Below are 62,764 nucleotides of genomic sequence, written 5' to 3'. Positions count from 1 at the left end.
ATGAAGATACTGTTTAGCTAAAACAGAGACGTTCTATATTGTATATTATATATTATATTATGAGGACTTTAAAAGATGACGGATAGATGTCAGTTTAGTTAACTAAGCTAGCTAGTTAAGGTAGAGGTGGTAGTATCTACTCTCTGACATTTACTTTAATAACTTTTTGGATAAATTGTACTCTTGAGAGTTGTTTTGTTGTAAAACAATCTTTACTTTTACTTAAGTAATATTATTCTAAAGTAACAACAGGCTGCTCTTACTCAAGTAACGTTACTGTTTTGGCTACTCTAAGATTACTCACTTCTAGGTAGAAAATAAGAATATAAATGTATTTGTGTTCCTTTTACTGTTATATTTATAAAGATTTAATTTATTTAGTGGTAACTAAAGTTTAAAGTACATGAATTTGCTGATTACTGATTATTATTTTAAAAGAATGATTACATTAGTGTTATTTGATGAATAAATCAGACGTTAGGCTACACAATACTTCAGTTTTTTCACTAAATTTACTACATTTTCACTACATTTTTACTCTTACTCAAGTAATTAATTGGATGAGTTCTCTTTACTTCTATGCAAATAATATTGCTCAATATTAAATAAGAAATAAAATAAACAATACCCTTGCTTGAATTTTTGGCTAATCTACCTTTTAGGAATAAACCCAACCCTCAATCTGCACAGAACTTGTGCTCACTGTTGTTTTGCACATATTTTTAAATAATAAATAAATAACAATAGAAAGAGCAGAGTGAGGGAGGAGAAAGTGGGCCAGAGGTCAACAGCAGGGATGAAAGGTCTTCACAGCAGGTGAAGAGAAATTATAACTAAAGTCCGTAGAATAATGGCTGAGAGAAAATATCGGTAGCATTAAAAGAGATTTTGAGGTTAAATTTGACAACAGTTTCACTACTACTACTGTATTCCTAATTCTAGTTCAAAATGTTGCTTTCCACATATTTTTTTATATTTATTTCCACAATAGAAAGAGCAGGGTGAGAGAGAAGACGGTGGCCCAGAGGATAACAGGGATGATTATGCAGGGTCCCAGGTGAGAAAAGAATATAACTAGCTGAGAAAAAGTATGGATAACATGACTGACTTTGTGATTAGTTTCCACAGCTATGTCACCACTACTATTCTTAAATCTATTTATAAATTTGCTTTGCGTGTTTATATTGGACTGGTGACCTGTCCAGAGTGTACCTGCCTCTTACCTGTTCAATGCTGGGATAGGCTCCAGCTTACCCGCAACCTGTAATGGACAGCACAGAGAATTAATGAATGTTTATATTATTGCAGGAGAAATTATAACTGGCTAAGGAAATATATTTAGGGTAAGAGTGACTCTAAGATGAGCATTTGCACTGCTATTTCAGAACTACTCTTATTTATACTAATGTTTTTGTCTATGTTGCAGCAGGCAGCACAGGTCATGTGTCAGGGGAGAGACCAGGCTGCAGCACTGACAGGCAGGGAGAGGCTTCAGACAGAGATACAGCACAGCATGGACCTTCTGTGGACACTTTAAAACCACATCAGCCAGATCCTAAGACCATCGTGTCTCAGAGATTGGCAGACAAAACTAAGATTTCAGGAACAATGGTATCAGGACTTCCCTTGGCTTCATTTCATCCCAGGTGTTGAAGGAGCATTGTGCTTTTACTGTCGCAAAGCATTTGAAAAGAAAACATCACAGCTTGCAAAAAACAGAGAGAATACATTCATTTCCACTGGTTTTAAAACTGGAAGAAAGGCCATGAAAGGTTTGCATTACATGCTCGATCAGAATGTAACAAAATAGCTTTAACAATGCAAATCTACGAGACCAGATCAGTAGCTGTGCAACTGTCTAATGTACAGGCATCACAGCAAGAGGAGGCACGGATCTGTCTGTTAGAAACAGTCCGTGCTGTGCAGTTCTTCACGAGGCAGCGTCTAGCTCTAAGAGGGCATGATGACAGTGAAGGAAATTTTGCACAGCTATTGAAATGGTTGAGTTCCAAATTGATTGTACATGTCCCCAAGTTCAAAATGAGATCCGGAATTTATTGAGCCACTCAATAATTCTTGAAATTGCAGATAATGTCAGGTCACTTCCGCGACTACAGTTTTCTGTGATTATGGATGGAACACAAGACGTGTCAGGAAAAGAGCAGGAGGCAGTGTGTGAGAGATACGTTGATCATGATGAAGAATTTGTTGGCACGTATGAAGTGTCTGAGCACAGGAGATCACCTTGCAAAGGTTATTATGGATGTACTGCTCCATCTGAATTTGTCAATCACTGGGTTGAGAGGGCAAGCCTATGATGGTGCTGCAAACATGGCAGGGGCACAGGCTGCTATCAGGAAGCATCAACCTCTGGCTCCTTATGTACATTGAGGGGCCCATTGTGTGAACCTAATCACACAACATGCCTACACAGCCTCTTCTGTTGTCCCTGACTCTTTGCAGTGGGCTCATGAACTGGGACTGTTTGGCCAGTTAATGAAACTGAAGTCCATTTTTCAGGATATTGCAAAACAAGAGAGAGTGTGGGCCAGCACAGTTCATCAGACCCTTATATCCCACAAGGTGGACTGTACGTTAGGGCTGGGAAATTAATTGAATTTTAATCGCGATTACGATTGTTTTCAACAATCATAAAAATGAAAGGATCCGATTATTTTTGTCCTTCGTAGTTTCCTCTTGTGCTGTTTTCAGTTGCAAATCGAGCACAGCAGACATTGCAGCGCTCTGCTGCAGACTCCTCCCACAGCCCCGACTGCTTTAGTTTTATTCAGCACGCGTTGCAAACATTTCACCAGTTATGGGCTGGACACACGGGAGGCGAAGTCGCTCCTTCTCCATCATTTTCTATCAAACTTGCGTGACGAGGCGAAAATCGCTGCCATCCTCCAGCCAAGTGACAGGTGACATTCCCGCAAGTGAACTGATGCGCTCGTTCACGGGGGCTTGTGACCCGACACAAGAAAATAGAAAAATGTTCAATTTTTCTGAGTCGAGACTAAATAATCCAGAGACACAGAGAGATAAACATTATAAACAAACAGAACTTTTTCTCAGTTAACACAGTGAACAACTTGGGATTTAAGAAACTCATCAACACGTTGGACAAACGGCATCATGGCCATCTCGTCTCCGTGTTAGTGGAGTATCTCTCCCTGCCCTGGATGATGAGGGTGTTGTGACGAACGTCGCTACAGTCCAGTGTTTTGCCACCGCTGCAGACCTGTGGTCAAGCCGCACCATAAAGCCGTATATTAATGTTTATTCATTTCGACGTGAAAACAAAATGTCTCCAGACTAAGGTTTTTCCAGATCACACTGGGCAGAACGTAGCTACTGGTCTGAGACAAACAAGAGCTACAGGGACCTGGTGGAAAGAAACTAGTCTGTATTACCACAGACAAGCTTCACACAACACACACACCCCACCACCAACCCCGCTCGCCCGCTCTCTTTCTCTAATTGTGTTGAATAATCGTGATCTCAATTTCAATCAAAATAAAATAATAATGATTATCATTTTTCCCATAATCGAGCAGCCCTACTGTACGTACAGGTGTCATTTGTTCACTACTGAACCAGTATCAGCCTGTGTTGTTAGCTTTAGAGGAAATGGCATCTGGTAAGTCAGATTCAGTCTGCAAAGCAAATGGCTTGCTTGAAAAATTACAAAAGGGCAATGTGGTTCTTGGTCTTCTGCTTGCCTTGGAGGTTACAGAGGAACTGGAGTGCCTCAGTAAGTCTCTTCAGAGTCGTTCACAGACAGTTGATGGTATGCTTGCTGCTGTCACGCGCATCAAAGAGAGCATAGCTGAAAAAAAAATCACCTGAGATTTCAAAGTATCAACACCAAAGCATCAGAAATGCATGAAAACCTCAACCTGTCTCCAACTAAAATTCGGGTTTGAAACCCTCCCAAACACCTGGCTGGTGAGGCTGTTGCTCATGTACCTCCTTCCTCAGTCAACTACTTCAGAACAGAAGTTTTCAAGGTTCTGGACACTGTGAGTTGCAATTAACAGAACGTTTAAAAAATGAAGGACTGCTGATGATAAGGAAACTCAAAAAAGTACTCTTAACAGGAGTGACAGATAATGATGTTTTGCTGCAATACTCAGAAGTGTCCAGACCTTCTCTTCAAGTGCAAAATGTTCAAGTCCAAGTATGACTTCCAGTCAAGCAGTCAGGCTGCTATCATCCTGCGAGGTATGTCAACAGAAGTGAGGGGTGTCTTTGAACAAGTACAAATACTTGTGTGATTACTTCTTACTGTACCTGCCTCCTCCGCTGAGGCTGAAAGAAACTTCACTGGTCTTCAGAGGTTAAAAACCTGGCTCCGAAGCACAATGGCACAGTGTTGGCCCAACGGTGGTGCGGTCATATCCACAAAGATAAACTGGACAAACTAAATAGGAGTCAAATTGCTCAGAAATTCTTTGTGGCTAATGAGAGGCACAGAATCCCCTTTGGGTGCTTCACTTAGGTGAGAGGTACAGCTACATATATGTACATGTTCCTTATCTTTAGGCTTCCTTATAAAACATGATAGAGGAAATACTGGCCTATCACAGACAGGTATGTATATTTGTATAGGTATAGCCCCCACACAAACATTAACATCAATTGTCTTTTTTTATTTTGATTATATTATTGTTTCTGCTTGGGTTTAAAATGAAATCTAGAGCTGATGATATTATTTTGTAACATAGTGGTAACAAGAGGTGGAGGAAAACAAGTACCTCGAAGTTCAGCTAGACCGGGGGTCTGCAACCTTTACAATCCAAAGAGCGATTTTTCCCTCAGCCCAGCGAAATAAAGCTTAAGAGACCTTTTGAAACAAGACAACTTATCATTTTATCTACTATAGGAAATTTATTTTCAACCACATTTTTATTTTTATTATTAGGTTTTAAAATAAAGAAAAACATGAAACTTTCTTTTATGGGATGTAGATATTTGTGAAAAATTATGTAAAAATAAATGAAGTCCATAGTTTCCAACCTAATGACAAGAAAAACAGAAAAAAATAAATGACTGGTACTTTTAGTGTCATGCTGTAGAAATCTATTGCAAATATTCTGTGAAAAAAAAGAAAAATTGCTAAAAACCTGCATTTCTTTATTATATCTATATTTAATTCTTTAACATTATTAGCCATGTATTAAGAGCCGTTGTGGAAGGTCCAGAGAACCACTTGTGGCTCCGGAGCCACAGGTTGCACACCCCTGAGCTAGACACCAGACTAGACTGGAAATGCAACAGAAGCATCTAGAGAAAAGAACAGAGCAGACTCTGTCGTGCCGCTGGGTCAGACCCACGACATGCTAACTAGCTCAGCGCTGGGTGTCAATAATGCTGAATATTTCTGACTCCTAGGTCCTTTCCACTCCAGTACCGGTAATGTCTCAGCCCGGTATGAGACGGATATCACTCCAGCTGGTTGGACCTTCTCTATCTGGGGTGTTATCTACACCTGGCTGACCCTGATGGTCATTTTCATCACTTCATTTGTCTGCAGAGGGTAAGTCAGCTTTAACAGTCATGCTAAATCTGAACTGCAGCATCCTGCAGGATGAAACTGATAGCTGTTTCTGTGAATAGATCCTGGGCTCAGTGTCTGCTGCCGTACGCCTTCTATTTCTGCTGGCTGCTCAGCATGACCACCAACATGACTTGGCTCCTGCTGTGGGATAGGGAGTAAGTCCTTTGCTTCTGCACAGGGAACACTGACTGGTAAACTGGACAGATTACTGGTGACCTGGAGTAAAATGAGAAACATCACACTAACATTCTGTATCTGGAGGGGAGGCAGGGAAGACAGTTAACATGAAATGTGTAATTGTGTTTTACTGTTTTTGTTTGAGGAAAAATAAATAATAAAAATAAACATACACAGCAGTAACTCAAAATCTTTGTATCTTTATCCTAATGTTTTCTCTGGTTTTCAGGTTGATGCTGGCCGCTCTGGTTGTGTTGATCTGCATTGTGATTTCCAACTATGGTGCTTTGTTCTTCTGTTGCTTCGCAACAGATTATTATGGGATGTGGTTGCAGACGTATCACCGTAAAACTCTGGCCTGTCTCAGGATTCTGGTAGGTTGGTGTGCGGTCAAACATGAACTTTGTCCCGTCTGAATAACAGCATGCTGTGTGGTTGTATCAGGTCCAGAACGGATTGACGGTCTATGCTACATGGACATCTATTGCCTCTCTGATCAACTTCTGTGTGGTTCTTCATCTGTGGGGGGTTGAGAAGAGCACGGCGGCCACGGCGTGTCTGTGTATCCTGTTTGCAGAGGTGGTGGGATGGTAAGCTTTGCTGTTATTACTTTACATCATTACTCTGACCCCTCTGTCATTGTTTGGGATTTCTTTCTTTTAGGACATTTTAAGAAATTGCAGCAAATTCTTTTCTTCAGTCCTTTGATGTTTGCTTTGCTGTGTCTCTTTGTTCAGGTTCATTCTAGAAAACTGGGTTCTGGACCGCTGGACCAGAAACATTCTGAATGTCTACCCTGTGGTGATCGTTGCTCTGGTTGGAATCCTCTACAAACATTTTAACCCAGCTGATCCCACCCCAAATTCTGTCTTTACTGGTGAGTTTAACATCATGAACACACACCGACTGTCCACTTTATCAGGTCCACCTTCTAGTACCGGGTTGGACCCCCTCTTTCCTCCAGAACTGCCTTAATTCTTCGTGGCATAGATTCAACAAAGGTTTGGAAACATTCTTTTGAAATTTTGGAGGCAGCTGCTCCCGCGACCCGACTCCAGAGAAGTGGCAGAAAATGGAGCGGCCTCGCTCCTGGCACAGCGTGGTTACTCCCCTCACTTTTAATTGTAAACACACAGACAGTCACGAGCGGGGAAGGTGAGGGCAATGGCGTCTTTTCATAACCGTTTCCTGTGCCCTGTGACTGCGGGGGCTCTGGCTGGGGCCTTCCTCTGCCGCCCTCGGGGTGGGTCCGGGGTAGTCTTTTGTGGGGAGACTTGGATTCGTGGGAATATACCAATATTTATATATGTATGTATGTATGTATATATACGCACACATACTTTTATATATGTGTGTTATGTTTTTTTTTTGTTTGTTTTTATTACATTTTTTGTTAAATGAAAAAGACTGAATTAAATAAATGGTAAGAAAAATTCTAAAAGCTGGAAATATCAGATTGTTCTGCACACTCAATTCAAAACATCAAACGTTTTAACTGCACATGTGAGACACTGACTTGCACAAAAAAGAGGAAAATAAAGTGTGAATAACGTTTGAATGAAATCATTGTGACTTACATTCCACCTTATCACACACAGAGTTTCACTCGTTACGTCAATGCAGGCACAGTTTGAACAAACTTTATGTATAACTTTGTATGTAGTTGGTTTACTCTCTTCTGGTCTTTTACCTTCAATCTGTTTTATGTGCTCACTGGTTATGTTGTTTAAACCTAAATTGTGGAAAGAAGAGGTAAAATATTTAGGCCACATTCTAAGTGCTGAAGACAAACACATTGGCCTTGAAAGGAAACAAGCCGTCTTAAAAGCTCCACAGCCGGCTACTAAAAAACAGGTGTTGTTTTCATTATGCTGAACTCAATAAGCCACTGACTGCTCTTATCTATGATGAACCCAAAGCAATGACATTTAAATTAAAATGGACTCCAGAAGCTGAAGAAGCCTTTACGCATCTCAAACCTGTTCTGACTGGTAGCACAGTACTGGCTCTTCCAGACTACAAAAAAAAAGTTTATTCAGACTGTTGACTCTAAAGATGGACACATGACTTCAGTATTGTTGCAGTCTTACGGAGACAAATTAGGACCAGTAGCTTTAACTGAAGCCTGTAAATTAGCAAAAGGACAAACAGTGACCATCTATACTGACAGCCAATATGCTTTTCCACTATCCATGTTTTTGTACAACAATGGAAAAATAGAGGAATGATGACATCTACTGGGAAGCTGGTCCATCATGCAAATTTATTATTGGCAATAAAACTTCCAAAACAACTTCCTATTTGTTGTTTCTAAGAAAAATGCTCTTAGAAACAACAATCAACCTACAAGTGCTAAAAGAAATGCAACAAGCATCCCCAAGAAAATGTGGACAGAAAAAGGCTGTACACAGCAGGATGACATCTATAAATGACCTGAGGGGAAATATTTCCTCCCCCCAAAACATAAAAAAATATTGAGCAATACTGAGCCATGGGCCATGCCATGTCTCAATGATAATAATAGAATAATGTCCTCCATCCTTAGTTCTATTTGATTAGATGTGATTGAGTTTAACCAATGTAAAAGGAGTAATACAACCAGATATGATGATGGTTTCTACAAAAGGAGGACAGAGAGGACAGGGTGGATGGCAAAACAGCAAGAGAAAGACTGGAGCAGGACAAAGGTGTTACACTTGTGGAAATTTGGGACACTGGTTATGAGATTGTCATGGTTTAGAGCAAGCAGCAAGTGAAGGAAGACAAAGGAAGTGATGAAGGGCTGAGGAAAGTAGAAGAAGAAGATTTTAAACTTCTTACAGCAAATAAGGACCCACAAATAACATTGTTGGTTTCAGGCCAGCCAGTAACTTTCCTGTAAGATTCAGGAGCAACACATACAGCAATAAACAGAACACTTAAAGACATGAAGTTCTTATATATCTTTGTTTTAGTTCGCTGTGCTAATGGAAATCTGCAAAAGGAGAAACTGACGCAGTCACTCAAAGTAACTGATCCTAACACTAGAAAATACATGTAGACTTTCACTGGACAAAAAGACCTAAGATCCGGAGAGATCCAAGAGGATACAAGTCTCCGTATCCGCGGCATATCCTGACTGTTTCCAGGGATATAAGGGGAGATCGGTCTGTAACAGATCCTATTATAGGATACCCTCTGTATACACATCTATAGCAAATCCTAGTATAGGATATGCCGCGGATACACATCTGTGATAGATCCTAGCATTGTATACCCTCCATATACACAACTTTAAGAAATCCTAGTGTATGATATTCTCCGTATACACATCTCTCGCAGATCCTACGTCATATTCTCCGCATTCGTACCTGTGACAGATCCTATGAGATATCCTCCATACATACGTCTGGAACAAATCCCATAACCCAACTCATACACAACTTAATTTTGCCCTCTCTGGTGACCCTCGTCTATTTTTACCCCTTTAAATGACAGTTTGTTTGAATGACTTATTTACTAATTATTCACTTTTTTATGTAAAACAAATATAACATTTGGAGTTTTGGATATGTCTAAGATTAGCAAAAAACTGACAGTGCACTGTCAGCTAAGAAGAAAACTGTTTTACAAAAACTCCTTTGAACGTAATTTTACCTTCAACTAGAAGCTGTGCGCTAGCAGTGACCACACCAACGTCATTCTCCGCAGTGCAGGTGTACCTCCCAGCATCCTCTGCTGTCACATAATGGATCTGAAGGGTCTGGTCCAGGTTTATAAGATACCTGAACGCATACAGAAAACAACAAAAGAGAACAAACTGCTAATTCCAATCAAATATCACATCATCTTGTAAATGTATCAGTTCTCAACTACTGAACTATTTCAGTTTTTCGTAGAACATAAAAGATGTCTGAGAATATATATTTTATCCAGACAATGAATTTCTTCAGCTCAGGGGGGTCCCACATGTATGGGAAGCACCAGACTGGGAGTACATCTGTGATTACAGTATATGAGGTTGCTGAGGATATTTACTGATGGCAGCATGAAGTCCTGTGCATACAGGGATTTCTATTTAATCAGTGAAGTATTGAAGTATCCTTATAGGAGCCAAATATTGTAGATGTACCCAGTAGGGGGCACTGTATTGTTACCTGGAAAGGTAATAGACAAGGGTATATAAGAGGAAGACGTCATTACGTTAGCAGGTGTTTTGACCCGGAAGGGCAAAAAGGTTTTTGACCGCAGTGGCGCGAGTTAACAAAACTGTATTGTCTGTCCTGAAATGCATGATTGCAGAATAAATAGAAAAGGTCTGCATAGCAATTAGAAGTGGACATTTATTATTGGTTTAATGACAGCGACAAGGCTCGTCAACCACCATCGAGTCAAACATTCTCAGTGCTCTGCAATAGACTTAGCTCCTTTAACAATCCTATTGCCCTTTTAAAAGTGCATTGTTAGACTGATTGCAGCTAAGTAAAACAATTAACTCCCACAGTCTTAAATCAAGTAAGATCAATCTGAAAGGAGACATATTTCATGCATCACTCTGCCTGCCGTTGGGCAGCGACCCCTGCTCTCTGCTCCAGACCACAGCAGGTGGAGGGTCACCTTTAGCTTGGCAGTAGAAGTAGGCCGACTCTCCCGTTCTGACTGAAACATTTTCTGGTTTCAGCACTAAAATGGGCTTGGCTGCAGTAAAACAAAAGCAAATACAATGGAAACGACTTTTTTTTTCCCATTCCCTTCTCTGAGTAATATGTAAGCATAGTTATACTGTATACCAACCCATTATTTGTTTTCATCGCATCGTCTTACGTAAGATCACTTTACCACAATATAAAAAAAACAGAAACTCTGCATAAGCCTGTATGATATCTGGGAGCTGTTGTGCATGTCTTGTCGGGGCAGTGAAACTTGTTGTTAAAACAGTGTGAATGTTGTCTCACCCAGCACAGAGAGTCGAGCCGCCCTGCTCTCTCTCACCCCCACGATGTTTTTGGCCACGCAGACATAAGCACCTGAGTGGTTCTTCTCTGCAGGAGCGACGATAAGCTTCCCTTTCAGCTCCTGCAGCACAAACACAATGCATACCAGAGAGAGAGAAGAAATAGGTCCCACAGTTAACAAGAGGTTTATCAGGAGCATGTCTTTATTTCTGGCTTTGAGCAGCAGGTGTAGCGTGTTAGAGTTTGTTGTAAAAGCAGGTATGTAAACACAATGATGTGGGGAAAAGACAAGTTGTTCTTTATGCTTAACCCTCACGGGTCTGAGCCTATTTTGGTCGTCAAATACTTTTGATTTTTCCTTTAAATACCAAATCAAAATTGTTTACCATCTGTTTTTTTTCTTCACCTTCACCTGAATGATCTGATAATTAAAAAAGTCACAGAACTTTATCAAAGTAGGATCAGCTGATTCAACCGCTTTTTTCCATAATGAAATGACAAAAAATAAAAATCTGGTTATTCATCTACACTCTAATACAATAAGTATTTTTGTGTTATCAAGTTTCAACGATCATATATCTGGTTTTACATCAACATAAAAATATAATAAAAATTAGGAGAAAGTTTAAAGTCTGCGCTTCTGATTGAAGTTACTGCAGCTTTTTATCATGATGGCGCTTTGGAAAGTGATCTGATCATAGACCTCTGAGGGTTAAATAATAGGCAAATTATGTTTTAATACAAGACAGCAGTCAAATATAATTAGTATGTAACAGTAGTAGAAAATAACATCACTGCAGTTTTACCAACATGTGGTTTATTTATGACCTCAGCCACCTCATGCGTTACTAAAATTGCCAGCTGAAAAAGATTTTTCCTCTGCCATCCATGATGTCTCTGCACTTTCACTCGTGACACCGATACTTAACAAAGATGAGTTGAGCTGGTTAGAAATGCTTTTGCTTGGTTTTATTTTTAGTTTAGTTTGACTTGAGATGCTTTCTTAAGTGGCTCTCAGTACTCGGGTATTTATTCTGAAATGTGAAACATGTTAGTAATAATGGGTCTCTAATTATGAGTCTTTTTCTTTTAGAAATATTTTGGACTGGTCTCTATGTGTAGTGTAGCTTAGGTGAAATGTCACTATTATTTCCTGAAGTCTCAAATGCACCACTGGGTGTGACCTCTCTGACTGTATGACACTCAGCTGTGGTTTGCTGGAGGATGCCAGAGATGACTAATGAAATGTTGCTGAACTACAAGAAAAGACTTTTAAGAGCTTTGTGTTGAGTCCGGCTTTCATTTTAAGATTTCCATCTTTTTAAATGAACCGGGTTATCTCTAAATCAGGCTGGAGCCGCTGTCCTAGGAGGTCATGGACAGGCCTGTCAATTACGATGAAGTGTAAACACCACCGGGCTGAAGCTGCTAGAATAAACAACCTTGTAGGTTAGTTGACCTTTCTGTTATTTCTTTCTGCTATGAAATTAGCCCCAGCTGACTTTTTGTTCCTCTTGTTGCAACACAGCATGTTCCACTGCATCATAACATAGATTAAACTAACTTTAATCAGGTACAAGTCTTAAAGGGCTCAATAAGGTGATCATAAGGGAGGGCTTACAGTGTAGTGATGGTCAGGGCTGTTGATGGGCAGACCATCTTTCTTCCAGATGACATTAGGTTCTGGGTGTCCCATTGGAGGAGCACAGTTTAAGACGGCAACGTCGCCCTCTGCTACCACCACATCACTGGGCTGCACAACGAACTCTTCCTGTAAAACTGCAAAGAAACACAGTAACAGTCTGAATCAGAGCTACAGGGTATGGTCTGATCCGGAGGGGTGAATATCTGGTGCCAAAGATTTCTGTCTGGGTGCCTGTCAAACCGTCAGCCAGGTTGAAGTACACCCTGTTGTTTGTTTTTATTCTCTGACACATTTATAAAAAACATGTATGACTTACATGTTGCAAAACATCAAACACACCTGCAGCTGACTGTCTGCTCTCTCGCTTTGGTATCAACCTTTCCTGTCATGTATAGATCTAATTTCCTTTAAACTAAGGTACAACTCTGCACAGCCTCTTATGCAGCTTGCACCATAAAAGCCAACTAAATTTCCTTGTGATGCCATTTAATTACCAGCCACAAAGACGGGCAGTTAAACCGCTGACACCAGGATGACTTCTGTTTTATTTTGAGTGTGTGCGAAAAATAAGAACAGTTGCATTCAACTTCTATCATTCTTCTTTAGCTCTGTAAACATATAATGGTACAATTCTTCCTTCCTGTCCATATGCACATATGGTATATAATGAAAAATCATGTTTTCTTTTATGATCTGTATGGCTAGTTTTAGTTATACAGTACAGTAATTGTTTATGCATCTGTACTGTAATTTATCTTCCTTGAAAGTACTCTGACATTAACATAATTGCTACTGTGTGCTTAACCAAACCTGTGTGCCATTTCACCACAGTTATGAGTAACGTTCTTGGTTTAGTTTGTGTTCTAGATTAATCCCTGCGTTCCCCAGCAGAGCTTCAGGAGACTAGACAGTGGAGAGGAGTTAGAGGATGCCGTTACTGAACTTTTTATATCCACAAAAGGTGTGTCACTGGATGCAAACGTTTAAATACTTGTTAAGTATCATAACTGAAGTGTAACAGTAACCTAAATCACAAAATCAAACATATTTTAGCAGATAAAGTTTAAGTTGTAGGTTATAATGCAACAAAACATGAGGAGGGGATACTTTCAGAAGCTGCATTAAAAGACTGGATTTAAATAAAATAGACCATGAAACACAAGAAAGTGGCTTCATACAGCAAAAATCTAATTTATTTTCTTTTTCAAAGTTAAATCTATAAGAAAAATTCATTAAATGGAACAGGGAAATAAGATCCTCAGAGATGTTTTTCCAGTAGTCAGGCAAACGGCTCTTTTTGTGCTTTGAGAAAACTATGTTCAGAGGTTAATCACAGCTTTACCATCCAGAAGTTCACCCACGCCTGAGTCTCACCTGCGATAAACAGTGATGCACTGCGACTGACGGCCTTGCCGACACTGTTCCTGGCAACACAAGCGTAGACGCCTTCATGTGACTGGCCCCACCTGCCTCCCCCCCACGCTGAGAAAGAAGAGGCTCCCCTCTGACAGAACCATGGGTTGCAGCTGCCCGTCTCCTTTCCCCGTCTCCAGAGGATGACCATTATGCAGCCAGTCAATGCTTGGTTTTGGGACGCCGTCCACTCGGCAGGAGAGTGTGGCAGGATTCCCAACTCTCACCACCACATCAGATGGGTGGTGGACTATACGGGGAGGCATCTCCTCTGTCTGGACTCTGGAACCTGAGGAGAAAATAGAAATAATACAGACTTCAAATAGTTTCTAAGTGTATATGTTACTACAGGAAATGTGTAGGATTTGAGCTAATTCCTTTATGGATGAGAGATTGCAATGTAAATATAGGAAGATACAGTATTTTCTTTATATGTTAACCACACCCAAACACTGAGCCTCAGGACAATGCCTCACCACCTCCGAGTTCATGTAAGTGGCAAAAGAAGACGTACAACAAACATGTTTAAGCCCTGCCACCAACAAACAATTTCTATTTGCAGCCGGCTACAGTGGAATGCCATTGTTTGAACTTCCCATAAGGTTAGATGACCACATTGAAGGAAACGGGAAGACTGATCAGTTTCCTGACATGAGAGGAAGCTGGAAAGTCTCCTCCAATAACAGCACAGCAACTTTTTTCCTTCATCAACTCAGACAAAATTCAAAATGATGTTTCACACACTTTGTGATAAAAAGGCATTTGATGCTGCCTCCAGTCTTTTTTTATTTATTTTTTTTTTATTTTTTTATTTTATTTTTTTTTGCTGCCTCCAGTCTGAAGCATTGGATACGAACTTAATTCATTAACTCAGAAACCCGTGCAAACTTGTTATTTCATTCAGATTCCGTCCTAGATTTATTTTTGTGTATTAAACAGTCAGATGATAAGAATAGCTCAGGTCTGGAGATATAATCAGCTGCAAACACATTTATGATAGAAAATAAATGAAATATGATACTCATCCACCCAAATATTCTATAGACTACGAGGTTAATTTAGTATGGCTCAAAATTGTTCTAAACTACAGGTAATGTCTAAGGTCATTGTCACGAGTCGTATTTGGTTTTAATATTTATGCATATTAGAGGCCAGCTGTCTTGAAAGTACCTGGTTCTCAGACTCCCGTTAAAAAGAAGCAGCCTCCTACGCAAAACTGAGTTCATACTTTTTATTTTCCCAAAAGTCCTCATGACATCATAACTCTGATTTTAATGCTGATGGTTGTTTTAAAAATGAATCCACAGTTTGACCCTAGCCCTAAAAGATTAGCTTTTTGGTCCAATCAGGTTTCATGGTTTACTCTCCAGCTCCATCCTCCAGTTTAAATTAATACTGACATCAACCAGAACGCTGGGCAAGCTTCTTGGAGAAGAATCCTCCTGTTTTCACACATAATTTGTGCAACAAAAAGATTTGGACAACTTAAACATCCCTAGATGTTGCCGCTTAGCCACTGATCTCTTTTTTAAAAACATTTGACGAACTGCATTACAAGATACTGATGCACAACCTGAAATAGGTGGTGTGAAAAGGGCTGTATTGATACTGTTTGTTTTCACGGAAGCTAAACACAGAGCGCACATATCTACAAATGAAACATTAAAAATGGGCATCATATTCACAACATTCAATACCAAGTTATTTCCAGTAGCAGTAAAGGAATTTTTTTCATCACATAGTGGAGTTTGGTGCAATACAGTTCAACTGTGCACAGATCTTTTAAGGTTTTATCCTCACTGCAGACACTAATCCCTTGGTGACGATGGGATTAATTTTATTAACACCCTTATGAGAGACTGCAATGACACTTAGCATCTTTTAGAAGATTTTATGAACATATCTGGGTCTGTAAGTCTTATTCGTAAAGGTTCATTTTTACCTCCAGACATTACGGAATTTCCATTGTGTCAAAATTAACTTTAACATTAATGACTGTGTTCACACTGTAAAGGAAAACTAGGTAAGTTTACCTATTGATACAACTCAAGCCCACATAGAGCCAAGTCTTCATGAACAAGGGAGCTTGTGTGCCGTTTGCTTAAAAACCTATGAACGATTACAGATTAAGTGAAAATGAATTGCCATCATATATAACTGAAGTTTATGTTCACACACTTAACAAAGACAGGATTCTGCTTTAAAATTCTAGCACATTATGCTTTTATTTATCCATCCATCCTTAAGATTTATAAACCTGTTGTCAGATAACAATTTTGTCTTTTTACCTTTTTTACACTGGTCAAGGGTGGGGTCAAAGATGGGGTGGGGCACGGGCTACTCCTTAAAATCTGACTGCCCCACCAAGATAAATAAACTTTATTGTCTGTCCCAAATGGTGACAGAAATTCTTCTTTGACAGGCTCAAAAGTTCACATTTAAATTATTTTAAAACAAACAAAACATTTAAAAGAAATGTTTCAAGCCATTTAAAACACAAAAATAAGGATAAAAGGAAGAAAAAGCAGCTGACGGTATGCCTATTTGATCTTGTTCAGGATAGATATGGCAGAGGGAATGAGATTTTTATGTAGGCAACTTTCTGGGCCAGTGGGACTTCATTTTGTCTGCCTGAAGGTAGCAACTGAAAGGAGGTGTAGAGTGGGTTGGAGGGGTCCTCAATGATTAAGGTGGCTTACCTGGTCAGAGAGTAGCTGTACAATTCAGACAGGTATTTGGGGTTAGTTGATTACTTTACTGTCCTGACTGATAACACGGTTGAGTTTTTAATGTTTGGTGAGGTGGCTGAACCAGGAGGAAATGTTGAAGGTGAGTATGGATTCAATCAGTGATTTGTACACCAGAGTTAAAACATCCTTGCTGACGCAGAAAGCTCTGATTTTCCTGAAGAGGATGAGGTGCTACTGGGCTTCTTCGTAAACTGTGTCAGCTTGTTGTTTGAAGAAAAGGTGTCAGCTTCACTTTCAAGATATTTAAAAAACCTGAACCTGCTCCACTTGTTGGCCCTGGATCTGAGAGGTGTGAACAGAGGTGACAGAGAGTTGTCTCTGCCCCCACAGCGCTTTGGTCTTGGCAATGTTGAGCTCCAGAGATGTCAGAAAAGGTTTGTTGCAGACTGCTGACTATCTGCCTGGGTGTCTGTCAGGTGGGCCACCAGGGCCATGTATCTATGTACCTCCTCTATGACAGGTGATGTTGTTGGTGTGGGCAGAGAAGGTGCTACCCAAGTACAAACAATTAAATTCAAAGAAATATCTTGTATAAATTTACCGTTTTAGATGGGGAAACTTCAGAAGCTCAAGTACAAAGCAGCACATAATGTACACAGTGAAAACATTCCCCTTCTGTTGGTGCATAAAATATAGCAGAAGACGTAAAGTGCCTTTTCAGCTTTCACTGCCAGGTCAAAAATAAAAAGTAGCCACCAAAAAAAGGTCACACACACTAATATTTCATTGGAACCCCTTTAACTTTGATCACAGCAGAATTTCCTGTGGCATTATTTCAATAAGCTTCTGCAATGTCACAAGATTTATTTCCATCCTGTGTCCACCAAGATCTTGTATTGATGATGGGAGAGTCAAACCACTGCACAAAGCCTTTTCCAGCACATCCCAAAGATTCTCAATGAGGTTCAGGTCTGAACTGTGGAGGCCAATCCATGTGAGAAAATGGTGTTTTATGCTTCCTGAACCACTTCACAATCTGAGTCTCATAAATCCTGTCAGTGTCATGTTAAAATATGGCTGTTCCATCAGGATGACAAAATCCAGTGATGGAACTCATTCAGTTTATTCAGGTAGCTGATCTCAGTATTTGGACACATAATGTTGCTGAACTTAGACCTGACCAACTGCAGCAACCCCAGATCATAGACTGCCTTCATAGGCCTGTGCAAGAGGCATAATGGCTACATCACTTATCTCCACTGTTCTTACCCTGATACTCTCATCTCACCTTCTTCCATTGATCCAGAGTCCAGTCTTTATGCTCCCTATTAAATTGAAGCCTTTTTCTTTCCAGCTAGCCTCACTGATTAGTGGTCAACATCGTACCTACTTGCTTTTTAAAATTCAGAAGTTTTTTTTTTTCTTTCCAGGTGTTGTATTTCACCACCATCCACTGGGATTGTTCCCCCACAAATGGTGAATGTGAGCTGGGTTTAGACCATCAACAAGTTAGTTTTACCCGACTGATGTGTTATTGCAAAAGTAATCCTACTCCATTTCATTAACTTACATTCTATGGCAAATCCTAATAAATAATTTAGTTTTAAATTTAACTGTTGTTTTAAAGTCTTAAATAATCAAGGTCATGTGTTCCTTGTGAGACAGTTTTGTTTTTATTTTAATAACTAAACATATGAGTTAGCTTAGTGACGTGGAGAAACGCATGTTTTTCATCAAAATCGTGTCTAGATATAAATGATATATTGATGTTTTGCAGACACGTGACAATATCACGTGACCGCGCCATAGTGGATGGCAAGAGACAACGGGGAAGTCGCAAGGATAACGTTAGCAAGAGTTGATATTCAGTGAATACGACAATTAATCACAACCAAAAGTGGATTTCTGTGATGTCGGTCACATTGTCAGATGCTGTGAGTCACCTTGAAGGTGTCCATAATAACAATACGTTGAGAAGTTGGCCGTGGCAGGTTTGAATTTTGATCCATATCTTTTGTCAGCGGAGGCTGGTACAGATTTAGTGAAAGCGGCTAGCCTTCCGGATTTTACCCCTCATGACCTGTATCACTATGTGATAAATGGGATCTCGCCATACACCGGCGCCGATTTAAAGGCATATAAAAGCCTCGATGCTTATCAGTTTTTCGTTGCTGGCTGGGTGACATTGACGCGGTGCTACTGCACTAATGGCGGAAATTACCTGATCATGGGAAAGGTAAGACATCAGCTAATGTTACCAATCCACAACACATTGGCTAACAAAATGTAGTTGTAATTTAATATACTTGTATGTCACGGACCCAGAAATATTATTAAACACGATCAAACACATCAGAAACAATCTACTGATCATACTTATTAAACTATTGTCAGAATGTTGTAATTATGTCATACTAGACCTAACATAATATAATCATGGCTTTTCTGTTATTACAGGTTCATCATAGTCAATCACCGTCTGAAACCCAACTTAAGCCATGGGTATCTGTAAAGAAGGATGGGACTGTTTTATGCGGCCACTGTACTTGCAAAGCAGGCCTGGGTGAGGTGTGCTCCCACATTACAGCCTTGCTATATGCTTTAGAGTCAGCAGTTAAACACATGGAGGATAAAAGCTGCACTGATGGGCCCAGACAGTGGGGACATCCTTCTGTGAGAACAGGAAAAGCTCTGTTTGAAGAAGGATCAGGAATTGATTTCTCAAATCCTGCAAAGCGTCGTTCATGTTTGGGCGAAAAAAGCCCCTCTGGTCGATCAGCAAAAAAAGCCACCAAAGAAGAAACAGACCAATTCTACAGTGACCTGGACAAGGCATCCCAAAAGATGACTGAGAAAAGTGGTCTCCTACGTATTCTACCTCAGTACTGTAATCAATTTAAACCGAAAGTGGTATCTCTGGGTCTACCACAGCCTCTGACAGAGTTATACAGTCCTGAGCACTGAAAGCTGTCCCAGCCTGACCTCATGAAAAAATGTGACACTGTCTTCAACGACATGAAAATCACACCAGAACAGGTACACCCATCAGTTTATATCCCAAATGACCACACTTTATATCAATGTGCAGTGTCATTCATTTCATATTTAATTTTTATTTGAATGTTATAGGCAGTAAAAATTGAGGAAGAAACGCGACAACAGGGAAAGTGTAGGCTCTGGTACGAAATGAGAGCTGGTAGGGTGACAGCCTCCAGGTTCAAGGCAGCTGCCAGGACAGACCCTGCAAATCCATCCAAGTCCCTGATAAGGCAGATCTGTTACCCCGACTTATGCAGGTTTTCTTCTGTAGCTACAAGGCATGTGTGACTCCAAATGACACAAAAGAGTAAAGAAAATAGTTAGTTGGACAGGTGTTCATCAGTGGGTAACTGTAAAAATATAATGACATCTTCTGTTTCTGATTTAGTGAATTAACATGTTTTTTTTCCTGTTTGTCAGTTGGGGATGTGAACACGAACAAAATGCCAGAGAGACATACAAGTCTTTAGCTTCACAACAGCATCAAGGCCTGAGTGTTTGTGACTCAGGTCTGCACATTGACCCTTCACGTCCCCACCTCGGAGCATCTCCAGACGGCTTGGTTTCCTGCACCTGTTGTGGCAGTGGTGTCTTGGAGATCAAGTGCCCACACTGTGCCAAAGACACTGGAGTCCTCAGTGCAGCTGAAAACCAGCATTTCTACATTCAGAACATTGATGACCGATATGAACTTAACAGGGAACACCAGTACTACTACCAAGTGCAAGCCCAGTTGTTTGTGACTAACAGGAAGTATTGTGATTTTATGGTCTGGTCTGCATCTGACTGCTTCTTACAGAGAATTTTGCCTGATGCTGAGCTTTTTACAGAAGCAAACCAAAAAGTTGAAACCTTTTTTAAGTCAGGAATTTTGCCAGAGTTGTTAGCTAAAAAGTATACCTATCCACATGGTCAGACATCAGAGAGTATCCATCAGGCCACAGATGACTAAGTATGTGTTCTTGTCAGTGGCAGTTGTCAATCAAATGTGTTTATATTTATTTTATTCTGTGGAGGAATCAATTTAGATTTTATACATCCGTTTAATGTTGTGATGTGTAAATACTTTACAAGTCCAGACACCTTGATTTAACTCTTTTTGAATGAAAATGATCTGGATGATGGAGAATCTTCATTGACGATGTGTAAATAAATACAAATAAGAGCAATCTGTTTCATTTGAAATTATTTTAATAGATTTGTAAACATGTACTCTGTACAGCCTGTGTGACACTGTTAAATATCATTGTGGTCTGAAAATGAAATGACCATGTATCTATCTTTTGCATCAGATGAACTGATTTAAAAATCATTACATGACAATGTTGTTGTAAAATCCCTAAGAACCAGAGAAAATGAGTGATATGAACTCTTCACTCTGATGATTTCATTCTATATATTGTGGCTTAAAATTATTCAATCAACTGGCACCACTGAGGGACAGAGATTGGTAAGAGCACATGCCACTCTGACTGTTTTGTCCAGAGTGGTGTAGTCTGTACCATCCTTGGATGTAATAGGACTGTAATAGGCACAGGTCCCTGCAACATCTTACATTTTTTTCGAGCTTGGCCAATTACTCTTTCCACATGTATGCGGACAGCTGCCAGCTTTCGTGAGTCCTCAAGTTCCACAGCACCCAGCTGTTTTTTGCCTCGTGTAAAGGCTGGTGTTTCCACCCTTGCACAGTATAGCCCCACCTGATCCTGAATGGTAAAACCCCTGTCAGCCAGGATCAAGTCTCCTGGGAGGAGTTTGTCCAAAAAACCACTGTTCACAGTGATATGCCAGTCAGTTGTCCGCCCACCCAGCCCTTAGATATAAAAGATATCACCCCTTGAGGTGTAATGCCAATTAGGTACTTCATAGTGTTATGTGACTTATATTGTGAGTATGTTTGTGCTCTTGCCTTTAAATCCTTTGGTTTTTCAGTATTTATCTCAAAACAGTCAATGATTGCCATGCATCTTTTAAAAGACTTACGAAAGCACATTGGCAGGGAGATCTGCACATTTTCACGCTCAGGCCATACCACAGAAACAGGCACAAGTCGTTCATTTAAAATATTAATAACATTTCTAAAAACTTTAGAAACTGTAGATGTGTGTGCCCCAATTAAATATGACAAAAATGTAAATGACACATTAAGTTTAAGTTTAAGGAATGTCAACATCAGTTGCTGAAAGCATGTCAAATTTGACATGTTACTGAGTGATGGCTTCATAAAACTGAAAACTGCCATCAGCACCTGAAAATTAGGCAAGCCAGTCAGAGCCTTCACCTTCTCATCTTTGTTTTCAAAACTGTTTTGTTCAAACAGGTCTAAACACCTGATTTTCTCCTTGAGTTCAGTGTTCTCTTTCTGCAGTTGCTGACACTCAAAAAGTAAGGATGATATGTCTTCAGATGACATCTCAGTCTGACACATCACACTGCTGGATAATGAGGCTTGGCAGTCACCAATGACAGCATCTTCATCAGCAATCCCATCTTCATGGCCATCATCTTGTAGGCCTATTGATAGTGTATCCTTGTCCATAGACAGTTGTTTTGCTGCTTGCCTGTGTTCTCCCTCCTGCCTCTTCCTCTTCTTCATTGCTTCCCTCCGCTGAAAATTATTAAGATTGGTAATTGCTTTTCTCTTCTGTGGTGACTTGGTGTGTGCAAAAACTGTTGGCACATAATTTGGAGACAAAGGATTGTCACTTTTCTGACCTGGAATAAGAGATCATAGATAGTTATTTGTCAGCTGCTCTCCAGATCATTGCACTGGCCATATCAAGCTGTTCTCTCTTAGTGTATACCCACAGTATCTCCTGAAAGCTCACTGATAGGGTTCATCCAGTTACTCTATAGTTATTACCACAATATTTTATATTTTAACACAATGAAAATTTGAATATGCAGTGGTGGAACATGTTGTTTAATGTGTGCACTGTGATAAGTGGTAGCTCATGAAGTTAGCAGTAAGTAACTAGCATAAGTAGTTGGCTAGGCTAAAGGTGGGCTATCTACATGTAATTAATTGCACATATACCAACTTAGCATTGTCGTTTTTTACGGTCTCTATCATAAATGTGATTTAGAAACAAGTATATACACACTAAACTCACCATTTAAAAAATGTTCGCTGCATAGTCTTGACAGAGCAGTTGGTTCCCAACTTTTACGATTTATAGCTGCGATCCACTGGCGTCTTCGCTCTGGATTTTTAGGAATCCTGTAAAAGGAAATCCCTGGCTTGTGGCCTTGTCTGTTGGTGCAGCCCACAGCACAACACGAAATTACCATTTTTACTTTTTATTAGGTAAACAACATTCCCTATAAGACGTCTTCCATTGAAATTCCCGCACTTCCGCCGTCCAGCATCAACGCGCATGTGCGGAAGTGACGCAACGTGCAAATCGTCTATATAGGCATCAAAAGAATCAACATTTAAATTTGCAGTTTCATTTCATCCCAGCACGTAATTTAGTTTATTTACAAAAAGATGCCGTGATTTTTTTTTTAAATAAATACATTTAAAAGCTTTTGTTTACTTACCAGACAGAAAAAGTCCAAATACTGTCATGAAGATGTTGAAGACCTCACATTTGTTCATGATGAACAGCAGCGGAATCATAATAAACTTTTAAGCTAACAAGCTGCTAAGCTAAACGTTTACAGCTTAACTATATTATTTCATTTATCCTGATATTTCAATTTAACTTTTTTTCTTTGTAGAGGAGAATTTTCCTTATTAAATGTTGCTCGATAGTAAAATTGCGCCCCAAACTGAGACAGTCCGCCGCACCAACGGCTGCGGAAGCTCGGACACAACACTTACTTCCTCTTGGATGACTTATCAAAATAAAATACATTCACTGAAGAGGTGAGTTATCAGACGCAAAGCTCGTAAAATAAATAGATTAGTTTGATTTTAAATAGTTGAAGTGCTATATATAATTGGGTTTAACTGAATTGTCAACAGAGTAGCATTGGGTTTTTGTTTGTTTTCTTTGTTTTACTTTTCGCTAGTTCTCGGGATTTAGGTTTGAAGGCAGAAGTGAATTAAGCTTCCGTTCTTTGAACAGATGCAAAAGTTCCAGTTTTTCGAGCCGGTGCCGTTATATTATTATAAAATTACGTCTGTGTTTATTCTGTAATTCACCAGTTTATTAGTTTTAATTCTCTCTCTCGTTTTTATTTATTTATTTGTTTATTTATTGTTTCCAAGGAGAAAAAAAAATCCAGTTTATATTCTGGAGTTGGGTGTAAACTTCTTTCAGGGGATTGGCAAAACACACTTTGGGTTGGACATTTATTCACTATCAGTTTATTTATTTATTTATTTTTAAATCTGCTTTTAGCTAGCTTCTGTCGACTTCAAGTGATCTTCCTCTTTGTAAAATATACTAAGAAAATTAGAAAATCTACTGCATATTGATTTACTGGTGTGAAAAAAGGCAAAATTTGCAGGAGAACCACTGAGTTCAATGAAAGAGAAGAAACTTAACATAAAATATAATTAGATTCTGTATTAAAGTAAGCAAAGTAAACACAAATAGCTGAGGTGACTGTATTGACTTTTTGTTTTTTAAAAATTTGCTGTAAAATTTCTGCCGTTTCGTTTGTTGTTGTGGCAGCAGCCCTGTCAACACTACATTCAGGCAGGAAGTTCTCTGCATGTCCTTTTCTTTTCTCAACAATAGAAGGAAATTGTACATCTTAGCTTGTCCACAGAGCAGTTAAGCTTTTAGTTTGTCGCAGAGTGACGACTACTTAAAGGCTAGTATTTTCACCCAAATGTCCCATAAATCTTCTGGGACAAGATTTCATGTTCCACTAAAGAATAGGCATGGGCTGAGTCTTGGTGCTGTTCTTTGTCCTCATTTATGTTATTTCTATAGCTATTGCAAATCTCACAGTTCTTAGGGAAGCAGTGGAGAATAACCACACCGTGGGAGAAACCTGTGGAGCTGGCTGGCTGCGGGCTCCTGGCAGCAAATCTTTTAATCCTAATCGAAATAATATTTTTGCTCTTTATTCAGTTTGTTTCATATATCACACCTTGTCTTGGCAGTATGATTACTAAGATGGTGTCTGGATCAGTAACCAAACCACTGCTCCATGAACATCGAGACATTTACCTGCAACTCCTGAAAAGTGACGACAACAACTAAATGTTGATGGCCAACTTTCCTTTGAGGTAGACGATTCGGAACTGGGGGAGGAAACGTCACACTCGTTGGCGAAGCTTCCTCCATTGGGGCAGCAACAAAATATGAACAAGATGAGGAAACTGAAGACGATGCTTCTGAAAGAGGGATGACTTTGATAGTGCCTCTCTGCTGGAGCTTACGTGTGTTGGTGAGATTCATGAATTCATTGTCAAAACGTGGGTCCAAAAATTGAATTCACACATTTGACGTCAGCCCACACTGACAATGGACTTCTTTCACAAGTTCCTCAACTGAGTCTGGGCACCTATTTAAAAAGGCCAACCTTTGGCTGGTGTTGTCCAGAAGGACAACTTTCAAGAGAAAAAGCTTGTTCATTCTTCTCACTCTGTAAAATAAAAAAGAGGGCATAAAATAAGACTAAAGAAATGTTTATTATTATTATTATTATTATTAACAAACCATGCAAAATCTAAACAATAATAACTACAAAGACCCACAGAACACAGACAAACAGGGTTGGGCAATGACTTATTTTTACAGATATAAAAGGTTAAATAATTGTACCGACAAGAAATTGTCTTTCACAGGAATGAACAAAAAGGCTGATTTAAAATGGGATAAAAGCTGAGGACTCATTTTGTGCAACTGTGCAGCACAATTTATCAACACAATACAGTCTCACGTGTGACAAAGCATAGTAACGGAGGGGCAGCAGAGATGAAGAGACCATTAAAAAACAAGCGGCTTTTGTTAGGTAGTAAAGTTTCATCAGAAGAAAGTCTTTCAGAGCCTTTCGTGCTCCACACACTGCATTACAATGACAAAGCGCAGCAGGAGCTAACAAGGATAAGCAAAAGTTACAAGGGATAAGCCATCAAATGGAGAAGGGCAGATTTAAGAATAGAGGACCACTTCTCTCTACCCTACACCCCAAAGGAGATGCTGCTTCCTGCCCTGCAACTATAATATATTGCCCTGCAATAATAACAATCCCTCATGAGAGGGATCAAATTGGATTGGATGAAGGTAATGCAGTTGTTATATCCTTAACTAAATTGTCTTCAAGTTGAACCTTATGTTGATCAAGAACCTCTTTTACAACTCCACTGGAAACTGAGAGTGAAGCAGAGTTAAAAAATTGTTCAGCTCATATAAAAATGCATCAACAGCAATACCTGGGACATGCACCAAATATTCCAGCTGTAGCAAGGCTGTGGCAAGCTGCTGTTCAAAAAGGTCTATCGGCCGTCCTTGTGGATCTAACAAAGTCCTCATCCACTTCTTCCTCTTCCTGATAATCAACCAGTTCATCCTCAAAAGAAAATTAAGGCAAGGTGGTGCTTGTCACAACACATGGACATCATATCATTGTATCAGTATCATTGTCACCAGAACATTTAGGTTTGTTTATTTTAATTTATTCTATTGAACCCTGACAGGACATGTCCTATATTTTGTTTTTCTCCACAGTGTCCAAAATAAAAATGTAAATCCAATATGTAAAAAAAAAAAGATTATTAATTATTGATCACTGCGACCTGAAAGTGTATTTTAAAAAGGATGCAGGGGAGATCAGTTTCCTTCGTGGTCTGGTTCTCCAACAGGACAAACTCCCTAAAACTTCACTTTTTTTTTTCTTTTTTTTTTTACCCTGTCCTGTCCAGCATCCTAACATACAGAACGATGGTCTGGGTGCCATATTTTGCTTGACAGATTTGCTTTACCAAGGGAGACATGTTATATACATGGCTACCCTTGATATTTTTATTATTTTTATTTTAATCTTATTTTCTTTTGTCTGTATATGTCAGTGCCGAACCTGACAGGGAGATAGAGGAAGAGGGAAAAAAGGGAGAAAAGGACAGGATTAAAATGTGTAAAAAAAACAGTTGTCTAGGCTGCCTAAAACACACCACAAAAAAAAAAACAAAAAACAATATAAACTACCACAGTACTACATGATACATAAAGAAAAATAGGATAATGATTATATGAAAAAGTACAACAGTCATCCAACATACCTGCAGAGAAGCGTACCAACACACAAACATCAGCTACATCTAGTCAGAAGCAGATGGAGAGGCGAGCACGTTTGTGAGCATGCACGTGTGGCCATGCAACAAGGAAGAAATGTGTGCTTGCAAGGGGGCCATGATCACACCGCAACTCAGTGGGGGACGGGGGAAGCTCGAGGCCCCAAAGGCCCAGCAGGTCCACAGAGCACTAAGCTCAGGACAGCCAAAGCAGACAAAGCAATGGCCCACTCAGACCAGAGCAGAGGGGCCCCCAGACTGGAGCCCCCCGGCGCAATGGGGCAGGGGCACTGGGCAACACAGAGCGACTGTGAACAGGCCCAGCAGGCGCTGGGAGCCGCGGCGTGGGCCGCACCCCACAGGCCCAAGGGCCACCCATTTCCCCCAGCAGCGCCCTGCCCAGAAACCCAACGGGGCCCAACCACACCAGGCAAAACCACCGCTGGCCACGCCAATGCAACACCAAGGCTAGGCACCCCAGGGACAAGAACATGTCCCCATGAGCCCTAATCCCCCCCACTGCCCACCAGGACCCCCGCCGCCACCCTTCCCCCTACCCCTCCTTTCGTCCCTAAGGACACATCGTAATCCCAAGGGTACCTGCCCGGCATCGGATCAGCCCGACCCCGATGGCATGCCCAGGGCAACCAAGCCCCCCGAGTCCCAGGCAGGGTCTTTAAACCAGGTGGAAGGAGATTTCATAGGAATCATAGAAAACAAATAGTTGATTTTGGGTAGAACCATCATTTTTATAGTGGCAACTCTCCCCATGAGTTGAAATGGGTAGAGATTTCCAGCGAGCATCTTCTATAGTCTTAAGAAGGTGGATGTGATTAAGTTTTGTTAGTTCTGAGAGCCTGGAGGGAATATTTACACCCAGGTATCTAATGTTACCTGATTGTAAGGTGACGTTGGGTAGATTCTGAAAGCTACAGTTGATGGGTAGAACTGTACTCTTAATGGAGTAGTCTGAGAGTGATGAGAATTTATTAATTAGTGAGATTGTTTCATATAGAGAGGTTTGTGAGTTCTGGAGGAATAGTAAAACATCATCAGCATAAAGACTTATTTTATGAATTATATTTTTGGACTGAATGCCTTTAATAGCTTGATTTTGTCTAATTGCAGCCGCTAGCAGTTCAATAAATATAGCAAAAAAGTGAGGGGGATAGTGGACAACCTTGTTGTTACAGTCTGTCCTGCCACTCCTCCAGCACTCCCCTGATTCTCCGGCACTCCCCTGATTCTCCACACCTGTCCCTGATCCCAGCTCTCCAATCCACCCAACCTGTCACACCTGTTCCCCATTGTCTCACTAGCCCTTATATACTCCACCAGTTCAGTCACTCCTTGTCGGACCTTAACCTACACATCAGGGACTCACTCCCTCTCTGTTCCTGGCTTCTGCAACCCCATTACCACTTCCAGTATTGGTATCAGTATGATCCTTCCTCTGAGTTCTGTTCTGTAATAAAGTAGTTAACCTGCTCTTGTCTCCTTGGAGTCCTGTGTAACAGAAGGTCCGACCAACTACAGAATGAGCCGAGGAAGGAGAATGAGAAATGGATTCCTCAACACTGGACCACCCTTTTCCACGGAGGCTGAGATGAGGAGATGGCTGGATCAAATGATAAGTCTTTGGGACAGTTTCTCTGGCGGGTCGCCATTCCAGGGTTCCAAGTTGGCGATCCGGCGAGGTCCAGCTCCCAGGCTCACGTCCCCAGTGTCGCCTCCAGCTCCCAGGCTCACGTCCCCTGTGTCGCCTCCAGCTCCCAGGCTCACGTCCCCTGTGTCGCCTCCAGCTCCCAGGCTCACGTCCCCTGAGCTGACGTCTGCTCCGGCTCTACAGCGTCCGACGCCACAACCACGATCAGCCCCGGCCCTACAGACTCCCATGTCTGCTTCCCCGTCCAGTTCTGCTCCGCAGCCTCCGACACCTGCTACCCGGTCAGCCCCGGCTCTACAGTGTCCGACGCCACAGCAACGGTCAGTCCCGGCTCTACAGCGTCCAACTCCACAGCCCCGGTTTGCTCCTGTTCAGCAGCCTCCCGTGCCTGCTCCCCGGTCTTCACCGGCTCTCCCACGTCCGACACCGATGCCACGGACTGGTTCTGCTCGGTCTCCGATGTCTACTCCACAGGCTGCTCCAATTCTACCTCCGACGCCAGCGCAACGGTCCTGCCCGGCGCTTACAAGTCAGAGGTCAGCTCAAGTCTCCGAGGAGGTCGACTGTTTCGACGCTTCTCTCCTGCCAGTGGGTCCAGCCTCCGAGGGGGTCTCAGAGCAAGACGCTCCTCTCCAGCCCCTGGTTCTGTCCAGCCTGTCAGCTCCTGTCTCCGAGGGGGTCTCAGAGCAAGACGCTCCTCTCCAGCCCCTGGTTCTGTCCAGCCTGTCAGCTCCTGTCTCCAAGGAGGTTTTTATTAAGGACGCTCCTCTCCAACCAGTGGCTCCAGTCTCCCAGGGGGTCTCCAAGCGGGACGCTCCTCTCAAGCCTCTGGGTCCTTCCTGTTCCCTGCTCCAGTCCGTGCGACCTCCCGGTCGCCCGCCAGAGACTCAGCTCCTGTCTGTGCGACCTCCCGGTCGCCCGCCAGAATTATTATTAGCATGTCTCTGTCTTTCAGAGCTCCTGTCTGCGCCCCTCTCTGCTCTCCAGCTTCAGTCGGCACACCTCTCAGAGCTCCAGTCAGCGCACCTGCCAGAGATCGAGCTCCAGTCAGCACGCCTGCCAGAGATCGAGCTCCTGTCTGCGCGCCTGCCAGAGATCGAGCTCCTGTCTGCGCGCCTGCCAGAGATCGAGCTCCTGTCTGCGCGCCTGCCAGAGATCGAGCTCCTGTCTGCGCGCGTGCCAATGATCCAGCTCCTATCTACTCGCCTGCCAGACATCCAGCTCCAGCCAGTGCATCCCTCATGTAGCGTTTAGCGTCATTAAACATTAAAGATGTTTAATAAAATTATTTATTTTAATAGTTTCTTGGAATTATGTTATTAATTTCCTCGGGGGCACCACCACACAGGTAGCTTTATCCTAACCTAATGGCTGTGTGGACACCATTAGAGAACTAAATTAATTAATTTAATAAATTAATTAATTCAAGCTAGTCAAATCATCAGTTATCAATCAGTCTCAGGACGCTACTAATGGGAATTCTTACGTCAAAGGGACCCATAACATGGTTCAAAGGAGAAATTCACAATAACCAGACCAGTTTAGGATAAATATGAAATATTTATTACTAAACTAATAATGCACAAAGGAAAAGGAAATATGTACAAAGGACTTCGCATGGGAAAATGAATAAAACATTGTAAAATGCAGAATATGGAGTTCAAACCAAAATCTTATTTCAATGTGTCAGAATGAATGAAATGTAAGCAAGAAATGAACAAAAGTTAATTAACCTGCAGTGTTAATTAAACTAAGGTTCAGGACTGAAAAAGATCTCTAAATCCTAAAAGAAAAAGAGGGAAAACTGAATCTCATCTGTTTAACTGGAGGTTTAACTAAGATGTAGAAGTACTAAGGTCACTGTCAGACAACCAACTATTCTGGGAGCAGATAAGCAGAGAATTGATCCGAGCAGGATTCGTCCGGTTCTGTTTGGATCGAGCCGACTTACCACCGTTGTGGTGACTCTGATGGCAAGTGAGGAAGTTGGCGCAGGTGGTTTGGATCCTGAGCGACTTCCAGAAGGCCAGAAGATGCGTCACGTGGTGGTCCGAAGGTTTGGATCAGGCAGCTCTGCAGATGCGGACTCTCCCGCGGCTCGGCTGGTGGTATCAGTGATGGACAGTGAATGACTTGGGGTGATATAGCAAAGATGAAAAGGTCCAGCTTTAGGTCAGTCCAAAAACAGAAACTCCGTAGGATCTGTTTAGGATCTATATTAAAAGTCCAAAAGATAAAAACTCAAGAAAAGCGAAGTATTAGCTGGAAAAAAAGGAATGAACTAACGGAGTTACTCAGTCCAAAAAAGGGAACAAAATGGATCGTGCATCTTAATGCAGGCACTAACTTAGAATCGGGTGATGTGCTTCATATCACTACAAACTTAATTCTCTGGTAGCATCTCTCCCTTTCTCTCTGGCGTTCAGGCCAAGTGTCCTAACTTTGGAAGAGAGCCATGTCTGGAGAGGATGGGTTGACTTGGAGAGAGCCTCCAAGAGCAGAGAACTTGAAGTCAACTTGAAGCAGCGAGGACCAAAAAGGGAAGAGCAACAAAAAGGAAGAACAGAACTAACTAAACTCTTTGTTCTGAGTTCAAAAAGTGTTAGTTTTGGAGACCCACTCCATGGTGTGACCATTATCTTGACCAATAACAGTCTTGTGGGCTGGTTTTGGGTCAGATAGCAGATACAGAGGGGCTGGCCTGATCATTTTGTAAAGAGTTATTAAATTAAACATTTTGTGAATATATCTATATATCCAAGTTATTAAAGCCTTAAATGAGACATCATTAAAATCCAGTGAATCATCGAAAAGACAAGAAAATACTAAAAAGGTTATATCTCACACAAACACAGTAATAAAGTTAATTAATCAAGCTTGTTGATTAAACCTTGTACAAAATGATAATGATTATATGCATGTGCATGGTATCAAGATAAAACACACTGTAGCGTAATGCCTCGATATTAATATAACCTCGGTGGTAGAAATTAATATCAAATCAATGAAAATTATGACTGTGATTTTCCTCGAATTGGGGCACCACTCTTCTGTGTAATAATGGAATAATCCACGGTCCAGAAGAGAAAACCGTGAGCAGGGTTGCAATAAAATTGATTTTAATTCAGTCTAACTCTCATATCTGAAGTGGCGAATTCAACGTCTGAAGGGACCTTGATTCCATCCAAAATTAACCACGGAAACGATTCTAACTTTCAAAATGTAACCATTTATTACCATCAATAATCAATTAACAGCAAGGATAAATCAATGTCAGAAATTATGAAATTATCAACATCGCTTTAGAGACACTGCCGGCCTTCTGTTGCGCCGGGAGGGTAAACCAGCTTAAAGGACAGTAGAAAGAAAGCAGCACAATGAAATAAACAATGGTAAAAAGACAATCAAGTTAAATCAGGGATTATAAAGAAATTGATATCTGCATCTTACGCAGTTTGGAATATGGGAAAATAAACTAACTAATGAGTAACCTTTAATTCTGGTTGGAACCTAGCGAAGTAGACGGGAATTTAGGAAGGCAATTTAAAATAGTCAATTGAATTAAAGGAATGACTAAATGAATTTTGGAGTGGAGAGTGAATAAAACTCAACGTTTCAAAGACACCAGCTAGACCCAGTTGGAGGCTCGGTTCGGTCTTACTTGGAGCAGGCGGTAGGGCCTAGAAGCGGGGTTCGGGTACGGCGTCAAGGTGGAGTGATCCCTGATGTCGTCTGGTACCCGGCAGAAGACAGCTGGTCCGCAATGGTTTGGATCAGCTTCCAAGACGAACCGGGTTGATTCCCACGCTCCACTGGCACAGCGGTGGCAATTAGCTGGTGTGGTTCCAGAGGCTTGGAACCGTAATCAGAGCCTTGTTGTTGGAATTGTCCACAATTGAGCGTTATGGATCAGAACGCTTCTGGCGGAGATGGCTCTGATAAACTGAACTTTGGACTAACTTCCCAAAGTTCTTCTCAAAAAGGGAAAACGATCAAAAATGCAACAAGTTAGAATATCTCTCGCGCTGGATACAAAAGTTGTATATCTTGGTTGCGTAGCAACGGGTTTGGCTGCTTTGAGCAAAAATGATCAAAAACATTAACGAATAACACTAACAAAAGACAAAACGAAGTTGAACGTTCTAAGACTTATTCCATGGATTGGTTTCTTGTACAGATCTGTTTTAATAGGTACCTATTATTTTCTCCTTCTTCTTAACTCATTCTTTTTTTCTTTTCTTCTTCTTCTCTTCTCTCTTCTAAATTAAAATCTCTGAGTTTCTGGTAATATTCTCTGGCTAAATCGGGGTTTGGCGTGGTAAGGCCAATCGCAGTGTAGAATATTGGCGCGGTTGAGCTTAATTTACATACAAAGGCCTAGACGCTTACTAACTGTGGGTGTAAGAATAAACTTATTTTCCCATATGCCAGTTCAAACAGAAAGTACTCTTATAAAACACATTTCATAAAACAGATGAATATTCTGTTTGATAGATAAACACACACAACTTCCAGTTATTACAGGTGCTTAATTATCCATGAGACATAAACAGATTTATACCATTTCATTAATAAAACGTAGATATACTTTGGCAATCCGTTACCTGTAAATGAAGTTTGAAGCACTGTATGAAATGTATGAAATCGTATGAAATGTGTGTGTTGGAGCCTCTTGGCCAGGACTCCCTTGAAAAAGAGACCTTTCGAGTCTCAATGGGACTTTCCTGGTTAAATAAAGGTTAAATAAATAAAAAAAAAGTTCACATTTACAATCACACACTATCAGTTCTGTTATGGATATTTATGGATAAAAGTTTCTGTAAACTGTTTTAAAGTTTGGTTTGGGATTCCGATAGCAAACCTTCAAACGGCCACCAGGAGGGGATGTTGGTCTGTGGTAGGAATCCCTTGAATTGTAACTTTGTGACCGTACATAGCAGAGAATCCATTCAAAGTTACCATTTGTACTTTTTTTTTTTTTTTTTTTTTTTTTTTTTTTTTAACCCTGTCCTGTCCAGCATCCTAACATACAGAACGGTGGTCTGTGTGCCATATTTTGCTTGACAGATTTGCTCTACCAAGGGAGACATGTTATATACATGGCTGCCCTTGATATTTTTATTATTTTTATTGTAATCTTATTGTCTTTATTCTTATATGTCAGTGCCGAACCTGACAGGGAGATAGAGGAAGAGAGAGAGAGAGAGAAAAAAAAAAAAAAAAAAAAAAAAAAAGGGAGAAAAGGACAGGATTAAAATGTGGAAATAACAGTTGTCTATGCTGCCCAAAACATATCACAAAAAAAAAAAAAAAAAAAAAACAACAACATAAACTACCACAGTACTACATGATACCGAAAGAAAGATAGAATGATGATAATATAAAAAATTACAATAGTCATCAAAAGTACCTGCAGATGAACGTACCAACACACAAACATCAGCTACATCTAATGAGAAGCGGATGGAGAGACGAGCACGTTTGTGAGCATGCACGTGTTAATATGCATGTGTGGCCATGCAACAGGGAGGAAATGTGTACCCGCAAGGGGGCTGCGATCACGCCGCACCCCGAAGCATCAGCGGGGGACGGGGGGAGCCCGAGGCCCCAAAGGCCAAGCAGATCCACAGAGTACCAAGCCCGGGACAGCCAAAGCAGACAGAGCAGCGGCCCACCCGGACCAGAGCAGAGGGGTCCCCAGACCGGGCAGCCCAGGGCGATGGCGAGCAGGCCCAGCGGGCACCAGGCGCTGCGGTGCGGGCCGCACGGAGGGCAGGCGCCCCACAGGCCCAAGGGCCACCCTTTCCCCCCAGCAAAGCCCCACCCAGGAACCCGACGGGGCCCGACCGCCCCAGGCAAAACCACCGTGGGCCACGCCAACCCAACACCAAGGCTAGGCACCCCAGGGACAAGAACATGTCCGCAGGTACCACCCACCCCCCCCCCAAAAAAAAAAAAAAAAAAAAAAAAAAAACCCTCTTTAACCCTTACCCATTCACCCCACTGCTGCCAGGCAGCAGGACCCCCTCAGGACTCCCTCAGTGTGTGTGAGTGTGTGTTATGTGTGTAGTGCAGTACTGTTAAATGTGGTAGTGTCTAATATGTAAATAAAATCGGGGGGAGAGAGGTCACAAAGGGAGGGGATGGAGGAAGGGCCACCTCGGTGGCTCCTTTCCGCCCACCCACAGCCCATGTGCCCACCCCCCCGAGGCCCTAAATGTATATTGATGTCTAGGTTGTGATTAAAATCTAGTGGGGCGGGTAGTCACAGGGGTACACCGCCTCCACCCACCCCACAGTGCCCTATGTGTAGTGTGTGTGATGTGGGGTGGCGGGGGAGGAGAGGGGCTCGGGGAGGGGCACAGCTGGGAGAGGGATCCCCGTCCCAGCCGGGCCCGAGGAGGGGCACAACTGGGAGAGAGATCCCCGTCCCAGGCAGCCAACTCCCCAGCTGGCCGCTGTAGGCGCCCCCGCCCCCCCAAGACCACCCGAGGGAAGAGGGGCAAAGGCCCGGCCCCGCCAAGAGCCCAGCGCACGAGCGCCCCGGACGCCCACCCACCCCCGGCAGCCCACGCCACCACACCAGGGGGACCAGAGAGCCCCAGGCCGCACACACGCATCCTGGTCGGGTCCAAGGCACAGCGCCCCCATCCTCCCCGAAGGAGCCCCCGGCGGGAGGGGAGAGAGCGAGAAGGAGAGCAGACTCCATCCCCACTGCCCACCAGGACTCCCGCCCCCCCCCCCTTTCTTTGCGATACATAAGGCCGTGAGGACCATATGTGCAGAGGTCCATAAAATCTGCTACTATTGGAGGAAGTTCCAGATCTGTTCGGTGAAGGGGGAATTTTGTGTATATTACGGTTTTGAGCTGTTGATATTCTAAGAATCTGTTGCTGTTAATCCCATATTGTGACGAGAGTGTATTAAAAGATAACATGTTTCTATTATGGATAATATGTTCAAAGTATTTAATTCCTTGGTTAATCCATTGGTTAAAGTTTAGCATATTTTTGTTTAGTAGAATATCAGGATTGTTCCAGATGGGTGTGAGTTTACATGGTATTATTGAGGAGTTGGTTTTTTTGAGAAATTCCCACCAGGCTGTTAGAGAAGTGCTGATGTTGACACTTTTAAAGCACTTTTGCTTTTTTATACTTAAGCTGAAAAAAGGAAGATCAGAAATTTCCAAATTGTCACAAAATGTTTGTTCTATGTCTATCCACAGGTCATCTAGTGGACTAGGTTTGAGCCATTTTAGGACATATTGCAATCTATTAGCTAGGAAGTAATGTTGAAAGTTAGGCAAGTCTAATCCTCCTCTATCTTTCGGCTTCTGTAAAGTTTTTAAACTGATCCGGGGTGGTTTATTTTTCCAGAGAAATCGGGAGATGTGTGATTCTAGCGATTTAAACCAGGTAGAGGGGGGTTTCATAGGAATCATAGAAAACAAATAGTTGATTTTGGGTAGAACCATCATTTTTATGGTGGCGACTCTCCCCATGAGTGAAATGGGTAGAGATTTCCAGCGAGCAAGATCATCTTCTATAGTCTTAAGAAGGGGAGTGTGATTAAGTTTTGTTAGTTCTGAGAGCCTGGAGGGAATATTTACACCCAGGTATCTAATGTTACCTGATTTTAAGGTGATGCTGGGTAGATTTTGAAAGCTACAGTTGATGGGTAGAACTGTACTCTTAGACCAGTTAACGGAGTAGTCCGACAGTGATGAGAATTTATTAATTAGTGAGATTGTTTCAGATAGAGAGGTTTGTGAGTTCTGGAGGAATAGTAAAACGTCATCAGCATAAAGACTTATTTTTATGAAATATATTTTTGGACTGAATGCCTTTAATAGCTTTATTTTGTCTAATTGCAGCGGCTAGCGGTTCAATAAATATAGCAAAAAGTGAGGGGGATAGTGGACAACCTTGTCTGGTACCCCTTTGTAGATTAAAACTTGGAGAGGTCTGGTCGTTTGTTCTAACACTCGCATTAGGAGAACTGTATAAGATTTTAATCCAGTTAATGAAAGATGGGCCAAAGCCAAATATGTTTAGAGTAGCTAGTAAATATTTCCAGTTAACACGATCAAAAGCTTTCTCTGCATCTAAAGAAACTCATATTGTTTCCAGGTTATTGATGGTAGAGTAATCTATTATATTAATTAGTCTCCGCATGTTAACAGAGAAATATCTGCCCTTAATAAAGCCTGTTTGATCAGGGTGTATAATGAGAGGAGTTACTTTCTCTAACCTTCCAGCTAATGCTTTGCAGACTATTTTAAGGTCAGCATTTATCAGCGATATGGGTCTGTAGCTAGATGGTATTGTGGGGTCTTTACCTGGTTTTAATAGTACAGTAATGGTGGCAGAGTTTGTGTTTGGGGGTAAGTAACCATTTTTCTTTACTTGTGTCACCATTTTGAAAAATGTAGGGGCCAGTTTTGACCAGAATTCTTTATAGAACTCTGCAGGGAAGCCATCTGGACCTGGTGCTTTTTTACAGGGCGTATGCTTAAGGGCTTCATGTAGCTCCTCCACTGTGAGGGGGGAATTTAAGGCCGTGACTTGTTCCTGCTGTAAACCTGGAAGATCTATATTAAGAAATTATGGATATCGTCTGATGGATCCAGAGATGGGAGACTCGAGTCACATGACTTGACTCGAGTCGGACTCGAGTTGCTATTTTTAGGACTTGTGACTTGCTTGACAAATGTTCCAAAAAGACTCGACTTGACTTTCTCTTCATGACTTTAGACTTGACTCGGACTTGAGCTGAATGACTTGAAATGACTTACCTCAAAGCCGCTCTACTGGATCCTTCTTTTGGCACCATGTGGCTAATCCATGATGTTATGGCACCTGAAAAGACCAAGGAGGCTGTGTCTACAATGATTAAAGGTATGTTTTGATGGTAAATACAGTTAAACTTCAATATAACAGATTTGGACTGTGAATTAGATTGATTATTTTAGTATATAGATTAATGGGTAACTTGTGCAATGTGCTGTTTGTACTCAGTTTTTAAAACAGTTTGTGATTTCTGTTTTGTGCTTTTCAGACTTGATTATTCAAGAGGCATACAAGGCTACCCCATCTCCTCCCCCTACCCAGCAGCAGGAGGACCAAGTAACAGAGTCAGAAGCAGAGCTTCAGTCTGGACTGTTTATAGCTTACCGCAAGAAACAGAAAAGAGATTCATGTTCCAGTCCTCTAATTCAACTGAACCACTATTTGGATATTTGTGATGGACAGAACGCCCTTCATTTTTGGGCCATGAACAGGCACGTACTACCCTCTTTGTTCAAGGTGGCAGTCTGCATCAAGTGCACCAGTTGAGCGTGTATTCAGCCATGGAGGGGTGATAATGCGACCACATCGCTCACAAATGAGTGACAAAGTTCTGTCCAATTTAATTTTTTGCAAATGCAATGCACTGTGATTGGATTTATTTATTTAATAGGAAGAAATGTTGCGTGATATCAGTTTGTAGTTCCACTTATGTATGTGCACAGTCTAATAATAGGCCTTAAGTATAACTTGAAGGTTGTTGTTGTTTTTCAGTTCAGGCTTTGTTTGGTAGGGAATGTGTTCAGAAAATATACCACGAAACAATACAAATATACAGTATGCATGTTCGAGTACAAGAAAAGAAAACAAGAACAAAATATTGGTCAGTGTTGACATTGTTGGCCCACCGATACCTTACTTTTTACCTCACTTACAAAAGTTTGTATGTTTTCAGATGTGTGGGGACTTAATTGCTTTATGAAAGTTATTTTATGATTTTGAAGACTGCACTGCCCCCAATAGGTTGGTCTTGCTGCTATTTATTTTTTCAGAGGTCATCTAAACAAAGTGCTTAGGGTGCAGTTTTGCATAATTTTGAAAAACAGACATATAAGCTAGTTTTCTTTTCAAAATTTAACATCCTGTATTTGCTAAGTATATGACAGGGGTGATGCTGTTATGTTTTTTATCCACGTGTTTCTGTGCTTGTTTACCAAGTGACTTAAATGGTCAAGCAAAAATGACAGGAAAACTACTTTTTATTTATTATTTCATTTATTTATTTTTTATATTTTTATTTTAAAAAACTTAGCTCTGTGTGGCCCTACAAATTGTTTGTTGGTAAATATATAATAATAAAGTCCCACAGTTTAAGACTCTTTAAACTTTTAATCTGTAAAACTTGGCTAATTAAATGTATGACTTGACACGACTTGCAGACCAAAAGCAGTGACTCGACTTGACTTGCTTGGCAAAGAGCAGTGACTCGACTTGACTTGCTTGGCAAAGAGCAGTGACTCGACCTGACTTGCTTGGTTCTCATAAAGATTGACTTGGACTTGCTTGTAACTTGAAGGTGAAGACTTGGTGCTTACTTCTGACTTGTACATGATTGACTTACTCCCATCTCTGGATGGATCTAAGTGTAATGTATACAGAGTTTTATAGAAGTCTCTAAAGATGTTGTTTATTGCATCTGGGTCATGCGTAATATTACCTACTGAATCTTTAACAGCTGATGGTAGATTTTTCCTTATTTATTTTTAACTGGTTAGCTAAAAATCTTCCAGATTTATCACTATGTTCAAATGTCTCCAAGCGTAATCTTTGCACCAGAAATTCTGTTCTCTTGTTAATTATTTCATTTAATTCAAGTCTAGCCTTCCTTATTTGGGTCATCGTTGGTTCATCTGGTGAAGCACTGTAGGCATCCTCTGATGATTTAGTTCTTAGTTCTAATTCTAATATTTTGGAGTTTTCTTTCTTTTTTTTATGTGATGCAGAAGAGATAATTTTGCCTTGCATTACCGCCTTCCCTGCTTCCCACAGAACACATGCTGGGACTCCTGGTTTGTCATTGTTTTCTAAGTATATAGCCCATTCTTTTGTGAAGTAGCTGATAAAGTCGGGATCTTTAAGCAACGCTGTATTAAATTTCCAGCTTTTAGCCGATGGTGTGATTCTTGTGTTCCTCAAAGTGAAGGAAACTGGTGCATGGTTGCTGATAGTGATAGGGTGAATCTGGGTCTCTGAAATCTCACTTACCAAAGAGCTGCTAACCAGAAAATAATCTAGCCTAGAGTATGAATGGTGAACTGAGGAAAAGAAGGTGTACTCTCTGATATTAGGGTGATAAGTCCGCCATATATCGCAAAGTCCGAAATCCTCCATATATTGTTTAACAGTGTTTGTGGATTGCCAGTTTCAATGGTTTACAGTGTTATTAAATCTATCAGCTGAGCCCAGAACCATGTTAAAATCCCCTCCTGTGGTTAGTGTGCTATCTGCATGTTCAGAAAGTGATGTGAAGAAAGAGTGAAAGACGGGGGGATCATCAACATTTGGGCCATATAAGTTAGCTTAGCATCATATTTTGAATAGATAATTTTACTATGATGAATCTCCCTTCGGGATCTGTAATAAAGCTGATTTCTGTGAATGTTACTTTTCTATTTATCAGAATGGCTACCCCTCTCTGTCTGGAGTTATAACAGGCAGAGTAAACATGAGGAAACTGTTGTAGAGAGGGCGTCCACTGATGTTTTTGTCATATGAATCTCCTGTAAGAACACAATGTCTGCCTGCAGATCATTTAATCTATTAAAGATTTTTAGTCTCTTCTCTCTGGTCCCAGCTCCGTGCACATTCCACGTGATAAATCTAAGTGTGGTCATGCTTGTGGAGAAAAGGTGAGTGTTGGATGCTTCTTGTTGATATAAATGTGTATGTATATGTGTGTATGTGTGTATGTGTGTGTGTGTGTGTAAGTGTATGTACATGTATGCATAATGTTGTGTGCCTGTGTTGAATGTTAAATGTACTTGAATTAATAAATGTGAGTGTTGGGTTATGTATGCAGGTATTACTAAACGTACTGTGCAGCTTAGCATTAGTGTTATGTGGCTTTTTTTTTTTAACTTGTACTGTCCAGCATCATAGCAAGCAAAATGATAATCTGGTTGCTATATCATGCTGAACAAATTTGCTCTGCCAAGGGGAGGCCTATGGGTAAGGCTCCTCTTGATAATCTGATTAATTTATTTATTTATTTACTTTGAATCACGGAATCTATGTAATGTTGCTGGACCTGACTGGAGGGGACAGAAAAAGATGGAAAATAGAAAAAAGAGCAAAAGGGAAAGAAGAAAGGAGACAAAAAGATCACAGACAGAAGGCAACGACCCTTCAATCCACACCATCACCAGACAACAAACTGTTACACCTGTACACGAACACACCAGAAAATTTCCTACAACTTTTACAAAAGCAGAAACACACACACAGAAAAAAACTAGTCATTAAGAGTTTTTAAGTAATAACCAAATCAAAAAGACATAACAGCGACCAGATACTAACTCACAGGAAAAATAAAAAAAATAATTATCACTTAGTATTAAAACCCACTGGACAACTCAGTGACTGTGTCAGCATGCAGAGCATGAGAAACAAGGAGTGATCAGTGATGAAGAGTGATGAGTGAGATCATGCAAATGCCCCCCAGGTGTTGTTTGTGTGTTGTGTTTCTTGTGTTTTGGTGTCTTGGTGCAATCAAAACTGAGAGGCGAGTCGCCACGGGGTGCATCCAAGGAGACCACTGAATGGTCCCCTTCGTTCCACCCCGCATGGCTCCACGCCTCCCAACTCCCTACGTGTGTGTGTGTGTGTGTGTGTGTGTGTGTGTGTGTGTGTGAAACAGAGAGAGCGGGAAGTAAGAGGGGTCCGGGGATGTACGTCCAGAAGGAAGCAAACTTCCCTCTGAATGATGAGCCTCTAGTGGCATTAGGCACCCCCACTCCCCAGAAGGCTCCCCAGGGCAAGACAGGCCAGGAGAGGCCACCCCCCACGACCGGGCCACTCAGGGACCACAGCCAGTGAGCCGCCACCAACCCTAGAAAGTACCCACACCCCTAATGGGGAATGAGAGGATGGGGACACCTGTTTCCTTGCACACTCCCACTCATCCTAACTCATATATGCCCTCTCAGCCCCACCCACACAATATAAACACTCACACAGCATCCAACCCTCCCACTCTCACTCCCCAGACACACCCTCACTCATCCTAACACATGCATATACACAAACATACCCCCACATCCACACAAACATCATCCAAAGTACATACATACACACAACATACAGGCATCCCTGTCTCACACCCCAGCACCTCTCCCTATAATCCCTCGAATCCCACTCAGCCCTCCTTCAAACCCCTGCAACCCCCTGCCCCCGGGCCATACCCTGGGTCCCAGGGTGTCAACCAGACACCAGGGCATGCACCAACCCACACCACGACAGCACATCCGGGCAGGCCCAGACCCCCGGCACACACGGACCCCACCACCCCGGAGGTAGGAGGGTCACCCGCCGGGCACCAGAGCACAGAACCCCCGCCCAGCCCGCCCCAGAATAGCCCGGCCGCCCGGCCCAGGACCGACGCCCACCAACCCAGTCGCCACCAGTGGCCTCACCCCCCGCCACGAGGCGACTCCAACCGCTGGCCCCCCCCAGCCCCCGACGAGGCCAGACCCAGAGTCACCCCCAACGCAGAGCAGCCCGGTCCCGCACCATGGGCAACCACAAAGAACCCGCAACCACCAGTCACTCCTGGCCATTTCCCAAACCCCCACAGCAACGAGGTCACAGTCTTCCACCTACACTAAGTGATGGAACTAAGCACAGGGGACCAGAAGGAATGAGATTCAGCTAAATAGTTCTTTGAGGAGGCAGACATTGTCTCACTACTGATGTGGTCAACTAAGAGATTCCTAAACTGCTGAATACACAGATTATTTTTGTTTTTCCAGTTCACAAGGATAGTTTTCTTTGCAATGCATAATGCTGTGCGTATCATGTGTGCAGAGTTAATTGCCATAATAATGTCACCCAAGTCACCTAGTAGACATGGTGCGGGGATTGTAGGAATATTACATTTAAACCATGTTGACATGTCCACACATACCTGAAGCCAGAACCTGCGGACAGGTGTGCAGGACCACAAGACATGGAGATAGTTGTCAGGTGTGTTTTCATTGCAGTGTGTGCAGATGTTTGATTGTGACAGACCCATCCTGAACATCCTTTGTCCTGTATAATGAGTTCTATGCAGAATTTTGAATTGTATTTGTTGCATATTTGAATTCTTAGTCATTTTAAAGGTGTTTAAACATATCTGTGACCATTTATCTTTATTAAAGTTACTGGATAAGTCCCCCTCCCATTTTGAAGTTGGAAGACAGATTGAGTCTTCTAGTTTGGATAATAGGCTCTGTGCACAAGTCCCGTGACGTACTTCCGTTTTTTCCCAGTGATCGGCAGATCAGTTTCCGGTTTACTTCCCGCTCCTGTTACAACGGCGGTAAACATGAGTCATAATGAACAAACAAGAGCTGTAACTGAACAAAAGAAAATTAAATATAACGTCAGAGATTCATACAAGTTACAGAAAACAGTGGGTGGTTCAAACGACCATTGCTGTGTGCCACTTTGTACTGGATCGAGTCGTTATAATAGTGAACTAAGCTTCCACCGCTTCCCAAAACATAGCGGCCTTCGTGCGCAGTGGCTACAGAAGATCCGGAGGACGGGGGTTTCCATAACTCCGCATACGAAGGTATGCAGCCGACATTTTAAAAAGGACTATATCCGTACTACTGCTAAGGGAAGACGGGTTTTAGCTGCAAGTGCCGTGCCATCGTTGTTTGAATGGAATGGGTACACGAACGGCAAGACGCGGGCCGGTGTTTGGGAATGCCGCACTCGTCCGGTATCAAGTCCGGAACCAGGCCCCGTGGAGACTGGGGAGGAGATTGTGGAACCTATGGTCCCCATGCCCATCGACCACGACTACGGAGCAAGTCCCACAGTGTGTGTCGACCGAGAGCAATATGAGAAGTTACATGAAGAACTCGAGATGCTGAGACAGCAGGTCCAAACACTACATCTGCAGAGCTCATTTGGACTTCAGCGGTTTGCATCCTCACCAGAGGACATCAGATTTTACACCAGGTAACATATCTACAACCAATCAATCAAGTTAGTATTTGTAAGACAAACATTTGACATTACTGTAAGTGATTGCATCTATTGTTAGTTTTGGCGAATTATTTTCTCTGTCTTCTTAATCTATAATTGAGCTTGTATGATAACTAATTCCAACTACAATACTGTATCTATATTTTAGATTCCCCTCATATGAGCATCTGATGGCATTTTGGGAGCTGATCAGTGCTGCTACAGTGAAAATGGTTAGGGTCACCAGCACCAAAGCAAGGAAAACAAGCACAACAACTGAAAGCCCTGTAACCAGACCGACTGTAAGTAGCAGGCTCATACACAAATTCAAACATCCATGAAAATATTATTATGAACTAAATTTAATTTTTAACATTTCCCCACAGAAACTGCTGCCAATAGATGAACTTTTCCTCTTTCTCTCATATCTGTCCACTGGCTGTACCCAGAGGGAGCTGGGTCATAGATTCAACATCCATCGAGCAACAGTCAGCCGAATTATTGTGACCTGGGCCAACTTTCTCTACAGCCTACTGGGCTCGGTATGTACATGGATGTCTCCTGCAGCTGTGAAAGCCAGTCTTCCACAGGACTTTAATGGCAGCTACAGCAATACACATGTGGTCCTTGACTGCACAGAGTTACGCTGTCAGACTCCTTCATCTCTGCTCCTCCAGAGTGAGGTCTTTTCCCACTACAAGTCCCACTGCACCTTCAAGGCCATGGTGGGAATGTCCCCCCACGGAGCCCTGACATTTGTGTCAGCACTCTTTGAGGGATCCATGAGTGACAAGGAGGTGTTTCGGCAGTCAGGGATTACATCACTCTTAACACCTGACATGGCCATCATGGTTGACAAGGGTTTCTTGGTGGATGACCTTGTACCTGGGACTGTTCACCGTCCTGCCTTTCTCTCCAAGAGGACACAAATGTCAGAGGTGGATGTTCTGAAGACGCAGTCCATTGCTCGTTTGAGAGTGTACGTTGAGAGGATGATCAGAAGAGTCAAAGAGAATAAACTCTTTGATACCACTATCCCTCTTTCCATCTCAGGGAGCATATACCAAATTTTCACAGTTGCATGTCTCCTCACAAATTACCAAAATGGGCCTCTTGTCAAAAAATGGAGGTATGAAGTTTAAAATGATAATGAGGAAGAAGGAGGAGGAAGCATCGGGAGAGTTGTTTTTGAAGTTGCACAGGGTTTGGTTGAAGATTGTGAATAAATACATTGTACCTGCACGGATGTCTGCTGAGTCTCTTTCTCATTCAGTGGACCCACCTCACAGATGATAATCTGTCAACCAAGTACTGGCATAGCAGCCCCACACCGGTTTATAGGTATGTTTGTTGTTTTGTTAAAATCAAGTCACTATATTCAGTGTTGCATAATAAATTTATACAAGTTTATAAAATAAACATTTACATTACATCACATTACATTAACCTGGCTGGTTGGAACAAAAACCTGCAGCCACAGCGGCCCTTTGGTGGACCAGTTTGACATGCCTGCATTACATTGTGCATGGTGGCTGGATTTGCACACATTACATGCATTTCTGCATGTAGACATGGAAATAAAACCAGTCTACCTTCTCCTTGATGACATCTAACATGTCTCTGTCTCTGTAAATTCTTTGAATTAGTATGTCTTCCTCAGCTGAGACAACAAAGTCACACCAATTCATTCCTGTTATTAGCATCTGCCCCTGTACTTGTGCGTAATAAGCATGTGATTGTTTGAGCTCAAGTTTGCCTGAATTCATACTGAGATATGGGCAGTCAACGTAGCTTTTAACATTTGGACATTTCATTTCAATCAAACCAAATTGACAAGGCTCTGAAGGGTCAAAAATTAACCCATCAGGAGATGCCCCCAGCCATGGGGCATCAGGGTGAATTACAAATCCACAAGGATAGTGGTTGACCCTCTTCATCTGGCAGTACTCCCAGATGACATCTGCCTCCAATTCAAGGCCCCTCTTCATAGCTGCAGTCTGACGGGTTCCCTGCAGTATCCAGTCAGCCAGACTGTCTTCATTACTCTCTCTGACCTGACAGATCTCCCTGAACCGTGAGGCAGTCAGTCTAGGCCTCCTTAACTGATGCCATTCACTGCATGAACTTTGTTCTCTGGTAGCACATTCAAATTTGTGTGCCATGTCCCAGCTGACCTCAAGACTTTTAACGTGTAGCTGTTGTGCTTCACTACAGACAAACATGCAATTAGGTGGTTGCAGGTGGTAATTCTGAAGAGGCAGAGAAGAGGGTGGTGGGGCAGCATGGAAGGACAGGTCCTTCTTCACTCTTGCTGGTTGCTGGTAGGACAATGGGCTTCCAGCTTGAACTGGGCCAAGGGCAGAATCAACCAGAGGAACTTCAGAGCTGATGCCCATGCTGCAGATCATCGGTGCCTCAGCTGCGGAGAAGTTCTTATAGACTTCTGTCACCTAAGCATGTAAAAAATCATTATTATAATACCATAGATTACCCATATTTTCAATGAGCAACATGTACGGATGGGGCTCATTGTGCATGGGGCCATCGCCTCTACAAATAATTTTGTAGTGGAGAACCCTTCTGTGCACAGCTCCGTATAAAATTATGAAATACTAGTGTATGTATATCAATTTAAGTTGAGATAATGTCATACGTCCCTTGAAGTTTGATCCTGTTAGCCCTACCTGAAGGACAGAGAGATCAGGTAAATCCCCACTGAGGCCTTTGTAGAGTGTGCTCCTGTGTGAAGCATAATAGTTTACATAAGTGCCATACACATATTATCATTCAAACATTCATGCAGAATATTGTAATACATCTACAATATGCAGGTTTTACCTTACACCCTCTCTTGTTCCTCCACACTTTGGTTTTGCAGATAAAACAGCCATCTTATCCACGGGTCCTGGTTTTATACCCTATCAAATAAGGCAGTATATAGTTTAGAAAACATCACCAACATGTGTATAATGAGTGTGCAACAGATAGATATGTCCTTTTTTGGCACTTACCAAAGTTATGGGCTTGTGCCACTGTTGTTCTCCCTCAGTACAGCTCAGCATAGGGGGGACCACAGGCACCTTCAGCTGAGAATAATGTGCTGACTGGAAAAGCAAGGCTACACAGTGGTTACATAAAGCTGCTCCAGCCACACATGTGCAGCTGTGATGCAGCAGCTCCACAGGACTGGAATCTCTTAGTACCACCTGTAAAAGTAAAATGTCACAGTTAGTACTTATTAATCTTGGCTTGTTTAACTGCTTAATCATTCTTTATGACACAGTCTGAGTTTTTTAATCAAGCCTACACCTTAAATAAATGACTGAGTTTAGGTAAAACACAGCTAATAACAACTGAGAGGCACAATAAGATGCATATAAAACTGATGAGAATCAGTAAGCAATAACCCAGTGGGGATCAGCTAAGTAAACTCACCTGCAGTAGGTAACGACTGTTTTCATTCTATCTATTAAAAGTTACATTAAACATGAATAACCTTAGCTGAATCCCCAGGAACATTAGGAACTCTGGGTTATAATAACATTATAACATTATAACTTCAACATAAACGCATGCAGTAACCCAGTGGGGACCAGCAAGGTAAACTTACCTGTTATTTAAACCGCTCTTTTCATTGTGAGCACATTAAAGAGTTACATTAAAATGTATGACCTTGCCCAGCCCCCAAGAACATCTGGAACACTGGGTTTCTCAAGCAACCGCTGCTGTCTTATCTATTCTAGCTTCACCATACACTCAAACTGTGAGGCTTCTCAGCTTTCTTCATGGACCTGTAACACAGCGCCCTGACAACAACTTCACCTGTGCCCTGATCTTTCTCTGAGACTGAGAGAGACGCAAAAGTAACACAGTTTTGACAACAATTAAACATACGAAACAAAAGTAAAGCTTTAATTAGCAGGTCGCCAACGTTAGCTAGCCGGCTAACATCACCACATAATATACTTACCCTCGTACTGGTGCACGTAACTGGATATATATATAGACGAAAGCCTTTTTCTTGTTTGCTCTTGGGAGCAGGGGAGTGGGCATCCACGATGCGGTGTACATCGTTTATAGATATTTTTGGCAGATTTTGGAGACATCTTGAGAAGTTCATGGTGATGCGGATGAAGCAGGAAATAAACCGGAAACTGATCTGCGTCACGGGGCTTGTGCACAGAGCAAATAGTCTATATGTTTTTGATAATAGCTTTGGGGCATTGAGATTCATGAATTCTGCCACCCTAATAGGTAGCTGTAAGTTTAATTGATTAATGGTATATTTTTTACATATAATAGATTTAAGCTGGTGATATTCTAAAAATGTTTTGCTACTGATTCCATATTGTGAAGTGAGAATATTTTTTTTTTTTTTTTTTTTTGCCCTGTCCTGTCCAGCATCCTAACATACAGAACGGTGGTCTGTGTGCCATATTTTGCTTGACAGATTTGCTCTACCAAGGAAGACGTGTTATATGGCTGCCCTTGATATTTTTATTATTTTTATTGTAATCTTATTTTCTTTAGTCTTATATGTCAGTGCCGAACCTGACAGGTAGATAGAGGAAGAGAGAGAGAGAAAAAAAAAGGAGAGAAGGACAGGATTAAAATGTGGAAATAACAGTTGTCTATGCTGCCCAGAACATATCACAACAAAAACAACAACATAAACTACCACAGTACTACATGATACCGAAAGAAAGATAGAATGATGATGATATAAAAAATTACAATAGTCATCAAACGTACCTGCAGATGAACGTACCAACACACAAACATCAGCTACATCTAGTGAGAAGCGCATGGAGAGACGAGCACGTTTGTGAAGATGCACGTGTTAACATGCATGTGTGGCCATGCAACAGGGAGGAAATGTGTACCCGCAAGGGGGCCGCGATCACGCCGCACCCCGAAGCATCAGCAGGGGACGGGGGGAGCCCGAGGCCCCAAAGGCCAAGCAGATCCACAGAGTACCAAACCCGGGACAGCCAAAGCAGACAGAGCAGCGGCCCACCCGGACCAGAGCAGAGGGGCCCCTCAGACCGGAACCCGGCGCGACGGGGCAGGGGCACCGGGCAGCCCAGGGCGATGGCGAGCAGGCCCAGCGGGCGCCGGGCGCTGCAGCGCGGGCCGCACGGAGGGCAGGCGCCCCACAGGCCCAAGGGCCACCCTTCCCCCCCAGCAAAGCCCCACCCAGGAACTCGACGGGGCCCGACCGCCCCAGGCAAAACCACCATGGGCCACGCCAACCCAACACCAAGGCTAGGCACCCCAGGGACAAGAACATGTCCGCAGCCCCCCCCCCTCCCAAAAAAAAACAAAACAAAAAAACCCTCTTTACCCCAACCCTTACCCATTCACCCCCCCCCCCACCCCCCCCCCCCCCCCCCCTGCTCCCACCAGGGGCAGCCCAGGGAATCTAGGGCCTGGTGGGCCCCAGACCCGACCCTCTCCACATACACACCCCAGCCCCCCGATGCGGCACCGAGCGCAGCCCCCAGGACAGATGGCGCCCAGTAGCACCCCGCACAGGACTCCAGGCAGGCACCGAACCTCCACCCCCCGCAGCCCCGAGTGCATCCCGGGACACGAGGGCGTAGGAAGACCCCCGCCCCCCTGCCCCCCAGCCTGAGTTGTGTGTGCATGAGTATGGGCTATTTATAATGCAATTAAAAACTGGAAGGAGCCATGAGATGGTGATGGGTCCCACTGCTGCTAGGCAGCAGGACCCCCTCAGGACTCCCTCAGTGTGTGTGAGTGTGTGTTATGTGTGTAGTGCAGTACTGTTAAATGTGGTAGTGTCTAACATGTAAATAAAATTGGGGGGAGAGAGGTCCCAAAGGGAGGGGATGGAGGAAGGGCCACCTCGGTGGCTCCTGTCCGCATGAAGTGAGAATATTAAATGACAAGAAGTTTCCATTTTCTATTATTGTCATGGCCCATGCTCATTCTCACTCCTTGCTTCCTGATGACCATATTTGGACCACTGATTGTCACCGCTATTAGGATGGCGCAGCTGGAGGACATCAAGCCATCATCCCATCCCCATATAAACTCCACACGGACCTCTAGTCATCGCTGGATTATACTACTCATCGTGGTAACCAGTCGCGCACACTATCTTGACTCAGTCGTGTTTAAACCTTACTAATTTGTAACCATCTCTCTCCCAAGAACCTTACCTGGACCTCGTCTGCGTCACAGAGAATCCTGTCTGCCCGCTCCAGCCCGTCCTTCCAGCGAACCCTGCATATTCCACTGCACAATTCCAATAAAGTGTTCTTTGATCATTCTCCGTGCTCTTCTCTCCTTGGATCCATACACCCAGCCCCTGACAGAATAATCCAGCCAAAACATGGATCCCACGGAGCAAGCCGCATCAGCCGCCAGGAAAACTGAACCCGGAAGCGATCTACATCACGCATTGTCTGCACAAGGACATCTCCTTGGTTAACACTCACAGGTACTCCAGTCTCTAGGAGAAGGACAACTCGCCTTACAAAAACAATTAGAAGACATCTCTAGATCTTTGTCAGCCTTGTTTAATCAGCCGTCTCAGCTCTCAATTCCCACAGCCCCTCAGCCTGTCCCTGTGCCGACTCCGCCCACTCCAGTGCGGGACTTACACATTCCGGATCCCAGACCGTTCTCCGGCGAGTTGAGGAAGTGCAGAGGATTCCTTCTCCAGTGTGCTCTAATCTTCGACCAAAAACCACCCACTTACTCCTCCGACTGCTCGCAGATATCGTATATCATTGGACTGCTTACTTCCAGAGCACTTAAATGGGCGGAAGCATACCTGGAGACCACGCCCCTCCACACTCTATTTCATCAGGCTTTCACGTCCGAGTTATTAAAGGTTTTTGATGGTCCAGTTCGGGGCCGCGAGGCGGCCAAACACTTGATGTCTCTACGGCAAGGGAACCAGAGCATGGCAGAATTTTCGGTGGAGTTCAGGACACTGGCTGCCGACTCTGGATGGAATTCTGCTGCATTAATGGACCACTTTTTGCATTGTCTAACAGATACCCTGAATGATGAACTGGCAACTCTGGACCTTCCGGCGACTCTGGACACCCTGATAGACCTGGCCACCCGTCTGGATAATCACCTCCAGGAAAGGTCCCGAAAACGCCAGAGTCCTCGCCCAGGCCTGTCTCCTATGTGGGTTCCGTCCTCTTCACCTGAACCATCTCCGGACTTCCTCTCTACATCGGCCGTCAAACCTATGCAGGTGGGTCGCACACACCTGACCCCCGACGTATTGTGGAGAAGAAGGGCATTTCCGAGCCTCCTGTCCCATTCAGCCAAAAGACCAGGCCCGTCAGTTCAGGTCGGGATTCTGACGGGCCAGACCCAGACAAAGACCCAGATCCCGGCAACGTTACCTTTTCGGATCAGTCCTTCACAGTGCAGGCCTTAATCGACTCAGGAGCAGAAGACAGTTTTCTGGACATCCGTCTGGCTGAGGAAGCCCAGATTCCTCAGATACCGCTGTCGCAGCCCATAACGGCCAAAGCCTTGGATGGTCGCACCCTCGCCCAGGTAACACACACCACTGGGGGCGGCGTGGCTCAGCAAGGTAGAGCGGTCGTCTTGTAACCCAAGGGTTGCCGGTTCGATCCTCGGCCAAGTCGAGTTCATGTCGAGGTGTCCTTGGGCAAGACGCCGAACCCCTAACTGCTCCTGATGGGTCGTGGTCGAGCGCCTTGCATGGCAGCTTCCGCCATCAGTGTGTGAATGTGTGTGTGAATGGGCGAATGTGATGTATAATGTAAAGCGCTTTGGGTATCATCCCAGGTACAGAAAAGCGCTATATAAATACGGACCATTTACCATTTCACTGCCCATAAAATTAAAACTCTCTGGAAACCACTCCGAATTAATCGAGTTCAAGTTAATTTCAGCCCCCGAATCCCCGCTGGTCCTCGATCACCCCTGGCTGTCTCTCCACAATCCACAAATCAAATGGACCTCCAGAACCATCGCGGGTTGGAGTGAGGAATGTCACCGGTCCTGCCTTCGATCAGCCGTACCCCCAGCCGACACAGACTCCAGCAAAGCAGAAGCCCCAGATCTGACTTCAGTCCCGACCAATTACCACGACCTGGCCGAAGTGTTTAGTAAGCTCAAAGCATCCTCTCTGCCTCCCCACAGTCCCTATGACTGCGCCATAGAGTTCCTGCCCAGTTCCCTCTTCCGAACAGTAGGCTGTACAACATCTCCAGGCCAGAGCGGGAAACCATGGAGAGATACATCCAGGAGTCCCTCGATGCCGGAATAATTTGACATTCCTCCTCCCCGTTAGCCGCTGGGGTCTTCTTCGTCACCAAGAAGGATAAATCCCTGCTTCCCTGCATTGATTACCGGGCCCTGAACAAAATCACCGTTTGCAATAAATACCCTCTCCCCCTGATCAACTCTGCTTTTGAGGCTTTACTGGATACTTACTTTACTTTACTTTACTGGACTCTACGGTCTTCACCAAACTGGACCTCCGTAATGCCTATTAACTGGTCCGTGTGAAGGAGGGCGATGAGTGGAAGACCGCCTTCAAGACCCCCCTGGGCAATTTCGAGTATCTCGTCATGGCGACGAAGGTTCAGGCGGTTTTGGCCTGGCCCACACCGGACTCCGTTAAGTCTCTGCAGCGTTTTCTGGGCTTCGCGAACTTCTACCGCCGCTTTATTAAAAACTTCAGTCTGGTGGCAGCCCCACTTACGAAATTGACTTCCCCCAAAACGCCTTTTCATTGGTCGGACAGCGCAGATTCCGCCTTTCAGGAGCTGAAGGTGCGTTTCGCCTCGGCTCCGGTCCTCACTCAGCCTGACCCTTCCCGGCAGTTCGTGGTCGAGGTGGACGCTTCTGATACTGGGGCGGGGGCGGTTCTGTCCCAGCGATCGGAACAAACGGGTGAATTACACCCATGCGCCTTCTTCTCATGGCGCCTCTCCCCGGTGGAACTCAACTACGATGTGGGGGAACGCGAGCTGCTGGCCGTGAAATTAGCGTTGGAGGAATGGCGCCACTGGCTGAAGGGAGCAGCTCAACCCTTCATCGTTTGGACAGATCACCGCAACCTAGAATACATCCAGTCAGCCAAACGGCTGAATTCCCGTCAGGCCAGGTGGGCATTATTCTTCGGACACTTTAATTTCTCTTTGACTTACAGGCCTGGGACCAGGAACGTGAAACCTGATGCTCTGTCACGCCAGTTTGGCTCCCGTGGCCCATCCCCAGATCCTGACACCATCCTGCCTGCGTCCTGTGTAGTGGCCGCCGTCACCTGGGAAGTGGAACAAAATGTCCGGGAGGCCAAGCGAGTGCATCCAGACCCAGGTACCAGCCCGCCTAACAGACTTTTTGTTCCTGACAACGTCCGCTCTCAGGTTCTTTAGTGGGGACATTCATCCCGAGTGGCCTGCCACTCTGGCCATGCACGCACAGCGGCCCTCATCAGGCGGAGGTTCTGGTGGCCGACCCTGGAAAAGGATGTCTGGGAGTTCGTGGTCGCCTGTCCAGTATGTGCCTGGGGAAAGACTTCCTCCCAGGCTCCCACGGGACTCCTTCGGCCACTCCCCATCCTCGGGCGACCCTGTTCCCATATAGCGCTGGATTTTGTTACCGGACTCCCTCCATCCCGAGGTAACATGACCATTCTGACCATCATAGAACGGTTTTCCAAAGCAGCTCATTTTGTGGCACTGCCCAAGTTGCCCTCTGCTTTGGAAACCGCTGATATCATTTCCAATCATGTTTTCCATCTTCATGGCATTCCTGTGGACATCGTCTCTGACCGAGGGCCCCAGTTCGTGTCGAGGGTCTGGAAGGCGTTCTGCTCGGAACTAGGGGCCTCCATCAGCCTGAGTTCGGGGTTCCACCCTCAGACCAACAGTCAGGCAGAAAGCCTTAACCAGGAAGTGGAGTCCGCCCTGCGCTGCGTGGCTGCCGACAACCCCTCCGCCTGGAGTAGCCACCAGCGCTGGATGGAGTACGCTCTCAATTCTCATGTCTCCTCAGCCACGGGACTTTCCCCCTTCGAAGCCTCTCTAGGTTATCAGCCTCCTCTCTTCCCGGACCAGAAGGCTGAGCTCGCTGTTCAATGTCACCTGGGTCGATGTCGCCGGCTGTGGCGGGCTACCAAGGCAGCCCTGGTGCGGACAGCGGCCAGGAACCGCTGGGGTGCAGATAGGTGCAGGGTCCCTGCGCCTTTGTACCGTCCAGGACAGCGGGTCTGGCTGTCCTCTAAAAACATCCTCCTGCGAACGGAGTCTCGCAAGCTGTCTCCCAGGTACCTCAGTCCCTTTGAGATCCTGGAGGTGCGGAGCCCTGTGGTCGTGAAGCTGCGGCTGCCCCGGTCCATGCGCATCCACCCGTGTTCCACGTCTCCCAGCTCAAGCCTGTCTCCTTCAGTCCGTTGATGGTTGAGCTGATGAATGGCAGGTCAGAGATAAACAGATCCTCACACAACGCTTGCTCTACATCTAACCATGATTCATCCAGACCGCTAGGTTTAAGCCATTTGGAGATATACTGCACCTTGTTAGCTAAGAAAACATGATTAAAGTTGGGTAGCTCCAATCCGCCTCTATCTTTAGTCTGTTGTAAAGTTTTTAGACTGATACATGATGGCTTATTTTTACATAAAAATTTTGATATATGTGAGTCCAGTGACTTAAACCAGCTGGAGGATGGTTTAGTGGGTATCATTGAAAACAGGTAGTTTACTTTAGATAGGACCATCATTTTAACTGTGGCAACCCTCCCCATGAGTGATATGGGTAAGTGCCTCCACCGTGAGAGATCATCCTCTATTGCTTTAAGTAGCTGGACATAATTTAGCTTTGTTAGTTCTGATAACCTGGGGGAAATGTTTATGCCTAGATATCTAATGTGTTGTAGTATTGGGTATGTTTTGTAGGTCACAGTTGATGGGCATAATAATAGTCTTAGACCAGTTAATAGAGTAGTCAGATATTGATGAGAATGTGTTAATAAGTGTGATTGTCTGGGGGAGAGATGTCGGTGAGTTCTGGAGGAAAAGTAATACGTCATCAGCATAAAGACTTATCTTGTGTTCTATATTTTTGGCATGGATTCCTTTAATCTCTTTATTTTGTCTTATGGCAGCAGCTAGGGGTTCAATAAAAATAGCAAAGAGTGATGGAGAAAGGGGGCAGCCCTGTCTGGTGCCTCTCTGCAAACAGAAGCTTGGAGAGGTTTGATCATTGGTCTTCACACATGCGTTTGGGTTGTTATATAATATTTTTATCCAATCTATGAAAGATGACCCAAACCCAAATTTGTTTAACGTTGCAAATAAAAATTTCCAGTTTACTCGGTCAAATGCTTTTTCTGCGTCTAAAGAAACGACTGTGGATTCCAGGTTATGTAGAGTAGAATAATCTATGATGTTAATTAATCTACGCATGTTAGTAGAGGAATGTTTACCTTTAATAAAGCCTGTTTGGTCAGGATGTATTATTGTTTTATAGAATTTTTTGAAAGTGTTATTTATCTTGTCAGGGTCGTGGCTGATGTTTCCTTCTGGATCTCTGACAGAGGAGATGGTTGATTTCTCCTTGTTTGTTTTTAACTGATTAGCCAGGAACCTTCCAGATTTGTGGCCATGCTCAAAATTCTCCAAGTGAAGTCTTTGCACCAAGAATTGCGTCTTTTTATCTATTATTTCATTAAGTTCAAGTTTAGCTTTCCTTATAGCATTTAGTGTGTGTTCTTCTGGGGAGATGTGGTAAGTGTCCTCTAAGGATTTAATTCTGAGTTCTAACTCTGAAATTCTCAAAGTTTCCTTCTTTTTCTTATAAGAAAAGGAAATTATTTTCCCTCACATTACTGCTTTTCCTGCTTCCCAAAGAACACAGGATCTTTAAATAATGACGAATTAAATCTCCAGTTTCTAGTTGCTGGTTTATTGCTCTTACTTCTCAGAGTGAATGATACTGGTGCGTGATCACTAATGCTAATAGGATGGATTCTGATTTCTGACATGTCATTCATCAGCGAGCTGCTAGTTAAGAAATAATCTAATCTAGAATAGGAATGGTGAACTGAAGAGAAGAAGGTGTATTCTCTTAGCGTGGGATGGTGAGAGCGCCAAGCATCACAAAGACCAAAATCCTTCGTGTACTGTGTCACAGAGCGGAAAGCCCTGATATACCAGCTGTAGGTCCGAGAGGGAGTACTCTATAGGAAAGAACATGCAACAGATATCCCACCAATAAATGTTTATTATAGTTCTTTATAAAAACAAGATAAAAGAGAAATAAAAAAAATGTAGAAGCCAGCCTCAGTCAAGTCCAAGTAATGGGGTGGCCCTCTACTGGCAGCTCCTATATGTGACCGGGTCCCTCCAATCCTGTACCAAGGGGGGGAAAGGAATCCGTGAGTCCAGTGAGTAATATTTTAACTGATCTTCTATCGTATGGCACGAGAGGCCACCAGAGGAAAACCGAAAGGAGCACTTAGCTGAGAGGAGGGGGGTTGTCGGACTCTCCCCCTCCACGGCTCCACCTGCACGTCTCTCTCAGTCTCTCCACTGCTTCTCCACTCTGGGGATGCCGAAAGCCAGAACACCTGTGTAGGGGACAGGCCGTGACTCAGAAGGCCGGCGGCAGGAATTACTCTGCAGGTTTTGCTGTCTGGTCAAAGTAGGGCTACTGCTGTCACGCAACAATTCACTTCAAGCCCAACAAAGAAGGAAAACATCTAATCCATGCAAAGCGGAGCCCACACAACCAAAATAAACACTTAGCTCAGAGGAGGGAGGTTGCCGCACATTCCTCCCTCCACAATTCCCACGGCGCGTCCTGTCGCACAGGCAATCCTCCGGCGTCTGTGCCCACAGCCGTCCCGTCACTCGGTCAGTCCTCACTATCCACGCTCTTGACCCCGCTGGACATCTCCAATGCGTCCTCGACCTGGTACACGATTCCCCCGGACCGTCGGACCCGCTGCTTCCCACACACTACTCGCGTCTGAAGCCCTGCCACACTCTTTTCTCTCCGCTCATCACACACACCTGTGACTAATTATCTCTAATGGCAGGGCTGCAGACACACACACAAGCAGTCTTATCACCCCTGGGACACCTGTTTTACAGTTTCTGAGGATTTCAAGACTCGATGAGCTCCTGTGGTACTTTTTTTTGTCCAGTATAATGTTAAAAATTACCTCCTATAATTAGTGTGTTATCTGAGTGACCATAGAGTGAGGGGAAGAGGGAGTGAAAGAAGGAGGATCATCTACATTTGGACCATATATATTTGCAATACATAACTTAACATTTTTAATAGATAATGTAACTATTATAAATCTGCCTTCTGGATCTATGATTGTATTATCTATGTCAAAATTTAACCTTCTATTAATGAGAGTTGCTACTCCTCTCTGCCTAGAATTATAACAAGCTGAATACATGTGTGGAAACTGGGTTGTTGAGAGAAGATCTATTGTTGAGTTTGATAAATGAGTCTCTTGGAGTAATATTATATCTGCTTTCATTTCTTGCAGACGATTAAAAATGTTTAACCTCTTTTCCCTTGTGCCAGCTCCACGCACATTCCAAGTGACAAATGTGAGTTCGTTCATGAACCAACCACAGAAATGAGGCTATATGCATATTACTGAAGCGTGTGTGTGTGCATCCAACTGCATCTCCGCGTGAATGTGTATCTGCCAGCTGGTTGTGACAGGGATGTATGTGCGCTTGTGCTGTTCTGTGTGTGTTCCAGTGAATCATGAAAAGTGCTGATGTGTAAGTAAAATAATGACAAGTGTTACCGTTAACCGTTAAAGGGTCGGAGAGAAGAAGTGTAAAGAATGAAAAGAGCGACAGTGCCAAAGGAAAAAAGTAATTTAAAAAACGCATCTGTGCTGAGAACAGTGTAGTGTAGACGGGCAGTGGATTTACCATCCATCCATCCATTATCTTGACCGCTTATTCCATTACGGGTCGCGAGTGAGCTGGAGCCTATCCCAGCATTTTAACAGGTGAGAGGCAGGGTACACCCTGGACAGGTCACCAGTCTGTCGCAGGGCCAACACAGATAGACAAACAACCATTCACACACACACTCACTCCTAGGGAGAATTAAGAATAACCAATTAACCTATCATGCATGTCTTTGGACGGTGGGAGGAAGCCGGAGAACCCAGAGGGAACCCACGCATACACGGGGAGAACATGTAAACTCCACACAGAAAGGCCACCGCCCTCAAGGTTCGAACCCCCCCCCCCCCAGCCGAGATTCGAACTGGCGACCTTCTTGCTGTGAGGCTGCAGTGCTAACCACCAGTGGATTTACTGTTAACTAAATTATCTTTTATGGCAGTTTTATGGATATAACATGATCTAGTGAGAAAACAGGAAAATTAAAGCACATACCAAGTCAGTAGAGCCACAGAGTGATGTCCAGGTCGGGGTACAGCTGTCCATTAATAAATAATTTATCCACTGCGATGACAGCGCGAGCGCTTTTAGCGATAAATTTCCTCCTGATGGGAAACAGGACTCTCCGTCGGTCCAGAATCTCTCTTGGATATTGGTCGTTTACTCCGAAGTTCGTTCCCTTCAGTTCGCGGCCCTGGTTCTTCACCTGCTCCTTTTGTTTGAAGCTGACGAACTTGGCTACAATGGGTCTTGGTCTGCTGGACCCGGGTTTCCTCCCGCCGAGCCGATGGACTCTGTGAAAGGAGATGTTTTTCACTGTTTCCTCCGGGAGCTTCAGGTGGGTTTTGATGAAGTTTTTCACCGTGGTCTCGGGGTCCTCCTCCGTCTGCTCTGGAATCCCTGCAAATACCAGGTTCTCGCTCATGCTCCACGCCTGCAGATCGATCACCGCTTCCTTCATCTTCTTATTTTCCTCCGAGAGATGGGTCAAGCCCTCGGTGAGGGATTTTACCGACTCTCTGAGACCGGCATTTTCTACAGCCAGAGTTTCCACCTGCTTCTGGCTGAATTCTAGTGATTCACGTAGCCCCTGGAACTCCTCGTGGAGAATTTATACCAGGCTCAAACGTGCATCAAAACTACTGAGTTTCTTATCTATAGACATCAGAACATCCGTTGAGTCGTTCCCCGGTGACAAAATAGCTCCAGGTGAATCCTCATTTCGCTGTCTCTTGGATTTAGATGAGGTGGAGGGGGTGGAGGTGTTGTTTGGTTTCCCCATGACGATTCTGTCGTAACAACGATCTATAAAATCTGTCAGGCTGGCCAAATCCTCCCCGCTGTGCTCCAGAGTGTACCTTATAAAGACACTATATTCCTACTTTAAAGAATATTTTGATTAGGCTGGCACAAAATACAATTGAATGAAAGCATAAATGTTTGGGCTCGCCTAGTTTGAATCTGCCGTCTCCCCGGAACCTGCCACCAGCGTCACCTACCTGCAGCACCTCCGTGTTATGTGGCTTTGTGAGGTGGCAGCTAGAAAAAAGATAAACAAAAAAAGAGTGCAAGGAGAGAGAAAAAGAAAAAAAAAATGAGAGGAAAATGAAAAAAAGGGGGCGTGGGTGAGAAAAAGAAACTGAACCCATAATAAATACTGTAAGTCCATTTTTGTGAACATTAGAGACTGGCAGTATTATTGTCAAACATTAAACTCTGTGACTTGAGCCCAGTGAGTCTGATTAGCATTTATATCACCTGTGCAAAGTGTGGATACATATCTGAGGTCAGTAGAGCAGGGAGTAGTGTTATGGTCACGATGTAGCTGTCCATTGACGTAAAGTTTGTTCACCGAGATGACAGCGCAGGCTCCTCTGTCCAGGAATTTCCTCCTGATGGGGAACAAGATCTTGCGACGCTCCAGGATTTCTCTGGGAAACTGATCGCTCATGCTAAGGTCAGTCCCACGAAGCTGTCTGCCGCAACGCTTCACCTCCTCTTTGTGGAGAACGAATTTAGCAACTATCGGCCTGGGTCTGCCCTCCGGTTTCTTTTCCCCATGCGGTGAACTTGATGAAAGGAGATGGCTTTTACCTTGTCCTCTGGAAGTTTCAAGTTGGTTCTGATAATTTTTTTAACAGCTGCCTCTGTATCTTCCACCATCTGCTCAGGGATCCCTGAAATAACTAAGTTATCTCTCATGCTACAAGCCTGAAGGTCTAAGACTCCTTCAGTAAGGCTTTCCACCAAATCTCTGAGGGAGTTGTTCTCCGTAGCAAGAGCTTCCACCCGCTTTTGGCTATATTCCAAACTTTCTTTTGGAGATTTAAACTCACGATGAAGAACTTCCAGCAGGGAGAGCCGGGCATCGAGACAGGATAGCTTCCCGTCGATGGAGAATAAGATATCTGTCGTATCGCTGCCGGTTCACTTTAGGGGAATCTTCGGGGTGAACCCTTTTGGAGCTGGTTTTGGAGCTCGTCGTCACAGTGTTGGACATCCCCATCACGATCCGCTGGAAGCTTTCTTCAATGAAATCCGTTGGGCTCGTGAGATCTTCTTCACTGTGATCCAGAGTGACCGGGTTGGTGAGGTTTAGAATATAGACCCCCTTTTATATATATATATAAATATATATTATTATTATTATTTTAATTCTTCTCTGTTGACTTGGGGCGTTTGTTTGTTTTCAGTAGTGCGCCATATTGATCCTGCCAAGTCTTGCGATACAGCATGCTGTGAGAGGAGCCTGCCTGATTGATGGATAAATTTTTCACACTTGATAAAGTGTGAAAGAACAGGACTTTTGCTGAAGAGTTGGGGCTTATTGATACACTGACCAATACTACACATTCAGTTTGCTACCTGACCCAGTCACCGTCTGTCTTCTTGCCGATCATCACAAGTGTGCACACTCCCCTGTCCGCTTCACGGGCGCAGTCATGTATGGTAAGCCAAAGTGGCCAAAAATTGCCACTTAAATAGCACGCTGAAAATGTGACGGCGGAAAAAACGCTGTTTTGTGTAAAAAAAACGGCATTCTATGCAGTCACTGTGAGTAAAAAGCGCCGTTTTATGGCACTTTACGCACATTAAAAACGGTGCTTTGTGCAACTAAAATGTGCATAAAAAAGCGCTGTTTTGTTGTATTATAATTATCCCAGCCCCCTTTTTGACCTGCCACTGAAACCACTGGTGCCCGATATCCATAATGATCTGTAAACATGTTTAATATTCAAGTGCAGCATGTCAGGATGAAGTCATAACTTTCTAACAGTTTTGATGCTCAGGAAATAATAAATACATTGCCCACCTAGTTGGCCTTGTTGAGGACACAGTCTGACCTCCTCTATCATGCTGTCTAAGCCATGAAGAAGCTGTTCTGCTCGCTCTGGCCCATCCGGTCGCACCTTGATCTGTTATCCACACTTCTTGTCCCGGAGTAAGCTGGTTAAGATTTTGTGCTCGATGAAGCAGATTATACTGCTGTGTATCTCTCATGCTCTTCCCCTTTTCTTTTTGAGCAGTCAGGAAGAGCAGGATTCAGCAGGGCCGCAAGAGTTGGCACTGTGGTGCGAAGCCTTCTTCCCATGAGAAGTTGGGCCGGGCTGTATCCGTTCTGTAGTGGTCCTATATGTAAGCAACAGGATCAGTAGCTTTTTTCAGGAGATCACTGTCTTTACTGCACGTTCAGCTTCACCATTACGCCATATGACTGTGCAAATGCAGCGAAGGCTGCCCCAGAAAACTGAGGTCACCAGCTGTTCAGGGATGCCATGGTGTGCAAAAATGGAATTGAAGTGGTGGATTACATCTGTTTATTTTGAGGGTGTGAGCAGAGCAATTTCCACAAATGCATAATCCACTACCAGCAGGTAGGTTTTGCTTATCAGCATAAACAAATCTGCTCTAACTTTTGCCATGGTTGGCCTGGGGGATGTCTCTCCTTACTTGTTCGTTCAGCTGCTGGCTCAGCCCAGGCCACCACACTGACTGTCGTGCACACTCCCTACATTTCACCACTCCTTGGTGACCTTCATGAAGTCTGGTGAGGACATCATTTCTCATGGTTGAAAGGATGATAAGTCCATCTCCTTTGAGCAGCAGTCCATCATGTACTGTGAGAGAAGCTCGTTCTGCCCAGTACAGTCTTATTGCTGGTTCATTATTGTAGTGTGTAGGCCATCCCTCCTTACATAGCTGCATCACACGAGCACACACACACTCTGACTGCAGCTCCTGCCTCAGGTGCTCCAGGTAGGACGTGCTTGCCGGCAGGTTTTCCAAAAGCATGTCCACGTATATATTTGTATCCTCCTGCAACTCCCTGTCGTCCAGTGATTCCTCCTTATTCACTGAAGCACGTGACCGCGTGTCTGCTGTCCACAGATACTTTCCAGAGAGAGATGGAGTAAGAACACTGCATGAAGCGCATCCTAAACCGTCGAATCCAAGGGGGAAGGGCATCCTGTTGTTGTGACCCCAGCAAGCTCAGGAGAGGTTTCTGGTCAGTCTCCATCTGGAAATGTTTTCCAATGAGAAAGTTGCGGAACCTCTCAGAGGCCCAGGTCAGGCCCAAGGCCTCTTTCTCCACTTGAGCGTATCTCTGCTCCGTCTGTGTGAGAGATCTTGATACATAGGCCACTGGACGCCACTCTTCACTCCATTTCTAGAGCAGCACACTTCCCAGGCTGTAAGAAGATGTGTCTGCTGAGACTTTGCGTCCACGGTTCGGGTCATACATGGCAAGAACTGGGGGTGATGTCAGTGCATCTTTCAGGTCCCGAAATGCTCGTGCCTGATCGACCCCCCACAGCCAATGATTCTTTTTTGAAAGAAGGTCTCTTAATGGTTTGTCTCTCTCTGCCAGCTGAGGGATGAACTTACCCAGCTGATTAACCATTCCCAGGAAGCTCCTCAGTTCTGTGACATCTTTCATTTTCCTCACCCCTTCCGTCTTGCTTGGGTCCGGGCTGATGCCATTTGCAGACACAACATGACCTAAAAAGGTCACTTCTTGCTTTGACAAATCACACTTGTCAGTGTTCAACGCGACATCCTCCTAAGCACAGCATGTAGGCGAGCGTCTGCTTGTGTTCTGCCCCAGACCAGCACGTCGTCCAGGTGGCAGACAACTCCTTCCAGGCCACCTGTAACCTCTGCTGCCACCCTGTTTTGGAAGTGTTCGGGGGCAGAGGCTATTCCAAAAGACAACCACTTGAAATACTATCTGCCAAAGGGTGTGATGAAAGTGTTATACTTAGCTGAATCTTCTGTCAGAGGTATCTGCCAAAACCCCATGTTAGCATCCAGCTTGCTGAAAGTTCTGGCTCCAGCTAGTCTGCCAAGTGTTTCCTCCACTGATGGCAGGATGTATTTTTCCAAAAGGTTGAGGTGCATGAGATCAACACATATGCGCACCCTTTCTGTTTTCTTCTTTGGCACCACAACCATGCCTGAACACCAATCAGCTGGCTCCTCAGTTCTGCTGATCACTCCCAAGTTTTCCATGC

General features: G+C 43.5%; 3 protein-coding genes and 1 pseudogene across 5 annotated transcripts in view; 1 reads left to right on the top strand and 3 right to left on the bottom strand.

The window, feature by feature from the left end:
• Positions 1–5,353: 5,353 nt before the first annotated feature.
• LOC121643810 lies at positions 5,354–6,727 on the top strand. The gene is made up of 5 exons (XM_041991363.1): positions 5,354–5,539; positions 5,620–5,715; positions 5,967–6,111; positions 6,182–6,327; positions 6,475–6,727. Exons 1-5 carry the CDS (start codon positions 5,505–5,507, stop codon positions 6,710–6,712), a joined length of 660 nt encoding a protein of 219 aa, XP_041847297.1. The 5' UTR covers positions 5,354–5,504; the 3' UTR covers positions 6,713–6,727.
• Positions 6,728–8,700: 1,973 nt separating this feature from the next.
• LOC121644307 lies at positions 8,701–23,143 on the bottom strand (annotated as a pseudogene).
• Positions 20,468–22,819, bottom strand: LOC121643798 (THAP domain-containing protein 1-like). Of its 2 annotated transcripts, none has more exons than XM_041991346.1 (2): positions 22,572–22,819; positions 20,468–22,128 (listed from the first exon to the last, which is right to left on the bottom strand). In XM_041991346.1, the coding sequence occupies exons 1-2, from the start codon at positions 22,747–22,749 to the stop codon at positions 21,233–21,235; spliced, it is 1,074 nt and encodes a 357-aa protein (XP_041847280.1). In that variant the 5' UTR covers positions 22,750–22,819; the 3' UTR covers positions 20,468–21,232. The 2 variants fall into 2 exon arrangements, with proteins under 2 accessions (XP_041847280.1, XP_041847279.1); XM_041991345.1 differs by having other exon boundaries at positions 20,468–22,173; positions 22,572–22,816.
• A 21,378-nt stretch (positions 23,144–44,521) lies between the features above and the next one.
• LOC121643795 overlaps positions 44,522–62,764 on the bottom strand; it is a 22,815-nt gene continuing 4,572 nt past the window's right edge. The window contains exons 1-5 of one of the 2 annotated variants that reach the window (XM_041991342.1): positions 47,310–47,600; positions 46,351–46,545; positions 46,178–46,257; positions 46,024–46,078; positions 44,522–45,789 (exon numbers count right to left, since the gene is read on the bottom strand). In XM_041991342.1, coding sequence (XP_041847276.1) covers positions 44,887–45,789; positions 46,024–46,078; positions 46,178–46,257; positions 46,351–46,545; positions 47,310–47,573 — 1,497 coding nt within the window. In that variant the 5' untranslated portion in view covers positions 47,574–47,600 and the 3' untranslated portion in view covers positions 44,522–44,886. Of the gene's footprint in view, positions 45,790–46,023; positions 46,079–46,177; positions 46,258–46,350; positions 46,546–47,309; positions 47,601–62,764 lie in introns of those variants that run through there. The other variant, XM_041991343.1, reaches the window with a different exon arrangement.

This window comes from Melanotaenia boesemani, chromosome 8 (assembly GCF_017639745.1).
Source record: "Melanotaenia boesemani isolate fMelBoe1 chromosome 8, fMelBoe1.pri, whole genome shotgun sequence".
Lineage (NCBI taxonomy): Eukaryota > Metazoa > Chordata > Actinopteri > Atheriniformes > Melanotaeniidae > Melanotaenia > Melanotaenia boesemani.
This window is presented reverse-complemented; position numbering and strand designations above follow the sequence as displayed.

Excerpts from the sequence above, each read along its gene's own strand:
- LOC121643810 (XM_041991363.1), top strand. The coding sequence starts at position 5,505 with ATGGTCATTTTCATCACTTCATTTGTCTGCAGAGG. Across the intron at positions 5,540-5,619 it reads ACTTCATTTGTCTGCAGAGG|ATCCTGGGCTCAGTGTCTGC; the intron begins GTAAGTCAGCTT and ends TTCTGTGAATAG. Across the intron at positions 5,716-5,966 it reads CTCCTGCTGTGGGATAGGGA|GTTGATGCTGGCCGCTCTGG; the intron begins GTAAGTCCTTTG and ends TCTGGTTTTCAG.
- LOC121643798 (XM_041991345.1), bottom strand. The coding sequence starts at position 22,749 with ATGGTAATTTCGTGTTGTGCTGTGGGCTGCACCAACAGACAAGGCCAC. Across the intron at positions 22,174-22,571 it reads CAGCGAACATTTTTTAAATG|GTCAGAAAAGTGACAATCCT; the intron begins GTGAGTTTAGTG and ends CTCTTATTCCAG.